Below are 72,089 nucleotides of genomic sequence, written 5' to 3' on the forward strand. Positions count from 1 at the left end.
GAGAAACACCCCCCTCCAGGGACCATGGCTGGAAACCGTATCTGCATTCATCTTCCAACAGAATCTTCATCTAACAGAACGGTAGATGTCTTCTCCTCTGGCTGCATCTTTGCCCTTGTTTCTATCAGTCAATTAGCACAGGTGTGGCCAGGAGTTCTTGAACCTGTGCGGTCAGCCTTTGTCCAACCATGTGCACAGTCTGATTAGTCATAAAACAAAAAAGACAAACACAAACAACCAAAACACCCCCCCTCCCCAGAGGCCCGTTCCATCAAACCCCGGGAAGGGGAGAAAAGAAAAACAACCCAAACTTAAGCTTGCAAATAAAAATGCTAACACCCCCCCCCCCTAACGACATGTAGGGACCAACACCCCCCAGAGGACATCCCGCCAGCTCCAGGAGTAATAACCACAGCCGAGGTCCCTCTGGGATCCAATGTCACCCACGGGGACTCCCAGCGCCTCCCAGAGGACCATTCCATCAACCCCAGGAGACGCCCCCCCTCATGACCAACGGACCCAGCCCCGGCCGTCTATGGCTAGATGGACCCACAGCCCTTTCCCCCCCAGAGGACACCACAGTCAAACCCTGAGGGCGGAAACTGGGGGGAAAACAAAAGGAGAAAAAAAAAACATACAAACAAAACAACCCCAACCCCACCCCCTTGGCGCAGTGGAAACTGGAAGCACGTCCAGTGTCACCAACCGTGACTATACCCCAGAAGCCAACCGGGAGGAGTGGAACAGCGGTTATGGCAGACGGCACAAAACGGCGCCACTCCTCCGACTTCCAAACCAGCCACCTGCTGCGGGTATATCCCACTGCCCCAAACCACAGCCACGCCGATGGCAGACAGCTCAAAGGCGCGCTGAAGCCGGAGGTGGAACAGGGAATCAACAAACAAACCCCCCCCCCATGTGCAGAGGTTACCTGGGAAACGCCCAGCATAACCAAACTGCACCACTCCAGCAACGTCGACACTACGGCTCACACGGCTGGAGCCAGAGGAGAAGAGAGGGCATAACAAAAAACAAAACAAAAAAAAAAGAAAAAAGAAAAAACAACCCAATTACCCCCCCATGACCCCCCAGGGGAACGTCCCATCAAACCCTGGGAGGTGAAACTGAAAGAAATAAAAAGAAAGACTAACAGACTAACATAAAGTTGCCTGGGTCCTTTTTTTTTTTGCTCCAGACAGAACTGCAGGGTCACGACCCCAGACACTAGTGTACAAAAAAAAACCCCACACAAAAACCAACTCAAAAAACACCCACACAAAACTAATAAGTGATTTATACCGTCAAGCTCAAACAAATGGAACACACCTGTTCCAACTTAAGAGCTTGACGGTAATGTGACTCAGTCACCACAAGAGGGAGCCAGAGTGCTAAAAATGAAAAAACCCCTTTGGTGACAGAGAAAACAAACGAGCTGCTTTTCTGTGCGCAGCTGTGTGCAACACACAACCAAATATGTGATTCAACTAAATAACGCCGGAGCTGACACAACAGACGCAGTAGCTATATTCATCCGGGGAAACGGGGCTACAACTGTAACACTGGAAGCTCAGCAACCCGTGCCACAGAGCTCCGCCGTGTGCATTCACCCATTACAGACACACTCTTGCAGCTCCCGTTTAAACCTCTTATCCGGTCGGAGCGTGACGCGAAGCCGTCGCCGGTCACACTCCACCACGACCCACGGATAAGGCACAAACACAGGAAACACGGCTGCAAGAGAGCACGAATCAGTATTCAGTAATGGGTTCTCCAACGCGCACCATCCGGGCGGAGAGCACCCGCAACTGATCCGGATAACTTCTGAACATCTGCTGCCGCCTTCCCGGCGCGTTACCGTCTCTGCTACCGCTGGGTCCGTGATGTTTGGCCAGAGACTACTGTTATGTGTCGGACGCAGCCCGGAGAACCGACCAGCGTTTGAAGGACCCAGTCTAAAATAAGCAGAGCACGGTACAAAGGATAACAGAGTTTAATAAACATAACAGTGATGTGATAAATATACAAACAAATAAGTGCGCGGTCTGGCGAGGTGGTAAACGGTGCGCTCCCAGCAGCACAAAACGGTCCGGAGCCAGAACCAGTTCAGACCCAAGGACCCCGCCGACACCCCCCAGGTGGCCGCGACAAACCGAGTCTGTAAATGAAGAAATCATCTTGTGAGTCCACACTCAACACACAGAGAGAACGCTCAAAGGTGTACAAACAGCAAACACTTCCTGGCTTAATTACTAATCAGCTTCCCACCCTGCAGGCATGGAACATCCTGTTCACAAACTCACTGCAGTGGAAGCTGATTAAAAAGGACTAACATAACAGCTCAATATAACAAGGTGTGAGGGACACCACATATACTGACTGTATAAATGTTAGTCACAAAATCTAACGTACCTCAGGAAGTGTGCTGACGAGCGTGAGACCTCACCCCCTCCTCTTTCACAGACCATGCATCAAACCTGGACGTTCTCTGCATCCACTGATGATGAGATGGCTCTTGAGACGACGATCTCACCCGTCTGGTCACAAGGTCGAGTCTCTGGCAAATACACACTGTGTACTCCAGTCTTAAATGCCACCATGTTCCAATCCATGTAGATGCACCACAGCTGTGAGTCCTGACGAGCCGCAGGTGATCAGCCTCAGGTGATCAGGGTGAGGTCCTGATAAACTCAGCCACTCAGTCCCAAATGCAAGCCACCTGGAAGGAAAAACAAAAGACAGAAACAAAAAGGCAGCCAGGCCCCCCAGCCATACAACAACGGCAGCGAGACGAGGGGCGTGGTCAGGAACAAGCCGTCCCTCTTCCTCCCGGGTCTGAAAGGGAGCCGACTTCCCCACGCTCCACTGCCAGGGCTCTCCACGTGACAACAGCTCCCCCTGCTGACGTTGCTATGGAAACGAGCAGGGCCAAAAAACGATCAGATCAGAGACAAAGGAGGCTGATCCGTGGAGAGTGTTTTCTCTGCAGCTCTACTGAGCACACACAGAGAGAATGCCCCAAACGGTCAAAACAGCAGCACTCGTCCTTAGAGACTCGGCTAAGGGTGGGTCACAACACCCACGTGGGGAAACCCCGACGATCTGCACGAATCCGAGTCACGATCCTGAGTGGGGATCTAACCCTTCACGCCCCAGCACTGGTGGACACGGGGTCGGAGGGGAATCTGCTGGATAGCAGATGGGCAAAGGAGGTTGGGCTCCCTCTAGTGGCCTTACCGTCACCATTGTCGGTGCGGGCACTAGATGGCACCCTTCTTCCACTAATCACACACCAGACTCAGCTAGTGACATTGGTGGTGTCTGGGAATCACAGGGACAAGATTGTGTTTTATGTAACACCTTCTGCCTCCCGAGTGATTTTGGGTTTTCCATGGGTGTTAAAACACAATCCCCGGATTGATTGGCCGTCTGGGGTTGTGGTTCAGTGGAGCGAAACCTGCCACCGGGAGTGTTTAGGATCCTCGGTTCCACCCGGTGTGACAGCTAAGGAGGAGGTTTTAGTCCCCCCCAATCTGGCGGCGGTGCCGGCTGAGTACCACGACCTTGCTGACATCTTCAGCAAGGATCTGGAACTCACGCTGCCCCCGCACCATCCGTACGATTGTGCCATTGATTTGATACCGGGCACTGAGTACCCGTCCAGCAGGCTGTACAACCTCTCACGTCCAGAACGCGAATCAATGGAGACCTACATCTGGGACTCGTTAGCTGCCGGGTTGATCTGGAACTCCACCTCCCTGATGGGTGCTGGTTTCTTTTTTGTGGGCAAGAAGGATGGCGGACTCCGTCCATGCATTGATTACAGAGGGCTGAACGAGATCACGGTTCGCAACTATACCTCTGTTGGATTCAGTGTTCACTCCCCTGCATGGAGCCCAAATTTTCACGAAATTGGATCTTAGGAATGCTTATCACCTGGTTCGGATCCGGGAGGGAGACGAGTGGAAGACGGCATTTAACACCCCGTTAGGTCACTTTGAGTACCTGGTCATGCCGTTTGGCCTCACCAATGCGCCCGCGACGTTCCAAGCATTGGTTAATGACGTCTTCCGGGACTTCCTGCATCGGTTTGTCTTCGTATATCTAGATGATATACTCATCTTTTCTCCGGATCCTGAGACCCATGTCAAGCATGTACGTCAGGTCCTACAGCGGTTGTTGGAGAACCGGCTGTTTGTGAAGGGCGAGAAGTGTGAGTTCCACCACACTTCTTTGTCCTTCTTGGGGTTCATCATCTCCTCCAACTCCGTCGCCCCTGATCCGGCCAAGGTTGCGGCGGTGAGAGATTGGCCCCAACCAACGAACCGTAGGAAACTACAACAGTTCCTCGGTTTTGCAAATTTCTACCGGAGGTTCATCAAGGGCTACAGTCAGGTAGTTAGCCCCCTGACAGCCCTGACCTCCACAAAAGTCCCCTTCACCTGGTTGGATCGGTGCGAAGCCGCGTTTAGGGAGTTGAAACGCCGGTTCTCGACTGCACCGGTTCTGGTGCAGCCCGATCCCAAGCGCCAGTTTGTTGTTGAAGTGGATGCCTCTGACTCAGGGATAGGAGCCGTGCTATCCCAGAGCGGGGAGTCCGACAAGGTTCTCCATCCATGTGCCTACTTTTCCCGCAGGTTGACCCCAGCTGAACGGAACTATGACGTTGGCAATCGGGAACTTCTTGCAGTGAAGGAGGCTCTTGAGGAGTGGAGACACCTGTTGGAGGGAGCATCGGTACCATTTACGGTTTTCACGGATCATCGGAACCTGGAGTACATCCGGACCGCGAAGCGTCTGAACCCCAGGCAAGCCCGCTGGTCACTGTTCTTCGGGCGTTTTGACTTCCGGATCACCTACCGCCCCGGGACAAAGAACCAACGATCTGACGCCCTGTCCCGGGTGCACGAAGAGGAGGTCAAGACCGAGCTGTCAGACCCCCCTGAAACCATCATCCCTGAGTCCACTGTCATGGCCGCCCTTACCTGGGACGTGGAAAAGACCATCCGGGAGGCCCTGACACGGAGCCTGGACCCGGGGACCGATCCAAAGAACAAACTGTATGTCCCACCAGAGGCCAGGGCTGTGGTCCTTGACTTCTGTCATGGTTCCAAGCTCTCCTGTCACCCAGGGGTGCGAAGGATCGTGGCAGTGGTCCGGCAGCGCTTCTGGTGGGCATCTATGGAAGCCGACGTCCGGGAGTATGTCCAGGCCTGCACCACCTGTGCCAGGGGCAAAGCCGACCACCACAAGGCCCAAGGCCTCCTCCAGCCTCTGCCTGTGCCTTGTCGCCCCTGGTCTCATATCGGCCTGGACTTTGTCACGGGCCTCCCGCCGTCCCAGGGAAACACCACCATCATAACGATAGTGGACCGGTTCTCCAAGGCAGCCCACTTCGTGGCCCTCCTGAAGCTCCCGACGGCCCAGGAGACTGCAGACCTCCTGGTCCACCACGTCGTGCATCTGCATGGGATTGCATCAGACATTGTCTCGGATCGTGGTCCTCAGTTCTCCTCCCAGGTCTGCCGGAGTTTCTGTAGGGAACTGGGGGCCACCGTCAGTCTCTCGTCTGGGTACCACCCCCAGACGAACGGGCAGGCAGAGCGGACTAACCAGGAACTGGAGCAGGCCCTCCATTGCGTGACCTCCGCGCACCCGATGGCCTGGAGTGACCATCTGGCCTGGATCGAGTACGCTCATAACAGCCAAGTCTCGTCTGCCACCGGCCTCTCCCTATTTGAAGTGTGTTTGGGGTACCAGCCCCCATTGTTCCCGCTAGTGGAGGGAGAGGTCGGGGTGCCCTCTGTCCAGGCCCATCTGAGAAGGTGCCGTCGGGTGTGGCATACCACCCGCTCTGCCCTGCTCAAAGCCCGGACGAGGGCCAAGAACCATGCAGACCGCCGGCGTGCCCCGGCCCCTGCATATCAGCCTGGGCAGGAGGTTTGGCTTTCCACAAAGGACATTCCCCTGCAAGTGGAATCCCAAAAGTTGAAGGACAGATACATTGGACCTTTCCCCATCCTCAAAGTCCTCAGTCCAGCCGCAGTGAAGCTGAAGCTGCCAGCTTCACTGCGGATCCACCCAGTTTTCCATGTGTCACACATCAAACCTCACCACGTTTCGCCCCTCTGTACCCCCGGACCGGCGCCGCCTCCTGCCCGGATCATCGACGGGGAGCCGGCTTGGACCGTGCGCCGGCTCCTGGATGTCCGTCGGAAGGGCCGGGGGTTCCAGTATTTGGTGGACTGGGAGGGGGATGGACCCGAAGAACGCTCCTGGGTGAAGAGGAGCTTCATCCTGGACCCGGCCCTCCTGGCCGACTTCTACCGGCGGCACCAGGACAAGCCTGGTCGGGCGCCAGGAGGCGCCCGTTGAGGGGGGGGGTCCTGTTGTGTGGGCCGCTGAAGAGGAGGTACTGCTGGCCCACCACCACAAGATGGCGCCCTGCTTGAAGTGCGGGCTTCAAGCACGAGAGGGCGTCGGAGCAACCAGGAGTGACAGCTGTCACTCATCATCCGTACCAGCTGTCACTCATCCACTACTCATCACCACCACCATAAAGGCCGGACTGCAACTCCACCTCCCCGCTGAGAAATCAGCTACCATTCAGGTACTTTTCTCTGCTGACTCAAAACGTTGAGTAATAATCTGAACTTCTTTTGCAGCCGTTATCCTGTGGTGTTTGCCTTATCTGTGGGATTGGCGTTTGGTGTGATCAGCGACGACTTCGCTTCACAGGCGTCTTCTATCGTCGAGCCTGCCCACACGTCACCTGGTGTATGATTGACAGTCCACCATATTGTTATTGTCTGTACGTCGTTGTGCGATTCACAACATTAAATTGTTACTTTTGGCTTATCCATTGTCCGTTCATTACCGCCCCCTGTTGTGGGTCCGTGTCAGGACACTTTCACAACAGTTTATTTCATGTCATTTGCTCTAAATTACTCACAAATGTGATAATATAGAATGCCAGACAGCATTTCCAAATTGTTCATCATATATTAACTTACATTTGTGACACAAAGGCTATCGTAAACCCCTTTCTAACACCAAAATAGTACTTCCGCATGAATAAAGGTGAATTTTTACTAAAGATTTGAAGAATTTCTAAAAGTGCTTTTCATAATTTCAGGATTAGAGTCAAATTATATCTTTGTATAGTGTTCTAGACAAATATATGTCTCACTTTCAGAAAACCGAGATTGTTCTGAACATTTTGATACACACATGGGTGTTATTCTGTATGCAAGTACGTTAAAAAGGAGAATTTCTGAAGGTATGGTATAATTGAAAAAATGCAATTAGACCTCTAATATCAATGCAAAACTGTAATTAGAAAGATCTGAAAATATTTTGGTGTAATTGGTTAAATAGCTGTGTTATCATATTGTCCAATTAATGTGATGTTACAAATAATCATCACACTGAGCATCAGGTTTTGTGCTGAAGTCACAAAATGTTACAAAACTCTACTAGGGGCCATTTTGAGATGTCCATAGTACATATGGACATCTCAAAATTGCCCAAAAATTATGTTTTACTCAAAAAATCATTTATGTCAACAAATCTTTTTGTTTAGTATAAGAGGTCTATTAGAAAAGTATCCGACCTTATTATTTTTTCAAAACCATATGGATTTGAATCACGTGTGATTACATCAGACATGCTTGAACCCTCGTGGGCATGCGAGAGTTTTTTCACGCCTGTCGGTTACGTCATTCGCCTGTGGGCAGTCTTTGAGTGAGGAGTCGTCCACCCGCTCGTCGATTTTTTTCATTGTTTAGGAATGGCTCAGAGACTGTTGCTTTGTTTGATAAAAATTTTTTCAAAACTGTAAGGCACAACTGAGTGGACACCATTCAATAAATTCAGCTGGTTTTCGGTAAAAATTTTAACGGCTGATGAGAGATTTTGGTCTGGTAGTGTCGCTTTAAGGACGGTCCACGGCGCCTGACGGCGATCTGCGCTTCGAGGCAGCAGCGTCTCGCCGTTTCAAGTTGAAAACTTCCACATTTCAGGCTCTGTTGACGCAGTAAGTTGTCAGAGAACAGAGAACTTTCAGAAGAAGTCAGCATGAGGAGTTTATTCGGACATTCCATTGTTAATGGTCATTTTGTAATGAAAGAACGTGCGGGCAGAGTCGCATGTCGGGCTGGACCCGACCGCGGGGGGTCGCGGCAGGAAAAACACCTCCGTTGGAAATCTTAACGGACAAGTTGGAACATGCCCAAGCTGTTAAACAATTTCTCAGTTACTCACTTGTTGAAAGCCATTAAAAGCCGCCTGCATTCTACAAATGGTTTTCAACACGGAGGTGTTTTTCCTGTCGCGGCGCACACAGATTTGCCGAGTCGTCACAGAAACGACTCGGCGAATTTGCGCGTACGTCTTTCATTAAAAAAATGTCCTTAAACAGTGGAATGCCCGCATAAATTCCTCATGCCGGCCTCTTCTGAATCTTCTCTGTTCTCTCACGATGTCCTGGGTGAATTAAGCCTTAAATTAGGACGTTTTCAGCTCGAAACAGGCCGACGACGGCGCCTGGAAGCGCTGCAGGACGTCCCGCTCCGTGGGAAGTCCTTACACCGACAGAAACACCCCATAATCTCTCATCAGCCGTTAAACTTTTCACAGAAAACCAGCTTAATTTCTCGAATAGTGTCCACTCGGATATTCCTCACAGGTCCAGAAAAAATTTTGATAAAGCAACGCGCGCCGTCTCGAGCAGCGTGTGAAACAAAGGAATTCAGCCGAGAGGGCGGGACCACATCTCACTCAAGGCCCGCCCACAGGGAAATGACGTCACCGACATGCGTGAAAAAACTCACGCATGCGCACGAGGGTTCAAGCATGATTGGTGTAATCGCATGTCATTCAAATCCATATAGTTAAAAAAAAAAATAAAAGGGTCGGTTTATTATCTAAGAGACCTCGTACATCTGTATCCATGGTACGGAGGTATAACGTAGGTGTGACTCAAGATTCTCTGTCTGTATGACTCACTGCACAACAGCATATCCTTGGGCTTCTTCAGTGTGCATAGCATATAACTGAACTGGATCCCTGAGTGAGGAACTGATCTCCAGAGACCGATGAGCGATAATCAAGAGGTGTCTGGCTCAGATCCCCTGTGGAGCTGGGCTGAGTGGCCCAAAGTGTTTGTTCAATCATTTGACCTCTCCTCCGATACAACGCCTAAAGGGTGAAGCCATCACTGTGGCAAAATGCATCATCCTACAAGTAAAATAATGAGCTTTCTCTCAGCTGCTGTGACATTTTATGCACCGCCGTTCGTCTGAAAGAAGTGACAAACGAGGCAGTTGTGTAGTTTGATGCTTTTACATGTCGACACACTGTTGTGATGTTTAAGGACCTCCATAGGTCATTCAGCAGAAGACAGGTCTGTGTTTTATGTGATGACTTTTCCTTCAGCTTTCTATGTGATTGTCTCTGAAAATCCTCTGGTTTCCAGATCAGGTGAAGAGGGACTGTCGAGAAAACAAATCACTTTCAGAATATTTTCATTTCTTCAAAGCACTTGCACATGAACATCCATTGAGCTGAAATGTATCACCTGAAAGGCTCATAGGATAGCCAGGTTCACTTGGTGGGTACATTTTTCAACATAGGCCCCTTTGAGGTCCAAAAACATTTGCCACAGTGCTGCAGCTCTGAGAGCCCCGTGGCACTTAACCTGTCCAGTTGGTCATAAAAGGTCATGAACCATCAGGGCACCAGTTCTTCCTAGAGATGTGTTGTGTTCAGAAACAGACGCCACATGGTCCCAAATCAGCAGGCTATGGCAGGCGGTCAAACAGCTGGAAGCCACAGTCAAACACAGTAGCCATGGCAACCCTGATGAAAAAAGACCCACTTTGTTATTTTCCTGAGATTCTGCATTTGATAGCCTTGCATAGCCTGAACAAACTTGTCTATAATTTTCAGTTTTTAAATTTGAACCTTGCATTCCACAAAACTGACAAATGAATTGATCAACTTTGTCTTCTTGATTGAGTATATGCTTTGATTGCCTCTGTCTGTGGATTAAAGCGATAGAACCAGCACTCACCAAAAAGTAAAAACTGTCTGAAATTAAGCAAATAACCTTCAAAAACACTTAAAAGTTCTCCCTTGACATTATTAGCCTGGTATATTTTTGATCATAGCCCAGTAATATTGCTGTATTTTCCAGAATATGAGTGGTTTTTTGTTTGTTTGTTTGTTTGTTTGTTTTTTACTAGTGTGGTAGGTCCTGTGACTTATATATAGAAAAAAATGTGTTCATTTTTATTAATAATAATTATAACTATGTATTTATTTAGGGCTTTGCCAGGAATCAAACCACTAAAGAAAATACAATCCAGTAATAAAAGAAAAATGGTAATAATAAAAGCACACTAAAACACTGCACAAAAATCCCAAATTAAACAGATGATATTAGAGAAAAAAGGTGCGACTTATACGCCGGTGTGACTTATATTCCAGAAAATACAGTAGGGAATTTATTTTTTGCCTAGTTTGAAAACGTTCTTAAAAATCAGAAAATTGCCTTGATGCAATCCTTCACCATCCCAAACAGCATAGTAAAAGTCTCTATGATGTCACGATGCGATGACACCAAGGAAACGGCTGCTGCAACATTTCCGAAAAGTCAGTCATTTACAGTATAAACCAGCCAATGATGAAGCTCATGACTTTGGTGTCAAAGAGAGAGAAGATGAGTTCCGTTCTGATTCTTTGGTATTCAGATATGAAACATTTGATTTCCACATGGCTGATGATTCTGTTCAGAAGGGTCATGCTGATAAAAGTGACTCTGTGTTATTTTTGCAGATTTGAAAACTTTTTATTTTACAGAACAAACAAAGAAGACACTTTGTTGGTTGGAAATGGTGTCAAAGTGGGTGTTTGACAACAATAAGAGACTAGTGGCTGTTCTGCTGCCAGCTAGGTGGGGCCAACATAGCCACAAATTTACTTTATGAATATGAGTGATATGACACAATAACCACCAATTTGAGTGATGGCAGACTGATGTGTGTTGATTTTTAGTATAGTTCACTCACTCATCTTCAACCACTTATCTGGGATCAGTTCATGGGGGCAACAGCTCCAGCAGGAATCCCCGAAACTTCCATTCCCTTTCTTATAATTATTTATAATAATGTTCAGCTGTAGACTATTCAACATCAAGCCTTGATTATTTCATTGTCATAAGGGTTTGATAACCGTGTTAGGAAGCATTTTTTAATCTATATATCATCGGCTATATCAGTATCAGAATTTTTTTGCTTGCTAATATAACTAGCATCTGTTCCCCAGAAAATCCATGTAGGTTGGGCTCTAATCTCTATTATTACTGATTGTGGGTTAATTGAAAATGACGTCATCCTATCCTGATGTCATGAATGAGGTTATGACATCATGATCTTGTACTCTTCATTGTATTGACTTTCAAGGCAGTGTTGCAAAGTATAGTATGACCATTTCATAAAAAATAAACAAATAATACATCCCCAATTCCAATTCCAGAGGCGTCAAATCGGCTTCAGAAAGCAAAAACCCTCCCATGTCTTGCTTCTACCTGTGCACCTAAAACAGGTGATCTCAATAATTAGCTCATCCACCTGCCTGAAGAGCTGAACTAATTAAAATCAGCTGGTTTAGTGGGAAGATGGAACAAATATGTGGCTGGACTTTTACTTTCTGAAGCTGGATTTGACACCTCTGCAATTGAATACACCACAAAGACAAGATATTTAATGTTCAAACTGATAAACTTTATTGTTTTTGTGCAAATATTTGTTCATTTTCAAATGGATGCCTGCAACACGTTTCAAAAAAGCTGGGACAGTGGTATGTTTACCACTGTGTTACATCACCTTTCCTTCTAACAACACTCAATAAGCATTTGGGAACTGAGGACACTAACTGTTGAAGCTTTGTAGGTGGAATTCTTTCCCATTCTTGCTTGATGTACGACTTCAGTTGTTCAACAGTCCGGGGTCTACATTGTCATATTTTGTGCTTCATAATGTGCCACGCATTTTCGGTGGGCGACAGGTCTGGACTGCAGGCAGGCCAGTCTAGTACCCGCCCTTTTTTACTACGAAGCTACAGTGTTGTAACACATGCAGAATGTGGCTTGGCATTGTCATGCTGAAATAAGCAGGGACGTCCCTGAAAAAGACGTTGCTTGGATGGCAGCATGTGTTGCTCCAAAACCTGGATGTACCTTTCAGCATTGATGATGCCATCACAGATGTGTAAGTTACCCATGCCATGGGCACTAACACATCCCCATACCATCACAGATGCTGGCTTTTGAACTTTGCGCTGGTAACAATCTGGATGGTCTTTTTCCTCTTTTTGTTGGGGAAAGTGTAGTGACACGGACCCACAACAGGGGGCGCAAATGAACGGTCAATAGATGAGCCAAAAGGTAACAATTTAATGTTGTGAATGTGCACAACGACTATACAGACAATCTCAGAATATGATAGCAGTCAATACACAAAGGTGACGTGTAGGCAGGCTCGAGGATAGAAGACGTCTGTCCTGAGAAGAGCCGGAACCACCGATTTCCGCCGCCACCGAACCTGGTGAATCCTGGAGCCGCCAAGTCCCGAATTCCCAGGTGATCACCGTCCCCGACTGTCGGATCTGGTACTGCTGGTGAGGAGCACAAACAGTGAGATGTGGGTGTGTGCACACCCAGTAACAAAAACAGTCAGATGGTGGAAAGTCACCTCCACCTCTAATCACACACTCGTGCAGCTCCTGTTAACCACTTATCTGGTTTGAGTGTGAAGCGAAACACTTACAGGAAAACAGCTGCAAAGAAGTTCAGACTATTAGTCAGTGTTTTCAGTTTAGCAGAGAATTACCTTCACAGGTAGATGATATCTCGGCAATGAGGTGGAGATGACGTCCAGGTTTTATGGAGTAGTATGATGAAGTGTAGATGGGTGACAGCTATCATGAGATGATGAGTGACAGCTGTCACCCCCTCTCGTGCCTGAAGCCCGCACTTCAGGCAGGGCGCCCTCTGGTGGTGGGCCAGCAGTACCTCCTCTTCTGGCGGCCCACACAACACTTTTTTCTGGATGACACAACGTCCATGATTTCCAAAAACAATTTGAAACGTGGACTCATCAGACCACAGCACACTTTTCCATTTTGCGTCTGTCCATTTCAAATGAGCTCGGGCCCAGAGAAGGCGGCTGCGTTTTTGGATGTTGTTGATGTATGGCTTTCACTTTGCATGGTAGAGTTTTAACTTGCACTTGTAGATGTAGTGATGAACTATTTTAACTGACAATGGTTTTCTGAAGTGTTCCTGAGCCCACGCGGTAAGATCCTTCACACAATGATGTCGGTTTTTAATGCAGTGCTGCCTGAGGGATCGAAGGTCACGGGCATTCAATGTTGGTTTTCAGCCTTGTCGCTTACGTGTAGAAAGTTCTCCATATTCTCTGAATCTTCTGATTATATTATGGACTGTAGATGATGGAATCCCTAAATTCCTTGCAATTGAACATTGCGAAACATTGTTTTTAAACTGTATTACTATTTTTCATGCAGTTGTTCACAAAGTGATGATCCTCACCCCATCTTTGCTTGTGAACGGCTGAGCCTTTTAGGGATGCGCCTTTTATACCCAATCATGACACTCACCTGTTTCCAATTAGGAAACAGCATTCATCAACTTTCCCAGTCTTTTGTTGCCCCGTCCCAACTGTTTTGAAATGTGTTGCAGGCATCCATTTCAAAATGAGCAAATATTTGCACAAAAACAATAATGTTTAACAGTCTGAACATTAAATATCTTGTCTTCGTGGTGTATTCAATTGAATATTGTTTGAAGAGGATTTACAAATCATTGAATTCTGTTTTTATTTACATTTTACACAACGTACCATCTTCATTGGAATTGTGGTTGTATATTCATGCATACTTAGATACATCTTCAATAAGTCCATTTCTAACATACATCCATACAAGATATGATGTCATCAGTGAAAGAGAGAGTACAGCCGCTACACAACAATATAATTCATCATGACTAGAACTTGAATAAATGTATGCAACACTCAGCTAAGCTGGCATTATTCTCATTGTCATTCTATGAACTTTTCAATCAACCCTCCAAAACAATAAGCCCCAAAAAATATTAGAATTACCTTTTGCAATAAATCAAATGTAACACCAACATAATGTACAGCTTCATAATACAGAATCACGTTCGGTTGGCACATTCAGGTAATGACAGATCTGTAACTGCAGCAGGTCCTGTGTGGCAATCATCCAAGCAGACAACTAGCCCATCCCCACCTCCCAAAAGTAATCATCTGTCTGCTGCAACCAGGTGATACATGAACATTCCCTTGACCTTTTCCACTTGGTGTGGTCATTAACACTGAAACACATAGATCATGGGCAGAGAAATGTGCCACAGGGCAAAATTTTGAAGCTGATGTTACACTGGCGTAAGTGGTACGACTCGTCTGATTCACCGCTTGTTTGGCACAAAGTCACCCTCATTATATTATTGAAGGGAGTGTTGTGAACATAACACAAAATCAATCAATCAGGCAGGATGTAGTGAAACCCGGTGCATAGCTATTCAGAGTATGAATGTAAAAGTGAGAGGTTTTCTGGTGAGAAGACGAACTAGTGCAGGGGTGGCCAAGTTTGGTCCTCGAGAGCCACATTCCTGACACTCTTAGTTGTCTCCCTGCTCCAACACACCTGAATCCAATGAAAGACTCGTTAGCAGACTTTTAATGAGCCTTTCATTGGATTCAGGTGTGTTGGAGCAGGGAGACAACTAAGAGTGTCAGGAATGTGGCTCTCGAGGACCGAACTTGGCCACCCCTGAACTAGTGTATGGATGACTTCTGGGATTATGACTTATTGCATCTACTGCTACATATGAAGATTGTTCATTGACCATGGTGCAGCTGTTTCAGCTGCCCTTTTTGAGTGACCTCACATGCAAATTCCTGTATTAATGAACATACATTTTCCCCATGTGCACACTGAGAACTTTCCAATTCATCACCTTATAAGGTAAGCTAAAAACTGTTCACTCTGTCCATAGAAATTTGCCAATGAGCACTCTGTCACACATGTTGATGCAGGTGTATCGAGTGCACTTATGTTGGTTAAGGTTGGAATATGCATTTAGTTTGTCATGTTTTTGCCTCAAACACAGTATTGTTGTGTGGGCCGCTGAAGAGGAGGTACTGCTGGCCCACCACCAGAGGGCGCCCTGCCTGAAGTGCGGGCTTCAGGCACGAGAGGGCGCCGGAGCAACCGGGAGTGACAGCTGTCACTCATCAACAGCACCAGCTGTCACTCATCATCACCAGCACCATAAAAGCCAGGCAGCAACTCCACCTTGCTGCCGAGATATCATCTACCAATTACGTAATACTCTCTGCTGTGTCTGAATGTTGACTTACGTGTGATCTGTTTGCAGCCGTTGTCCTGTGGTGCCCTGTCAGCTGGGTTGGCGAGTAGTGAGAGAAGCGACGTCTTCACCTCTCACTCCAACCAGATAAGTGGTTAACAGGAGCTGCTATCGTGTTCCTATTTTGGAGGTGGAGGTGCTCCCTCCCGGAGGAACTGGTTCTGTGAGTGAGGATTTACTGGGTGTGTATCCACACACCCACCATTAACTGTCTCTGCTTCCTGCCAGCAGTACCAGGTCTGACAGCTGGAGACGGTGGCCACCTGGAGATTCAGGACTTGTCGGCTCCGGTGTTCTTCAGATCCGTTGGCGGTGGAAGCCGTGTGGGACCCGGCTCTTCTCTGGACGGACGTCTTCTATCCTCGAGCCTGCCCACACGTCGCTTTTCGTATAATTGACTATCATTCTCAAACTGCATTTGTCTGTATTCCGTTGTGCACAGTTTGCAACATTAAATTGTTATATTTTGGCTTATCCATTGTCCATTCATTTACGCCCCCTGTTGTGGGTCCGTGTCACTACACTTTCCCAACAAGTATGTTAAAAATCTTACAGATCTATTACCCCCGATGTTCATCCACTTTATCTTTTTATGAAATAGTACAACAGAAAATCTGTCTGAAATGGCAGCCATTCTCGAATGTTGCATGGCTAACATCCTGTTATGAATTACGATGCAATGGCAGATATGTGTGCCAATTTTGATGCACATATGACCACTATGATGCTCCTGATATTGGCAGTCCAGCCCCAATATACATTTGTCATCGTTTCACCTAAATATTTGAAACTGACTGTGTCCGACTGACAGTTTCCTCTAAGTCATTCTAATATTGCAGAAGAAATATTCAGTTTATAGTGTGAAAATATGATTTATTACACTGAGTGTCACAACAGGAGCAGTATGTCAATATTTGGCTGGAGCTAGTGGTATTTTCAATCTGCTTAGAATTCTCTTTGATACACGGAGAGGAGGCGAAAGTATTAACTGCAGAAACCTCAAGTTGTGACTCGCATGATGACATGAGCACATCTGAAGAATAGATTCAGAAGAATAGATGGTTCTTTATTGAGATTCATGCAGCATACATAGCTTGACAATTTAAACTTTTGTAAAGTCTGTGCAGAGGTTAGTGACGTGTATGTGAATAAATATAGTTCAGCTCGGCTTGCGATCCCCTGATGTCCTGACTATTAAAGTAAAATTATTGCTACATTTTGCCGGGTAGCTGAGGCAAAACAGTCTGTGCAATTTAATAACATATTTATGTGTATGGACAGCGCAGCAGCCAGTCCCAGAAAGAAAATGATAGACTCCAACATCTTCAATGTATTTTGTGTGTTGAGATATGGTTGAATAACAAATATTGATTGATGTAATCTGACAGCAATGCTGAGGAAGGCTTAAGTAAAAGTATGCATTTCAAATCAAGTCCGTCCTTTTCTATCTTCACTTTTATGTTCCAGTCTTCTGACTGTGGATTCCCATTGTGTTAAACATGAAATATGCATAAACATGTAGGTAGGTAGGTAGGTAGGTAGGTAGGTAGGTAGGTAGGTAGGTAGGTAGGTAGGTAGGTAGGTAGGTAGGTAGATAGATAGATAGATAGATAGATAGATAGATAGATAGATAGATAGATAGATAGATAGATAGATAGATAGATAGATAGATAGATAGATAGATAGATAGATAGATAGATAGATAGATAGATAGATAGATAGATAGATAGATAGATAGATAGATAGATAGATAGATAGCGTTGTGGTCAGAGGTTTACATACACTCATGCGCATGAATGTAATTTGTGACTTTTAATTTTTCAATTTATTTTCATCATATAGCTCTAAATCACAAAAACGTTGCCTCAAGGCACTTCACACAAGTCAGGTCTAACCTTACCAACCCCCAGAGAAAGCACACAGGCAACAATGGTAAGAAAAACTCCCTCTGAGGAAGAAACCTCAAGCAGACCAGACTCAAAGGGGTGACCCTCTGCTTGGGCCATGCTACTGACATAAAAATAGAGGAAATTTTGCCGGTGCATAGGACAGGAGGGTTTTGAAAGCAGACAGTACACCCATCCCGGGATAGAGCCTGAAACAGAGAGAGAGAAAAAAACAGAATCAGGCATCAGAAAGACAACAAATACAGTATAATTTGTCAGCATTAATAACAAGAAAAACAAAAGAAATACTAAGGTGATAGCCGGCCCCTAGCCCTAAGCTTCACTAAAAGACTGAGAATTTAGATAAAGTTGAGGCCGTGGCCTTCACCGCTTCCTAATGAAATGAATTAACATGTCAGTATGCTAGCCATATGAAAGGGAAAATAAGTGCATCTTAAGTCTGGACTTGAAAGTCTCCACAGAATCTGTTAATGACTTTAAAAATACAATTAAAATTGTATTTTGGATCTTTTCTAATCCATATAGGCTCAAATATATACATATGAAGAAGTCATAGGCACTGGGTGTTGGGGTTTGATCTGTGGCCGGGTTTTTGAGTTGTCCCTGTGTCTTTTTTGCTGATGGTCACTTGTCCTGTCCTGTCTCCCCATGGTCTGTGAGCATGTGCGTCCAATCACCTGTTTGTACGGCGTCTTGAGTCTGGGTCTGTGTAAGTGTTGTAAGTGTATGCGTGTGCTCCTGGTGTTGGTGTCTCCTGCATTTCTGTCTTTGCCTGTTATCATCTGAGTGTCTCCCAGTCTCCCATGCATGCATGTGTGTGTGGGTTATGGGTGCGATTCTAAGTGTGTCTCTTGGTCTCGACCTACTCTCGCTCTGCCGCATACAGCTCTCATGGTTTCACAGGTCAGCTGTGCACGGCGTCTGACACTTCATCTGTGACAGGGGCCCTACCCCTCATGACGGTGCTTGTTCGGAGTGTGCTCCGTTATTGTTTGTTTTACCATATGTTCTTTGTACATCTGTTCCGGGGTCGGGTCTTGTCTATCATTTATGTGTTGGTGTTAGTTATAGTTCTACTTCTCCTTGTTCAGTTCTCATGTTACTCTGGCATTTTCCTCACTGACATAGGTTTGTTTGCACTCTGATCATTTGTTTATTTTGTCACTTCCCCTGGAATTTGTGATCTTTGCTTTATTTATCCTCTGATGTCAGTGTTAGTTTGTGTTCATCCTTCCCCCAATTGCTTACACCTATTTATTCAGTTTATATTTAAGCCGCACCTTTGCTTTTGTTAGTTGCCAGTCGATTATCTTCCCTGAGTTTTCTGTCACGTGTTTGCTTCGCTTCTGGTCCAGTTCTCATGCCCTTTATGCCTGCACTTGTTCGTAAGTGTATGTCTCACCATTTTTACATCCGCCAAGGAGGTTATGCTTTCGGTCGCGTCCATTTGTTTGGTTGTTGGTTGGTTGGTTGGTTTGTTAGCAGGATTACTCAAAAAAATCCTCAACTGATTTCAATTAAATTTTAATTAGGGGTGAATCTTGGCCTAACTTAGAACTCATTAAATTCTGGTAATGATCCAGAACACGATCCGGATCCGGTCTTTTTTTAAGGATTCTTTATCATTGCAGGATAGGGCCAATTTCAACATTTTTGCATCTAACTTCATTAAGACGGGTCACAAAGGCTGAACAAAAATGAAGTTACGACACAACAATAATTTAGCATTTGTTTCTCCTCATTGAATAAACTTGTTATTAGAAAATAAAAAACTTGTGTAGTTCATGCAGTTTAATTCTCTTTATATACACATTTGCTGAAGAACTAAGGGTTTAACCCTTAGTTCTTCAGACGCCGACGCCGTCGTATACGACGATTGAGACCAAGCTTTACTAACTTATAAATAACTTTTTAATGACATGAGATAGAAATTTGCTTTTTTTGCTAAAAAGTTAACTCCGCGGACTTTCGAGCCACCGTCCACCATCTTTGTACTTCTCATAGAACCTGTGTGATGACGTGAGCAATGTGAGTGTCCAATCGGAGTTGGTTCACCGTCACATGGTTTTCCAAAATCCAATTGTCGGGCAGATTCACCTCACGTGACACACCAAAGATTGTTTTTAGGAGTGATGCGTTACTAGTTTATTATAGTTTGCTGTGTGTTTTGAATAAATGTGTGTGGAAAATTATTTCCGCTTTACTTTTTCCTTCCTTATTTCTGATTGTAAACCTTTATTACACTTATAAAACACAACTATAGCATATATATTTTGAAAGTGCAGGTTGTCCTGAAAAAAAAAGAGAAATAAAACTTGATTGTGGGAAGCAAGGAGAGCTGTTAACAGCAATAATAAAAATATTTATGCCAGGCGAATGACCTGTCCAAAAAATGCCCTCAGACCCCAGAGGGTTAACCACTGAATCTGAAACATGACGGCAGATGCATGAAACAACGTGGAATAAGTCTCTTTGCCAAAGGGTATTCAATGTGACATCAGTGACCCTAAGGCCTTGGCGGAGGTTGGCGCTCTCCGAGTGCTTCTAGTTTTTTGTTGTTGTTGTTTTTTTTTGTTGGTTTTTTTTTTAGAGTTGTTTTTGGTTATTCCATTTGATTGTCACCTAGTCTTTGTAATGTTTTTGGATTTTTGTCATGGGATTATTTGGCCACGGTTGTTTTCACTGCCACCTAAGATTATTAAAGCACTTGTTTTTTTGCACTTAACCTTTAGTGTCCTGGCTGCTTGCATCCCGGGGTCCAATCCCTATGTGGTTCTAACCATAACAGCTGAGGTCTGTTGGTGCTGTTGCTTACCTCTGGATTATGTAGCATCAAGCGGATGACAGTCAACTACCCCAGGACGGGATGCCAGTCCAATGCAGGTTATTTCCCCAGCTGATGCTGGAACCCATTTACATCTGAGTGGACTAAGACAGTGTACACGCTTGTTTTGAGAGTCTAAACCAGGTGTACATATTGGCAGGCCAGCTCTTTAACCACTCAGCTACCTGCTCTAAAAATACATACATTCACTTACATCTTTTAGTAAGTGGTGCTAAAGGTTTGGCCAAGACCAATTAACTCCTCATTAGTGATCACGATTGACTACAACTGGTAGTTTCGCTTTGCCAGCATAAAAAGGATGTGTTTGACAACACGTTGGGCTGACCAATATTCAGAACAATGGAAAAGTCCAAGAAACCTGCTGACGATCTAAGAAGGGGAATTGTAGATTAAAGAATGTCTCTTGGAGCCCTTTCAAAAACAACTGGAGATTCCAAGGTCATCAGTTCAAACACCTGTACATAAGAACAAGTAAGTTGGAGGTGTCATCACTTTGCCAAGCTGCTCTGCTAGAGTATATTCCACCCGGTGCAAAGCAGCACAAAGTACAACGTAAGCAATCTGATTCAGTTGTGGTTTTCACACCCAGTGCCCACGTCCTGTAAATTCCAAGTAGGATTGTGCTCATCTGTGTTCCCATGGGTGCACTGTTTAAAAAATGAGGTGTGGTGAGGTGCAGTGCTGGTGCATTGGTCTTTTCTGGCACCAGAACACGACTGCTCCATCGACCAGTAAACTGCAGTATAATTCTGACAGTCAGCGGTCAGCGTTGTCAATCATCATCCTGAAACAAGGTCTGTGATTAGTGTCCAAGTTGCCAAGGAGTAATTCTCCTTTGCAGGCTTCATTTGCTCCTTAACATCCACAGTCATTAAGTTTCCGTGCCCAGCAAAGTGATTATTCGACGACAAAGTTTTAATTGTGCCACTAGTTGTGCAGAAGATGGTGGGTGGATAATTAGAGGTCTTGGCCAATGCAAAAGTGTTGGACAGCCACTCTGACGTGTCTCAGATCAGTGTCACTAAAGAAGAGAAAGTTAAACTCAGCCTGGCAGCGGCTTATTTTATTTACAGGGCAAAATAATAGAAATTCTTTTAAGCAGTACAAAGCACTTTTCTCCTTCCACGTGCACACACACACACACACACACACACTTCAATTTCTATTTGTATTCTGTGGCTTGCTGTTTTCTTCCATAGGTTTGTACTTTTATTTCTACACTTTCCTTAAAAACTACTCTGAGACTCATTTCAAGAAACAAATACAGTACTTTAAAGCTGGCACGTACTGTGTGTACTTCAGCACCCGACACCTATGCTAAGTCCACACATTACATGTGTATTTCTGAAAATTGAGATTTTCCACCTTCAGTTTTAAAAATATTTCCATCCACATGAAAATGCAAAACACATTATCAAGATCATGCCAAAGCAGCAGGTGGCAACATAATCCCAATGCCTCTTTCACATATTGGCTGTAAGCAGGAGAACAAAGAGGACAGATTATTTAAGTGCAGAAAGTCACCCCCTTTTAATCAGGTAAATGTGAATAATTTGTATGATATTCAAGACAGAAATGAACCTATGACCTCACAGAAAGTGAGCTTTTTTAAGATAATGTTAGACTCGTACAATGACGACGATGTCCCACCTGGGGTGCCAGTGACTTTATTATACGGTTCACACTGTAAAACAGAAAATAGAAGCAGTCTTCAGTGAGTATCGGCTTTCTGTGCTGCTGTCTTGACCGTCTTCTGCTTAATGACTGAGCTTGCTTCCTGCTACAACTAACTAACTAGTTCTCGTAAAGGATAACCTTTTTTTTCTTTTTTGACTTACGAGGTCTCTTAGATAATAAACCGACCCTTTTATTTTTTTTTTAACTATATGGATTTGAATGACATGCGATTACACCAATCATGCTTGAACCCTCGTGCGCATGCGTGAGTTTTTTCACGCGTGTCGGTGACATCATTTCCCTGTGGGCAGGCCTTGAGTGAGATGTGGTCCAGCCCTCTCGGCTGAATTCCTTTGTTTCACACGCTGCTCGAGACGGCGCGCGTTGCTTTATCAAAATTTTTTCTGGACCTGTGAGGAATATCCGAGTGGACACTATTCGAGAAATTAAGATGGTTTTCTGTGAAAAGTTTAACGGCTGATGAGAGATTATGGGGTGTTTCTGTCGGTGTAAGGACTTCCCACGGAGCGGGACGTCCTGCAGCGCTTCCAGGCGCTGTCGTCGGCCTGTTTCGAGCTTAAAACATCCTAATTTAAGGCTTAATTCACCCAGGACATCGTGAGAGAACAGAGAAGATTCAGAAGAGGCCGGCATGAGGAATTTATGCGGACATTCCACTGTTTAAGGACATTTTTTTAATGAAAGACGTACGCGCAAATTCGCCGAGTCGTTTCCGTGACGACTCGGCAAATCTGTGTGCGCCGCGACAGGAAAAACACCTCCGTGTTGAAAACCATTTGTACAATTCAGGCGGCTTTTAATGGCTTTCAACAAGTGAGTAACTGAGAAATTGTTTAACAGCTTGGGCATGTTCCAACTTGCCCGTTAAGATTTCCAACGGAGGTGTTTTTCCTGCCGCGACCCCCCGCGGTCGGGTCCAGCCCGACATGCGACTCTGCCCGCACGTTCTTTCATTACAAAATGACCGTTAACAATGGAATGTCCGAATAAACTCCTCATGCCGACTTCTTCTGAAAGTTCTCTGTTCTCTGACGACTTACTGCGTCAACAGAGCCTGAAATGTGGAAGTTTTCAACTTGAAACGGCGAGACGCTGCCACCTCGAAGCGCAGATCGCCATCAGGCGCCGTGGACCGTCCTTAAAGCGACACTACCAGACCAAAATCTCTCATCAGCCGTTAAAATTTTTACCGAAAACCAGCTGAATTTATTGAATGGTGTCCACTCAGTTGTGCCTTACAGTTTTGAAAAAATTTTTATCAAACAAAGCAACAGTCTCTGAGCCATTCCTAAACAATGAAAAAAATCGACGAGCGGGTGGACGACTCCTCACTCAAAGCCTGCCCACAGGCGAATGACGTAACCGACAGGCGTGAAAAAACTCTCGCATGCCCACGAGGGTTCAAGCATGTCTGATGTAATCACACGTGATTCAAATCCATATGTTTTTTGAAAAAATAATAAGGTCGGATACTTTTCTAATAGACCTCGTATAGACATATTCATCCTACTGTAACTAGACTCACTAATCGGCCAACACTCCACATTAGTCTGTTACCACACTCCCAGTGTCTACAGTCTGAAGCACCATAACATGCTTATCATCAGCTAAATTAGTGTCTGTGGCACTACAGTATGTACTAAAGACTAATGTTTTTTGTTGTCCATTTTTGTCAATGTCAGTCCAACTATTTTCCATTCCTAATTTTAGTGTATTTGACCTGCTAGCAGTTTCTTACTTTAGTCTCTAGCAAATTGTCTGTGTTTCTTTGGGCACCCATGGTCTCCACAGAGTCTGGAAGCAGGGTGTTGCTGCGCCCACCTCAGTGCTGTCCATACCAGCTTGCCTGACAGTCGGTTGTCCCAGCGTGTTGTACATCAACATCCTTGGCCGCCGTCGCTCTCTCGGGGGGTGGATGTGCTGTGTCAGAAGTGATGGCCCTGGATCTGTGTCAGAGTCTCTGTCTCCTTGCTGGTGTTGCTCCTCTTCATCAGATGTTTGGTCTTTTTGTTGCCCCTGTAGATCCTGTGATGTTTGCAGCTCAGGTTCCTCCTCTTCTTCACCAGCCTGTATTTGTGGCTCACCATCTCTTGTCTGCTGTGCTTCCACATGTTGTTTAGAGGCCTCAGTTTCAGTTGGAGCATCATCTCTGCCTTTAAGGTTGTGTTGGTGGGAGAACCTCCACACAAGTTCACTTTTATCCTCACTTTCCATGTTTGTTTCATGAAGTTGTGTCTCTTGCTGAGCTCTCCCTTTGTTTTGTCTCAGCCCTCTCTTTCTTTTGTCCTGCTTGTTTGTCCCTGGCTTTTCCACAGGTAGGCTGTCACATGGGAGCAACAAGTTCCTGTGTACTGTGCGGCTTCTTCCTCCCCTCTCTGGTTTGATCTCAAAGACAGGAATATCAGGGCTCTTTTGACTCACCACCACATACACAGCATCCTCCCAGTGTGAACGAAGCTTGCCAGGCCCTCCTCTTTCAGTAAGGTTGCGGAGCAGGACTCTGCTTCCAGGATGGAGTTGGGCTCCGTAGGTCTTTTGGTCATAATGGTTTTTACCTCTTGATGCTTCTTTCTGAGCTGTTGCTGATGCAATTTCATAGGCCTCCTTCATTTGTGACTGCCATTTTGCCACATATTCTCCATAGCTGACTTGCTGCTCCTGTGATGGTAAGTTAAACAGGATGTCTACCGGGAGTCGTGGTGTGCGGCCAAACAGCAGATAGTATGGAGAAAACCCAGTAGCTTCGCTCCGTGTGCAGTTGTAGGCATGCACTACTTTTGCCAGCAAGCTTTTCCAGTCTGCCTTTTCAGTGTCAGTTAGTGTTCTCAGCATGGACACGAGCGTTCTATTGAAATGCTCCACTTGGCCGTTGCCTTGTGGATGGTATGGAGTCGTGTGGGATCCACGCATACCACAGACCTTTTGCAGCTGGGAAAACATCTGGTTCTCGAACTCTCTCCCCATGTCATGATGGATTCTTACAGGAAAACCAAAGGTGAGTGCAAAGTGATTGAAGACTTTTTCCACCACAGTTTTTGCTGACTTGTTTTTTGTTGCATATGCTTCTGCAAAACGTGTAAAGTGGTCCATTACCACTAAGATGTACTCATACCCGTGTTTGCAGGTCTCAAGATGTAAAAAGTCTATGGACACAAGCTCAAAGGGGTAAGTAGTGGTAATGGAGGTCAGTGGTGCTCTGGTGATCTTGCTTGGTCGTCTCCGCTTTAGACACTCACAGGTATGCATCACAAAATGCTCCACATCACTTTGCATTCTGGGCCAACAGAACCTGTCTCTTATCAGCCCCAGAGTTCTTTCTGCCCCAAGATGTCCCATTTCCTTATGTAGCTCCCTGAAGACAGTGTCATGGTGTTCTTTGGGGAGCACAAGCTGGTCTCGGCCATTGGCTCTCCTGTAGAGGACTCCCTCATCATTTACATGCAGTCTATTCCACTGTCCCAGCAGGATTTTGACATCATGTGGTTCTGCTTTCAGAGCATGACCTTTTGGCAGATAGTCATTGGCTTTGAAGTGCAGGAAACAACCAATCACACAATCTTTCTCTTGACGTGTTCTGATTTCCTTTTGGGAGAGCAACTTTCCAGCAGACAGTGGTGTGGAGTCTTGCACTAGGCTGTTGGCACTCTGGTTGACTATAGTGGTGTCCCAGAAGGCATCCTTTTTCTGTAACACTGTACTCTCCACAGCAGCCCTGATTACATCCTGCTTTACCTCTGCTGTACACTGGGCCATGTACTGGTTGATGTCAAGGGGTAACCTGGACAGGCCATCAGTGTCTGCATTCTTCTTACCAGGTTGGTACCTGATTGTGAAGTTGAAGTCAGCCAATTCACCCACCCAATGATGGCCTGTTGCATTCAGTTTTGCTGTTGTCAGTACATATGTTAGGGGGTTGTTGGTGGCTCTGAATCCAACTGATGGGTGTAGTGGGTGGTGGTCTGCCCCTGTGCTTCATACTAACCCCTTTTCCCTTTGTTTTTGACACCGGTGCTGGAGTTCTGTCTGGAGGCAGGGCCAGCAGCTGATAGAGCAGTTTTGCTCTTAGACAAGTCTGGAATGTAGGCCCTGTAGTAGGAGAGGAAGCCAAGGACTCTGCTCAGCTCCCCTACTATGGCTGGTGGTTTGTCTTTAAGCGCTTGGACTGGAGCAATCTCAGCCGGATCCATGGTATACTCCTCTGCTGATACCACATGGCCGAGAAAGTGTACTTTCTGCTGAAAGACATCACATTTCTGTGGACTGAGTTTGACACCATGTTTTTGGTATCTCTGCAGGACAGCACAGACGTGGTCCACATGGCTGTGGAATGAGGGTGAGTGGACTAGGTTGTCATCTAGGTATGGTTGGCAGATGACATCACGAAGACCCTTCAGGCAGTCCTCCATACTCCTTTGGAACTCTGCTGGGGCTGAGCTGAGGCCAAAGGGTATGCGGTTCCACTGATACAAGCCCCAAGGTGTTATGAAGGCTGTTAAGGGCCGGCTCTCTGGGTCCAGAAACCCTGGTGATATGCTTTGCCCTGGTCGAGAAATGAAAACCAGGAGCTGCCTTGCAGGGAGTTGAGCATGTCCTGGATCCTGGGAATCAGATGCCTGTCTGGCACAGACTTTCTGTTGAGTTCCCTGTAATCACAGCACAACCTTAATTCACCTGACTTCTTCTGGACGCAGATGATTGTTGAGGAGTAGGGTGACCTTGACTCTGAAATCCACCCACGGTTCAGGAGGTCTTGGAGGTACTCTTTTACCTCTTGGTGCAGGGGTTTTGGCACAGATATGTAGGTTTTTCGGACAGGTGTAGTGTCATGCAGTGTGATGTGCATGCTCAAGCTGGGAATGCATCCCACGTCATTGTTGTCATAAGCAAAAGCATGACACTCCTCTCTTAACAGCTGCCTCACAGCCTGCTGCTGGTCCTCACTGAGATGGTTTAATTTCACAGGAGGATCCTACTGAGATGGCTTATGGCTGTGCTGTGGGTCGCTAGTTACCTCATTTTGCTGGACAGCATGCTGCACGGTGTTTTGTTCAGTTGTCTCTGTCTCTGATGCCTTGTCAGGGGACTCTGCTGTGATGGGGTATGCTGCCTTTATTTCTTCGAGGTGTCCCAGAATAGTGCGAGGTTTTAAGGTGACATCAAGCTTGGTGGTGTTAGCGACTGGGACTGGGATGTACATGGATCTTCCCACTGTGACAGTGATCAGTCCCTCTTGGATGATCAGACCCTCCGGCAGCTGTGATGGAACATCGGGAACAAACAACAGGCTCTCTCCTGCAAACTGGGCTCCAACATGTGCACGGACAAACATGGTGGTTATCTGTTCAGCAGCCAGGTGTATTCCCCTCTTGCCTGTCTGCACTGTCCCCACACTGTGGTTTGGGTCTGGTGTCTGTAGTGTCTTTAACATTGATTTGGCTTTTTTCACCGACACTGAGAAGATTCTGCTCATTTTCTGAATATTGTGTGTTTTAGGCTGCCGCTTGCCCCATTTGCCCACTATTTCTTCAATCACGTTGAATCCAATAATGGGTTGTTCTGCAACATTGGGGTCACTGGATACTAACATTGGAACTAAGACTGTCTTTCCAGGGCGTGCATCACAGTCCAGATAAAACTCTATTTCAACCCATCCATCATATGGGATTTCACTCCCATTAGCAGCTAATGCTACCAGTGGTTCTGCCCCCAAAAGCTCAGAAAGGGGCCTGACAGTGCTGTGTGGGAGGTGTTGTTTGCGCCAATCATTGTTGATAAGGCTCGCCTGAGCTCCAGTATCCCATAGAGCCTCAGCTGGTATGTTGTCCAAGTGGCACTGGACCAGGCATCGTCTTCCAATGAGACTGATGAGCTTTGTTTGCCGTTGTGAGGGCACATAACCACTTGGTGGGTCACTGCAGGACTCACTGCTGCTTGGCTGTGAGATGTCCAGGAGAGTGTTTGTGTGGTCACTTTGGGGTCCTAGTGAAGGGGGGGTGTTTTGCAGGGACACATAAGTTGCTTGGGACCTGGAGAGTGGGTGGGCTACTGTGGGTCCCAGCTCAGCAGCCCCCTCTCGGTTCCCTGAGAGAACCTGTTCTGCCTGCAACCACAGGAAAGGTGGCCTGCCTGCCCACAGCGATAACAGTGTCTACATGTGTCACCAACTTCAGCCTCTCTGCATACTTGACATTCTTTAACCCATCTTGCAGCTGACAATGGCCAGGTGGTTGTACCAGGCCTGGAACTTGTTGCCTCCAATGTCTCATTGAACATTTTCTTCACCTCAAGAACATCAGCCTTGAGAACCTCAATCAACTTAACAGTCTCTGAGTCTATCCCTTTACTCTGTCCTTGTTTTTTCTTTGTGGTGGCTTCCACACCCCCTGTCAACTGTGTTTCACCATTTGCATCTCTTCCACTATTTTGAGGTGACTGAGTGTTGTTGGGTGGCTGCCTTGTGTGCATCTCATTTACCCTGGGTGGTTTGACTGTAATGTTTCTCCTAAGCTTGTTTTGCCGCTCTAGCTCAAGACTAGCAGCCTCATTTATCTTTTCTATCAGGACTTCATCTGTAACTTTGGGGTTGCTAAGGTGAGGTTTCAACTGAAACTTCACTGCCTCACTCAGCAAACCAGTCTCTAGTGAGCGCAAGAACTTGCGGTGGATTAAGTCTGAGCTGAACTGTTCCCTTTTGCATCATCACCAGACTTCCAGAGCAGTTTTTCTCTGAGCTCTATTGCCCTGAGCAGAAAGTCTCACGCTGATTCTTTGGGCTCTTGCTATATGTTCATGAGTCTGTGCAGCAAGTCGGATGATGAGTCCACTTTATAATGTCCTCTAAGTATGGTTCTTAGTATGGGAAGTGTGAGGTCTCGCTTGACTTCCAGCAGGTCTCGGAGGTGAAGACCAGGGCTTACTGCTTTAATCACAGCCTTGATGATGTCAGTCTCTGAGTAGCCTTTCTTAAGCCCAGACTCAATTTGGTTGGTCAGACTCGTGAAAGATAATTTGTCCTTTTGCCCAGCCTCCCCTATCTGACCCCAGATCCGGAAGTCTTTTCTCAAAGTCACTTCTGGTGCTGTGGGAGGGGGAGGATGACTGATTTCTCCCTCTGTTACAGATGTTATGCTGCTGAGCTGGGACCCCAAAGCTTCAATCTTCTCCTCTAAAACACGTCGTGCCTCTGTCTGAGCCTGCTGAAGCTGTACATACTCTTGTTGCAGTCTTTGTATTTCACTACGCACAATTTGAGTTTTTGGATTATCAGTAACATTCTCTTGTAATGACTGTATAAATGACTGGAGATCATGAATGAACTGCTAGAACACATGAGGTTCCTCACTCTTTTCGATTTCATCCAAAGTGCTATCGGCTAGCCGAATCAGGGCCCGACGGGACTGTCCTCTGAATCCCTCCCCTGCTGGCTCACTGCACTTGAGATGTTGGCACACCTTAATGAGCTGTGGTTTCTCAAGTGTCCACAACACCGCACTGATTTCATCCTGGGGCTGCTCCATCTTTGTGTTGTGTTGGTGCTGGTTCGTGTTAGGTTCGTCTCTTATAGAGGGGCCGTGTCTTCCTTGTCCTTACGGCTGCATCCTGGCTGGGTTCACCAAGTTATGTTACACTCGTACAATGACGACGATGTCCCACCTGGGGTGCCAGTGACTTTATTGTACGGTTCACACTGTAAAACAGAAAATAGAAGCAGTCTTCAGTGAGTATCGGCTTTCTGTGCTGCTATCTTCACCGTCTTCTGCTTAATGACTGAGCTTGCTTCCTGCTACAGCAGGATTACAGCGCCACAAATAATACAGTAACTAATAATGTAATTATTACCGTTACACCGTTAAGCAAATAATGCAACCATTACTGTTCTACCGTTAAACACAGATGTACCTACTAAACTGCTCACATTAGTTGTTCAACATCTCACTTACTGAACACAATATTTAGATGCAGCAGATTTTAAACCGTTTGTAGCAGCTGCTTCCTGTTTGCCATAACCTCTGAGCTTATGATTTATTCACATGACAACAAAAGTACAAGATAAGGCTACTAACATTGTAGCACGATGCCGTTAACACTCACACACGGCTCTCAGCCGACCGCTACGGCAGGCACCACACACACTGTGTTAGCAGCTGAGGCTAGCAGTAGTTAGCTGCCTTATTCCTGGACGTTAACTACATTCTAAACATATAAATATAGCACCATAACTTACAAATAAACTGCTTGTGCACTTTGCTCACCTGTAAAACAGAAAATAGAAGCAGTCTTCAGTGAGTATCGGCTTTCTGTGCTGCTATCTTGACCATCATCTGCTTAATGACTGAGCTTGCATCCTGCTACAACAGGATTACAGCGCCAGTCAGCTTCATTACAAAGCCAATACTGCCAAATGGGTATTGCCCTACGATTACTTCAGGTAAAACAGGTGAGTCTACAAGTGACACAAAGCATTTTAAACTATATTAATGAGAAAAATAATGGTGGGGGGACCAAGTTAATTGCAAGCACTAATAAAGAAATAATTCTGGACATAATTTGAACAGTGTGAACTAATAAAATGTCAAGGCTTCCGGTTTTAAAAGAAGTGACTGAACAACACTAAAACAGTTGGATTTCAATAAGTAATATTATTGTCCATGTCGTTAACAATGAAAAATAACAGCACCTCAAGAAGAAGACAGCAAATGATGACAGGCATGATGCTTTATCTGCAGTCAACATGGGAATGTATAGCCATGTTGGCCAATCAAAAGCTTGGGGGGAAAAAAATCCATTTTCCTTGTCTATACACAAACACTGAAACTGGTGTTTTCCAAAATCTTCTGTTTGGCCAGAGTTTTGTTTCATTTTCAGTTACATAAAAGAGAGTTTTCATGTGGATGAACGACCAAAATGCATAGAAAAAGCTATGTTTCCAAAATAATGGTGCACATTTGGACTAGGCCTTAAATTTGGACAAGTACCAAACATTATTCTGACTTGTACTTTATTCTAACTAGGTGATAACACCTGTGGGCATGAAAAAAGTAAAGACTACAGCAATCTGAAATTTGACCTAAGTAGCCTTGACCTTCACCCAAATGATTGATGTCTGGCTGATCTTACTGATACAAATCAGGAATCCACCAAAGTGTGTGCCACATTTGGTCCAAATTGTGTTGAAAATCAAATTCCTTGACCTTTGCTTAAATTAATTTTTTCAGGCCAATTTCTGGGTCACCCTTTATTGGAATATTAAGTTTGGTAAAAATCAGTAAAAGAACCTAGGAGAGTCAACCAACAAAGTGGCAGACATGACCTTGACCCCAATGATGAACATTTAGGCAGTTGGAGAACCCACCTCCACATGTATGCGAAAGTTGGTGCAAATCGGAGCAAAAATCTTACATTTTGACTTGGTCCAAATAACATTGATCTTCTTGGGGAATTCCATAACCCACTTCCATATATGTGTCAACTTCATTGCAAATCCAAGTGTAAAAACTTCTTACCTTTAACTGCAACGACCTTGACCCCAATGCTTTACCTTTAGTAAATTTGATCTTGCCCCAGCAGTTCCATTGGCCATGTACATATGTGCTCCAGGTTTGGTAGACATCAGCTTGAACATCAAAATTTCAATCTTTGACCTGATGGCTCTTGACCTTTGTGAAAACAAGCCCTTTGAGGTTCTTTGATGTACAACCCCAATTCCAGTGAAGTTGGGACATTGTGTAAAATGTAAATAAAAACAGAAAACAATGATTTGCAAATCCTCTTCAACCTATATTCAATTGAATACACCAAAAAGACAAGATATTTACTGTTCAAACTGATAAACTTTATTGTTTTTGTGCAAATATTTGCTCATTTTGAAATGGATACCTACAACACTCAATAAGCATTTGGGAACTGAGGACACTAATTGTTGAAGTTTTGTAGGTGGAATTCTTTCCCATTCTTGCTTGATGTATGACTTCAGTTGTTCAACAGTCCGGGGTCTCCGTTGTCGGATTTTTCGCTTCATAATACGCCACACATTTTCAATGGGCGACAGGTCTGGACTGCAGGCAGGCCAGTCTAGTACCCGCACTCTTTTATTACGAAGCCACGCTGTTGTAACACGTGCAGAATGTGGCTTGGCATTGTCTTGCTGAAATAAGCAGGGACGTCCCTGAAAAAGACAGTGCTTGGATGGCAGTATGTGTTGCTCCAAAACTGTACCTTTCAGTATTGATGGTGCATCACAGATGTGTAAGTTGCCCATGCCATGGACACTAACACACCCCCATACCATCACAGATGCTGGCTTTTGAACTTTGCGCTGGTAACAATCTGGATGGTCTTTTTACTCTTTTGTCCAGAGTACACGACGTCCATGATTTCCAAAAACAATTTGAAACGTGGACTCATCAGATGACAGCACACTTTTCCACATTGCCTCTGTCCATTTCAAATGAGCTTGGGCCCAGAGAAGGCGGCGGCATTTCTGGATGTTGTTGATGTATGGTTTTCGCTTTGCATGGTAGTTTTAACTTGCACTTGTAGATGTAGCGACGAACTGTGTTAACTGACAATGGTTTTCTGAAGTGTTCTGAAGTGTTCAGCCTTGCCGCTTACGTGTAGAAAGTTCTCCAGATTCTTTGAAGCTTCTGATTATATTATGGACTGTAGATGATGGAATACCTAAATTCCTTGCAATTGAACACTGAGAAACATTGTTCTTAAACTGTTGGACTATATTTTCGTGCAGTTGTTCACAAAGTGGTGATCCTCTCCCCATCTTTGCTTGTGAATGCCTGAGCCTTTTGGGGATGCTCCTTTTATACCCAATCATGACACTTGCCTATTTCCAATTAGGTGTTCTTTGAGCATTCATCAACTTTCCCAGTCTTTTGTTGCCCTGTCCCAACTTTTTTAAATGTGTTGCAGGCATCCATTTAAAAATGAGCAAATATTTGCACAAAAACAATAAAGTCTATCAGTCTGAACATTAAATATCTTGTCTTTGTGGTGTATTTAACTGAATATAGGTTGAAGAGGATTTGCAAATCATTGTATTCTGTTTTATTTACATTTTACACAATGTCCCAACTTCATTGGAATTGGAGTTGTAAATCAACAAAGTACTTAGGAGAGGTGGGTGAACAGACAAACTATAGTATGTTTGCAGATCAGTCTTTGTGCATCGACCAGTCACTAATACAATGTAAATGTAGTGGGGATGCATAGGTGAGAAATGGTTAAGAGACTATGATCATAGCCAGGTTAATTCAAGCATTATAATTACAATTAGCTTGAAACTCAAAGTAAAATTCAACGCTGCTGTGCAAGTTATGAGTCTGTCTTAGCTGCAAAGGCACAGTGTTATTCACTGGCAAGCATGGTAACGCTGACCATCCTGATGTCTGGTCTGTGAATGTTAAGAGCAGCAATATGCTCATTAAAAGAGCACAGCACCTTCACAAATGTCACACAGGCTGAAATCCATTTGCACCATTCAAAAGGGTCATCTTACAGACCATTTCAAATATCCCAGAGACCCTCAGGTGATGCATCCTAAAACCAGCAGTGTGACAGTGTGATTTATTCACTGAAGCACAGCAGCGTTATGGTTTCTCTGAGCTTCACTGATCGCAGCATTTGGTGGTCGGCATCATGAGCGGTTACTGAGAATGTCTTTGTAAAGGGTCAGTAGATCCAAATTACACACAAAGAAAATGTCACTGCTGGAATTTCAGCAACGTTTTTGAATATACAGTTGGAAACAAACCCCTTCTCGAGTGGAACAGAGAAGCTTCCAACAGTTGTCAATTTGGCCTCAGCTTTAGTAAATTAAAAGACATTTTGGAACTTTCACCACCACTCAATAATATTTTTTGAATCTTTATGCATTTCTGTGTGTGCATTTTTAGTCCAGTACATATAATCTGTACTGTGGCAGCATGGTGGCCAAGTTGTTAGTGTACGTGTTTCCAGAGCAGTATTGACTCAGGAGTCAAGTTAAGGGCACCTTCACACATAACATGAAAGACACTCGTGCATGTGCACAAACACAGTGCGAGCAGCTGGAACGTGGTGCACCACATTGCGCCTCTGCTGTGGAGAAAAAAATAATAAAACCACACATCATAAAAAACACTGCATTTTACTGAGCAGACAATACAAGTATGAACTGTCTGTTCCTCTGTAGATGACCCATGGTCACAGACATACAGTCATGACATGACATTAATGAAGCAGTGCTCTCTTATTATGTCCACATCTGCTGGCCCAACATGTCCAGTCGGCCCTGCATGCGTGTCCAGTCCAACATGTGTGTCCTGTGGGTGGCGCACGTTAAATTAAAAAATAAATGACACTCGCGGGATAGGAACCTGCAATTTACAAAAGCTCTAATTAACAGACGGGAACTTTACCACTGCGCTACCATCGCTGCCTCATAACATGAGGATAAAATGCCTAAAATCAACAATGAGATTTTTTTTTTTTTTTTTTTAAAGACAAATTAGACAATGTAGATGGAGAGGAAGTTTTGTCGTCTTTAGTTGCAGTGAAAAAAGCGCTGTAATAACTGTCAAAATGGCATTTGTTGTGGCGTGTTTTTGGAGATACATGACTGAAAGTGGCATATTTGTGGCACTGTTGGCTTGTAGTCCTGCGGCACGCCGTTCACAGGACATGCATGTCCTGTCAAGCAGAAGTGACATTCAGATCGCCCGGTGCATATTCACATGATCTGATGGTCCTTTTCACCTGGGACAGCCTGTCAATGTGCGCACCGTCCGCTCGCTCACTGCAGCCCATCACAACAGCAATATATGTTTTTATGTATTTCCATGTGAGGACAGCAAGCAGATACATGCACATCACAGTGGACAGTTGTAAGGCCATATCCGTCATAACACTGTACGTGTTCCCCAGCTGTGAGACATCCAGAAACAGAAATCTCAACAGCTGCTGCTGTTGGCAGCCATGCCCCCTTTCAGTTCAGCGCACACAGCACTCTGTTTCTGTGTTATGTGATCTTTTTTTTTTCTGTTATCTGTTATGGAATTGTGTATGCCATTTATTGTAGTACTTATTAATATACCTGTCCTGGCTGTGGTCTCTGTGTTTTTAATGCAACACGTTCTGTGCACTGTCATGTCACTGTCATTTCCAGCTGTCAGTGAGTCTCTGGTCACTGATCAGCTGGGAGGCAGCTTGCTGTGCTGTGAGCGCTCAGACGTGGCTGGCCGCTCCCCATCTGTACATATAAAGCATATCCTTCTCCTAAGGCAGGGGTGCCCAAGTTTGGTCCTCGAGATCTACCTTTCTGACACTCTTAGTCGTCTCCACTGTTCCAACACACCTGAATCTAATGAAAGCAGGCTTTTAATGAGCATTTCATTGCATTCAGGTGTGTTGGAGCCTGGAGACAACTAAGAGTGTCAGGAAGGTAGATCTCGAAGACCGAACTTGAGCACCCCTGTCCTAACGTTTCTAAACTTTGGAAAAGCCAAGTACCCTCTAAAATGCAATGAATCCAATACCCAGTTATTCCAGTCAAGGATCATGGTGTGGCTGGAACCTGTCCCAGCAGTCATAGGGTGTGAGGCAATGCAGTAAATTGATAGATAAATTGGTCCATCCACTTTCTTGACCCCATAACTCCAAAAGCATAAATGCTGTTATCTTGGAATTCACCAAGCAATAAGGGTATATGAGGACATGAGGACAATGAGGACAAACACTTTCATACCTGGTGAACTTTGATGCACCAGATCAATCAATAAACCAACTTGATTTTGCCTGTGTAGCATCCCATCAATGTTTCTGCCATCTGCTAGTGGGTTAGTGGATACTGGTTGGTTGGTTGATGATGGATTCGGAGCAGGTGTGGTTGTCAGTGAGACAAACAGAAATTAATAGGCTGTTATGTTTTGAATTTCAGATAACACTGTCATACCGCCAAACAAATGGAAAATAGAGACACTGTGTATACAAATGGTTTTAATTCCTCAATGGCTACTGCAGTATTTTTGTTTTTCAAGTCTTTGAATTAACTATGATAGTCCAGACTACAATCACATCTTGATTATTTTATTTAAACTACACTGTGATGTACAGACAAAAAATGACAAGAGTGTTCAGTGTCCAAATACTTATGGACCTGACTGGAATTACATTCGGATTGAGTCGAGGTTAGATTTAGGTTAAGGTTTGTGTCGCCTCTATAGAATCGATTAAAGACAATGTTACTGTGACAAAACCTAAAGTGTGTTAGTGTGTAAGGCAGAATGACACCGCTGCTCAGCTTGTTGTAGGTCTCTCTCACTGCTCTCAGTCATGCTTTGAATTCCCAGAATGCTTCTGTGTTATCTTATGACAGCAGACTGTTACACGTGCTGCAGAAACACTGCAGAAACAAGGTGGGATAATCAATATTCACAGCAACCAGCACGGATCCCAGTGCTGTGGAAATGGCCTAATTAACAAACATTGGCTTATTCCAAAACTAACAACACTGATTATGCACTTTGCTCATCTTTTGCTGTGCAGGAACTGATACCAGATACAAAGGAAGAGAAGGACACAGATATGACAACTTCTGTGTGTGGGTCTCTCCCTCATAAAATGATTCCATGCATATCTATGTACAATATTCTCACAGTTTTAGAGTATCCCAGAATCCTGTGCACGCTGGGGAGGGAGGCTTGATAATGGCTCAGCTTAATGCTAACTTTAACATTGAAAATACCATAGACATGCTAACGAGTTAGCATCAGTCCCATTTTTAAGTTATATTTTTAAGTTATATATCAACTGTTTCAGAAGACCATAACAGGTCAGTTTAACATAAAAAAGGTAAATATTACTCACAGACATATGCTCTATTTAATTTAGCGGGGAAAAATTAAGTTAAAGCTAAATAAAACAAGGAACCAATGAAGCAGCAGATCGAAGATCCAAGCACTGCTCCATTGGTTCAAGGTTTAAAGCCAAGCCACACTGCAGAAACGGTTGAGAAATGATAATTTTCCTGACAAACACCCCAAAAAACAACGGCCACTCGGATGGACCAATAAGGGAATCGTTAAGCAAAAAGGCTACTGATGTCGATGGATTGAATCATTTCTTAAGAACCCTAACAGCAATACGCTTTTTCATTTAATTTTTTTTTTTTTTTTTTATAAAACTCACATTAAAGACTCACGATTATCTTAATTAATCACCTAAATACATATTTTGGTTGAACTCACGCGACCCTTAATTGGACTAAGCGGTTGAGATGATTATGAGTCACCTCCATAACGTTGCAAACAAGTTGCTTGTTCACTCCACCACCCGCAAATGCTTGTTTACACTGACAATGAAATCTCGGCTTCCCCAGTGAGAACGTGATTGCGTGCAAGATTTAACACTGGAAAAGTGTCTATACAATTCTCCCTACGGTATATACCGTAGGTACTTAAGTACTCCCATGGCGGTGGGGGGGTGCACTGTTTGTTTTTGCATAAGTTTACCAAAGTTCACCAACCAATATATTTCCAGCTCCTTTGCAATCCACTGTGTATCACCCTCCATTGCGTTCTCTCCCGACTCTTCGTAGTCACACATCTTTAAAATCAAATAAACCTGTGTGGTTTTCTTGGTGAGACTCTCTGACCCTAGCATAGTTTTCCACTGTTGGGAACACCCCTAGTGAGGACTTTTATCCGCGGTTGGAGAGTCATATTCCTGAAATTTTCACACTCCTCCATGATGACAGACTTGGAGATAACGCAAGTGAAACAGTCTAAAATCACAAAAATTGTCACTTCTATGGAAAGTGCATTGATCTGTTAATAATAATGTTGACGACACAATGCATTCCTGGTTGATTTTTCCAGTGTAGATAATACTTTTGCTATGGAACTATTTAATTCAGTGATATGATGCAATCCACTACAATTATTATTTAATGTATATATTAATGTATATATTTAATTTCTATGATAAATTAGAAGAAAAAAAGTGGCATTGTTTCCTTCACATACAGATTTCATGGAAAACCAGTGTTCCCCTTTAGGTTTTTACTTGTGCTGCCTCTGCTCACCTTGTGTTCACCAGTGGGGGGAGCACCACATACAATAAGCAGAAAGTGCAGCACATCAGAAGCTCAAAAGAAGAACCCAGCTGTTTTTAGCATATTAGCATAGCATGCATTTCCTGTTCTGAACCACTATTAACCAGCTGTGAACTGAATGTAAATGTAGATATGTTTATCAATTATACCGCCGACCACTATCACACATATTGATTTAGATTTTACCACACAATGTTAGGGTGATTCTTTAACTATGGGCACTATTGGCCTTGTAAATGTAATTTCCACCACACCATTGCCTTACAATATAAAGCGCCTTGGGGCAACTGTTTGTTGTGATTTGGTGCTATATACATGTGCTCTGATGTCACTGTTTATCTCCATAGAAACTACCCAAACAATCTTTCATACAAACTGTTTAAAGGGACATTACAGTGTTGTGGTAGAAATTACGGCAATAGTGTGGGACAACTACATTTTGTTTAAAAAAAAATCACAACAGTTGTATGACATTGAATACCCCAATTATGTTTTGATTATTTTACTGATATTTTATTCAGAGATATTTTAAAACATTAGAAAAAAACGTTTTTTTACCATTCATTTTTATCATTGAAGATCAAAAGTCTGGGTGTGGGACAAGCACAAAACAGCAATATTTGCATATAATGATGCTGAAAAAAGGTGAAAACGTCATCACAGAATACTAGAACAAATTTCTTAAAACACTTTCATTGTAAAGATAACTATAAAAGTGTGAAATTTTCCCTTTTTTTCTGTTTTTCATACAATATGATCAAAGGACATAATAAGTGCCCGTAGTCTAAGAATCACCCGTTAACACTCCTGCGGTCAGTCTCTCTTGAGTCATGCACTGACTTTTGAACTTGTATGAATTTTTTAAGATGTGAAAATAGCAGCAAAAAAAGATTAACTCAACTGATTTTGTTTTTCCAAAGAGTGTGTGCCAATTACAGGGGCATCACACTACTCAACCTCCCTTGTAAAGTCTACTCCAGGGTGCTAGAACAGAAGGTTCGGCCGATAGTCGAACCTCTGATTAAAGAGGAACAATGCGGGTTCCATCCTGGGCTTGGTTTCATAAAGCAGCCTAATCTTGTTTAGTTGAATAAACTCAATTAGATGACTATTTTTTTGACATTAGTTGTTGCACAAAGCACTTAGTCGGCTGAAGTTTCATGTTACCCGACTAAACTTTTTAGCCTGGTACAGAGGAGGCTAATCTTATTTTAATTGATAAAACTTCAGTGTCTTACTTCAAAAAATGGCACCTACAGTACCATGTACCACCACTTGATGGAACACTCAAAAGCACCCCTACATCGCTCATATTCCTTCAAAAAGAGAACTTCCTCTGCTTTTGGCCACGGTTGCAGCAGACGACTGTCATGATGTGTTTGTGACAGTTCTCACACAAGCCACCAGGCGTCGCTGTTACACTGAGCAGCGATGTGTGCACAAAAAGGTTGATGAAAGTGTAGAAAAAGAATCTGAAGAGTGAAACTGCTAGGCTAAGTGCTAAGCACGTAGTTCTGCAGTTCGTATGGGTCCGTAAATGTTAATAAAGCCAGTTAACAAAACAAAGGCTAGACAGTGTATGACAACAGCCAACCTGGAAGTAAACAAAACTGTCACGCATGGAGGTATAATGCGCGAGGCTGTTATGCCTGTGAAAACAGTCGACTAAGGTAAGACAGCTAATCTACAAGTTTAGCCATTGATGTGAAACTGTGATTTGGTCTTGGAACAACCGACCAGCTTTTCAATCTCACAAGGATCCTGGAGGGTGCCTGGGAGTATGCCCATCCAGTCTAAATGCATTTTGTGGACTTGAAGGTGTATGATCAGATATCCCAGGAGATACTGTAGGAGGTGCTGTGAGAGTATGGAGTGAGGGGGTCCCTTCTCAGGGCCATCCAATCTCTGTACTCACAAAGTGAGAGCTGTGTTCGGATGTTCGGCAGTCCGTCGGACTCGTTTCTGGTGGGGGCTTGTGATATTCATGGCCAGCATATCGACGCATAGTCGGGGGGAGGAGGGTTCCCAGTTTGGTGGGCTCAGCGTCTCATCACTGCTTTTTGCAGATGATGTGGTCCTGTTGGCTTCATCAGCCGGTGACCAACGCTCACTGGATCAGTTCTCAGCCGAGTGTGAAGCTGCTGGGATGAGGATCAGCACCTCAGAATCTGAGGCCATGTTTCTCAGCAGGAAACTGATGGATTGCCTACTCCAGGGTAAGGAATGTGGTCTTGCCCCAAGTGAAAGAGTTCTAGTACCTCGGGGTCTTGTTCAAGTGAGGGGACAATGGAGTGTGACATTGGCCTGAGAACTGGCGCAGCAGGGGAAGTATTGCATTCGTTCTACCATACTGTTGTGACGAAAAAGGAGCTGAGCCAAAAGGCGACGCTCTCAACCTACTGGTAAATCTTCGTTCCTACTCTCACCTATAGTCACGAGGGTTGGGTCATGACCGAAAGAACTGACGTGCCTTGAGGCAACTTTGATTTGATTTGGCACTATATAAATGAAATAAATTGGAAAATTGGAAACTAGATTACGTGTAAAAGTGGCCCAAATGGGCTTCCTTAGAAGGGTGGCTGGTGTCTCCCTTAGAGATAAGGTGAGAAGCTTGGTCACCCATGGGGAGCTCAGAGTAGAGCCGCTGCTCCTTCGTGTTGAAAGTAAAATTTGAGCTGTGTGTGCAGCTTCAAATCAAGATTCTAATGACGTACATGTATTATCCTCCATTTTAATGAAATAAGGGAATAAATACTGATGAATTATAGCCGTCATTTAGTGGTTGTTGAGTTTTTGACAAACACCAACTGCTTACTTTGCATTCATGAACGTGGGCTTGGTCTGCTTTCCAGCTTTCTGACAAGTTGTTTTTATTGTTCTGTGCTAACGATGTGATAAATTGCTGAGAAAATCGATAGTCTCTGTTGTCTGTTCTTTCTTTGGACTAATTTCAGCTACTCCATTTGGATAGTTCGTTAATCATCTGATATGCAGCAATTTCCGCTTTTTGTTGACACGAAGCTATCAGCCAGGCACATTTTCTTTTCCATTTTCCTGGTGCACAGCAGTACTCACTTTTACTTTTCATCATCCTGTGATTCATTTTTCAATGTGTCACAAACTGAAGGAGATGCAAATGCAGCAGAGGGATGAAACGTTGGTCACATTAGCTATTAGCGCAAACCAGCATTAGTAATGTACTTGTTCACAAATGAAATACAAATTGAAACAACAATCCTTTTAACTTTAACTGTCTATACAGGAGAGATTTAATATATATATATATATATATATATATATATATATATATATATATATATATATATATTACATGTCAATGTGAATGTAAATGGAAGAAGTTCAGATCCACCAGAACTCTTCCTGGAACTGGCCATCCATCTAAGCTGAGCGACTGGGGGAGAAGGGCCTTAGTCAGGGAGGTGACCAAGAACCTGATGGTCACTCTGTCAGAGCTCCAGCATTCCTGTGTGGAGAAAGGAGAACCTTACAGCAATAGCAATCCACCAATCAGTCCTGAATGGTAATGTAGTCAGACGGAAGTCACTCCTCAGTAAAAGGCATATGGCAGCCCACCTGGAGTTTGACAAAGGACACCTGAAGGACTCTCAGACCATGAGAAACAAAATTCTCTTGTCTAATGAGACAAAGATTGAACTCTTTGGCGTGAATGCCAGGTGTCATGTTTTGGAAACCAGACACCATCTCTACAGTGAAGCATGGTGGTGGCAGCATCATGCTGTGTGGATGTTTTTCAGCAGTAGGAACTGGGAGACTAGTCAGGATTGAGGGAAAGATGAATGCAGCAATGTACAAAGACATCCTGGATGAAAACCTGCTCCAGAGCACTCTTGACCTCAGACTGGGGAGACAGTTCATCTTTCAGCAGGACAATGAACCTAAGCACACAGCCAAGATATCAAAGGGGGGCTTCAGGACAACTCTGTGAATGTCCTTGAGTGGTCCAGCCAGAGTGGTCCAACCTGATTGAACATCTCGAGAGATCTGAAAATGGCTATGCACCAACGCTCCCCATGATGGAGCTTGAGAGGTGCTGCAAAAAGGAATGGGCAAAACTGTCCAAAGATAGGTGCACCAAGCTTGTGGCACCATATTCAAGAAGACTTGAGGCTGTAATTGCTGGCAAATGTGCATCAACAAAGTATTGAGCAAAGAGTGTGATTATGTTCATGTGATTTCTTAGTTTTTTATTTTTAATTAAAAAAAAAACTTTTTCATGTCATTATGGGGTGAAGTGCTGTGCACGTTGGTCAGCCATGCTAAAAGTCACAAAACGTACACAAACCCATCTTGCTGAACCCCAGCTCGAGCTTGTAGAAGGTTTTAACAATCCAATTACATTTGTTCTGTAAATCTGATTGGTTAATCGTATGAGATTTCAGACCGTAAAATATCGCATTGACAGTGGCAAACTATTTGATGTATTACTCCGCGCCCTGACCATGTGCGCCTTTAGTGGTGAAGTGGTCTTTCGCTCAAAACACAGATCCACGTCGAATTACAATTTCACATTTGATGTATTACTCCGCACTCTGAGAGCGAGACCAATGCTGCCAACTTGGCGATTTTCTCGCTAAATCTGGTGACTTTCCAAACCCTCTTGACTTATCTTCTCAAAAGTGACTAGCGACAAATCTTGCTACTTTTCCTGGTGTCACTGGAGACTTTTCTGGTGTTTAGCAACAGCGCACCTCCCCCAGTGTTCGTCAATTTCAGATATTCTTCCGCAGTGATTACAGGGCAGCGATTGTCGCATAGTGGTAAAGTTTCCATCTGGTAATCAGAGTGTATGGGTTTGAATCACGCGAGTGATATTTTTCTTTTTTTTTAACCAGGGTTATTTAACCGCGGGGTTCTGTTTTGTGTCCCCTTTTATGTATTATTTATTTCAACCCAATGACATTCATTAATTACACAGCTGGTTTTTATTTTATTGTTCTCCACATCAGCTGAATGATGTGGTGTGGCTGTTTGCATTGTGTTCCTACTCAAAAGACACCGTCGCATGCACGAACTGTTGCACTGGTATCGTGCACGACTGCTCGTATGCGCGATGTTCCATGGTTCTCTCATACGAGCTGTGTCGTCGTGAGTCACCCTCAGTTGCACAAATTCGCACTATGTGTGAAGGGACACTAATGCTGGAATATGCTCGCAAATATCCGTTTTATCAGCACTGCTAACATGACGCCGGTAAAACTCAATTTGTGACTGTATTAACGTCCGCAAATCAGACACAACAGGGTTATTCCTGAAGTAGCAGATTTCATCATGACCCATGAAGTTCTTATGGGGGTCATTGCATGCACTACTTTTCAGGGGTCAACTCCCTGGTGGCTGCAGTCAGAATCTAAATGCATCTAAAGTCAAACTTGTCCCTGGTCTTAGTGAGTTGACCTTGTGTACCACATTTCACCTTGCTAAACCAAGTCGTTGTCAAGCTAACACACACAGAGAGAGAGAGAGAGAGAGAGAGAGAGAGAGAGATGAGAGAGAGAGAGAGAGAGAGAGAGAGAGAGAGAGAGAGAGAGAGAGAGGAGAGAGAGAGAGAGAGAGAGAGAGAGAGAGAGAGAGAGAGAGAGAGAGAGAGAGAGAGAGATTACGTACAAATCAAATCATCATTTGCTCATGTTAGAGTCAAAGAATATTTGTAGATCACCATCTGTGCATTTGCAGTTATAAATGAGACAAATTTAACTCCATAGGACATTAGCTTTGAGTTAGAGAAAATTAGTGTGCAAGCTAACATCCACAAAATGTTTTGTAAATGACTCTATAGAGGTGTTATCAGGTTACAAAAACAGCAATTTATTTTTCAATTTATTTTCATTTATATAGCACCAAATCACAACAGAGTTGCCTCAAAGCACTTCACACAGGTAAGGTCTAACCTTACCAACCCCCAGAGCAACAAATTACAGAACTATTCACAGACAAATATACAAGAAATGCTATTGGCGCACAGGACAGGTGGATCGCCAACACGAATACAACTCCCATCTCTGGATGGAGCTGCACCTTAAACAGAGAAAAAGCAGAATCAGGCATCAGAAAGACAAAAAATACTGTATAATTTGCCAGCATCAAACAACAAGAAAAACAGAGAAATACTAAGGTGATCGCCGGCCACTAGCCCTAAATTTCACTAAAAGACCCAGAATTTAGGTAAAGTTGAGGCCTGCTCCAATTACTAATAAATGAATTTAAAGAGTAAAAAGCGTAAAACAAAACTGTACCAGTATGCTAGCCATATGAAAGGGAAAATAAGTGCGTCTTAAGTCTGGACTTGAAAATCTCCACAGAATCTGACTGTTTTATTGATGCAGGGAGATCATTCCACAGAACAGGGGCACGATAAGAGAAAGCTCTGTGACCTGCAGACTTCTTATTCGCCTTAGGGACACAAAATAGTCCTGCACCCTGAGAACGTAAAGCCCGGGCCGATATGTAAGGTTTAATTAGGTCAGTTAGGTAAGGAGGTGCCAGTCCATGAATAATTTTATAGGTTAGTAGCAGAACCTTAAAATCTGATCTCACTGGGACAGGAAGCCAGTGAAGGGATGCCAAAATGGGTGTAATGTGGTTGTACTTTCTGCTTTGTGTCAAAAGAAAATGGAACACTGCAGTAGTCCAATCGAGAAGCGATAAATGCATGGATCAGGGTCTCAGCATCAGCCATAGACAGGATGGGACAGCATTTACTGTATAGTTTTAAAAGTGTTTATTTCTTGTTAGCTTTTACATAATATACCAGAAACTAAGCTGTTAGTAAGTAGCTAGCTACACCAGGAAGTGAAGTCACCATGCTAACCTTTGCAAAATGTCTTGTGAATGTCAGGCCGGGCGGCTGCCAGCCCCCTGAAGCAGCTGGAACCGCAATGCAGACTCCCACATCAGGTTTACGTGTAAAAGCAGTCGTCGTCTTTATTTAAGGCTGAGGTACGGTACACAGGTGATCAGTCAGCGGAGCGGAGGTACAAGCAGGGTCAGGCAAAAATGCAGTCATATTCAAGCAGGGTTCAGAAGCACGAGCAAACATGGACATCAGGGATGACGCGAAAAGCATAGTCAAAAAACAGAGCAGATTTCAAAACACACAGCTAGACAAAACAGGACTGGATACCAGAGCTAGGATGTGTACTGACGACAAACTGACAGTGAGCTGTGAGACTGTGGTGGTTTAAATAAGGAGCCAACAAATTAGGGTGATGTGAAGCAGGTGCGTGGAAGTCTCTGGAAGGGGGCGTGACTGGGGGAGCCAAAGGTTGTGCAGAGTACAAGATAGTGAAGGAAGGAAAGCACAGAGTGGAGTGAAGTAACAGACAAAGATACATGAACTGGAGCAAGAGTGGGAGGGAATGAAAACACAAAGCAGACATAAACAAGGTGGGAAACAAACCCTTACCAAAAAATAGTACTGATAAGTATATAAAAAGTAAACTGGAAGTATACTTGAAACATACTTGCATGTACTACTTTTTGGTAAGGGAAGACATGGTTCAGGTGCTGTGATGTGAACATAATAAGCTGGGTGTGAGGAATAAACTAACACCAAATGTGGAACTTCAAAAACAAGAGCTGAAATCAAACATGAGTATGAGAACAAAAGCAACTAGAACTGATCAAGGAATCAATACAAAAGCAAACTTAAACAGGAACAGACTAATGAACAGAAATCAAAACCCGATATGAAGTACAACAGAAAACAACAGCCAACATATACAGAAGAAAGCTAAATGATAAACAATGAAAACACAAACCAGCTGAACAGAACTAGAACAGAACTGGACAATGGCTAAAGTATGAAAAGTAACAAAGAGATAAGAAAAACATAACAGAATAACTCATGATGAAAAAAAATAACTAATACATCAAAGCCTGGGCCGGAGGTGAGCCAAAAGGGGATGCAAAATAAGGACTAAGACCTAGACCCAGGCCGGGCATGACAGTCAATAAGTTCAGAGGTGTTATTAGGTTCCAAAAACAGTGTTTTCAGTTTTAGAAGTGTTTATTTTTCACTAGCTTTTACATAACTTTTGAGAAACATGTATATAAATACACAAAACTACGCGGTTTTGAAGAGACCAGCGACTGACATCACGGTGCAGTTCTACTCTGATTGGCTGTCACCTGCGTCACTCAAACACAAAATGGATCAGACTGAAACAGAATGTGACTTTTTCACCTCATAAAATACCTCTTAAAATACATCAAGGTTAGCCATCTTTGAACTTGTCCAAGGTCTGTGTCCCAAGAATGTTCCCTGTGAATTTCAAGAGTCCGGCAGTAATAGAACTGGACTTATGCTGACCACAGACAGATGGACGGACGGACGAAAAGTCTTTGCAATACCTGATGGCCATATTTGATGGCTTTGGGTAACAACATTAATGATTTCAGCCTCACCTACATTGTGATTATTGAATTTTTAGTGTGATATATTGACTCCATGTCATGTACTTTTAAGCCGAATAGGTGAATACAGAGTATTTGTTGCCAGAGTTGAACTTTTTGTGTGATGCTTTCACGACACGATCTCTCCACAACATTGTTAGTTTATAACAAACACCAATGACCAGCACAAGGACAAACCACACATGGTCTTTGCTTGGAATACAAATTAATTTTTGTTCTTTCATGTAGTGAAAGACTGAACTTGTTTCTTAAACCCAGCTATGAATCAGATATAAATAAAGTCTAGCAGCTGCTGTGATCGGATTCTCTTTGAAGTCGAGCTCTTTGGAGAAAGAGATTCTTTATGTATTTATATCCAGGTTTAAGGTCTCACAAGCGTATGTTTTTCACATTTGATTTGTCATGATTGACAGAGATGCAGGTATGCCCTTCATCCATTGAACAAGAACCAAGACCTTGAAAAAATTACTGAATCAATTTGTTGTAAACTTGGACTAGATCCTGATGGCAGATAGAAGAAACAACACTTCAAAATTAAGACACCAGCAAAAGCAGAAAAAAATGTCAAATGGACAAAATGAATAAATAAATCTCCAACAACAGGCATTTCCATCACAAAAGTCTTGCAAACTAAAGAAAAAATCTCCACCTGCTAAGCTTGTTTGCTTTTCTTCATGATTTTATTCTTATGCTAGTTATGCTACAACTATATTTCATTGTTTTAATTTGCAATGCATTGAAGTATAGAGGGCAGCACGGTGGCTTAGTGGTTAGCACTGTTGCCTCACAGCGAGAATGTCACGGGTTCAATTCCCGTGGCCTTTCTGTGTGGAGTTTGCATGTTCTCCCCGCGTGTGCCTGGGTTTCCTCCGGGTGCTCCGGTTTCCTCCCACATCCAAAGACATGCGGGTTAGGTGGACTGGAGTCTTTAAAATTGTCTGTAGGTGTGGGTGTGTCTGTGTCTGTGTTTGTTTGTCTGTTTGTGGCCCTGCGACAGACTGGCGTCCTGTCCTGGGTGTACCCCGCCTCGCGCTCTATGTCTGCTGGGATAGGCCATTTATGGCTTCTATAACTTCTGTTATGTTGTGGAGCTTTGCAAAGTGTTTTCATGCATTGTCTGATTCTGCAGCAGTGTCAATTAAAATTGTTGTGTTCGTATTCTTGACGTTCGCAAGTAAGTACCACCATAATGCCAAAAAGGTTTGGTTCTGTGATACTGATGAAGAGAGTTTAAATTTTACCCAAGGCCAAAATATGGCCATCGCGTATTGTGAAGACCTTCCGTCCGTCCATTTGTCTGCCTGTCTGTCTGTGCTCAGGATAACTCCAGTTCTATTACTGCCAGGGTCTTCAAATTCACAGGGAGCATTCTTGGGACACAGACCTTGGACAAGTTCAAATATGGCTATCCTTGACCTATTTTAAGAGGTCAAAAGGTCACATTGTTTTTCCTATTTTTATGGTCATACAGCCGAGGGTATTTTAGTATTGCTTTATATTTAATGCTGCCATCACACTTTTATAAGCAGCATGCAGTGGCAACCATGTTTCCTTCAAGAGAAAAGAGACATTCAATTGGCTTAAATTAGTCTTGGCTTTATCAGTTTTGTGTTTGTGCAATCCCTGTTTGACACTTTTCTCAATTTTTCATGCTGAGATCTCACCTCTTGTGAGCCATTTTGGCACCCTCATTATCTCACACTGTGTGATCACACTCCACCCCCCACCCCCCCACCACCACCACCACTGCCCGTACCCAGTCAGATTTTGCGCCCTCACTTCCTCCATTCATCTTCTTTTTTAATGATATGGGATGACTTCCTGCTGTGGCAAATTCACAGACACACGCATTCTCTCCATTTCTCTGAAAGGTTTGGCTTACGTACGGTGCATCCGGAAAGTATTCACAGCGCTTCACTTTTCCCACATTTTGTTATGTTACAGCCTTATACCAAAATGAGGTAAATTTATTTTCACTCAAAATTCTCCTCACAACACCCCCTAATGACAACATGAAAAAAGCTTCTTTTTTGAAAGTTTTCCAAATCTGTTAAAAATAAAAACTAAGAAATCACATGTATATAAGTATTCACAGCTTTGGCTCATTACTATGTTGATGCACAATTACAGCCTCAAGTCTTCTTGAATATGATGCCACAAGCTTGGTACACCTATCTTTGTGCAGTTTGGCCCATTCCTCTTTGCAACACCTCTCAAGCTCCATCAGGTTGGATGGGGAGCGTCGGTGCTCAGCCATTTTCAGATCTCTCCAGAGATGTATAATTGGATTTAGGTCTGGGCTCTGACTGGGCCACTCAAGGACATTCACAGAGTTGTCCTGAAGCCACTCCTTTGATATCTTGGCTGTGTGTTTAGGGTCATTGTCCTGCTGAAAGATGAACCGTCATCCCAGTCTGAGGTCAAGAGCGCTCTGGAGCAGGTTTTCATCCAGGATGTCTCTATACATTGCTGCATTCATCTTTCCCTCATTGCCTCATTTCCTCCAAACATGATGCCTGGCATTCATGCCAAAGAGTTCAGTCTTTGTCTCATCAGACCAGAGAATTTTGTTTCTCTTTGTCTGAGAGTCCTTCAGGTGTCTTTTGGCAAATGCCATGTGCCTTTAAGGAGTGGCTTCACTCTGGCCACTCCACCATACAAGCCTGATTGGTGGATTGCTGCAGAGATGGTTGTCCTTCTGGAAGGTTCTCCTCTCTCCACAGAGGAATGCTGGAGCTCTGACAGAGTGGCCATTGGGTTCTTTTTCACCTCCCTGTCTCAGGCCCTACTCCCAGATCGCTCAGTTTAGACGGGCGGCCAGCTCTAGGAAGAGACCGGGTGGATCTAAACATCTTCCATTTATGGATTAATGGAGGCCACAATGCTCATTGGGACCTTACATCCGCCTGTTTTTGTTTTGTCCATAATGGTCTTGCATACCCAAGTGCCATTGCTCACTAAAACAATATTTTACCTCCCACATGCTTATGATATGGCTCATTTTAAAGATCTGGATCTCTAGTTTCTGAGGATGTGCATAAGAATCATGTGAGTGCTACACAACTTTACCTATATCATTTCAAACATGCCTAAAAATGTTAGTTTTTATTCTAAAAAAAAAATATGTCAAACGCCATTAGCTTGGACATACTTTACAGGAGACATTCCCTACTCACTACCATTGTTGTTCATGTTGTTGGCAACAACTGTGTGAAATAACAGCTTTCTAATCAAGCATTTTAAGCATTTTACTTCTGTGAGACTTTTTGTTAGAAACAGTCCATTCGGCACAATTGGTCCAATTTTGTGCCAAATTGCTTTATTTGCATTATATGTCTTCTTAGACCATAAAAAACACATTTTCATGATTTGGTAGCTACAAATTTCCAGCACTTTTTCAAATATTCATATTTTTGCATTGTGACTATGCACTTTCTAATACCCCACATGTGTTCTGACCTCCGCCTGGCCTGTTACGCACAGTTATACCAGCGGCTTCTGGATGCGTGACTACAAGTCCCATAATGCACTGGAAAGCTTATTTTCTGTTCTACAACCCTACATAGCCCAAATGCTCCACATGTGACTTATTTGTTTCGTGCGCTGATTGGATAACAGGCGTTACGCAGTTACGCAGCACTTGTTTTGGTCAAACTACAATCATGGTGCCATTTTGAAGCCAAGAGCAGTAGGAAGTCAAGCGTACCTGTCGTAACTCAGTCATGGCGTCAACTGGTGTACAATAATGAGAAACACGCTTGTTTTTTCTCATCTTTTTTTTACAAAAACATGACAAAAATGTACTTTGATGGATTCTTTCTTCAAACAGTCTTACTTTATGGAAAATACAACTACATATTCTTTTTCCATGGATTGTTACGGACAAAATGAGCCCAGTCATGCCCGGATTTGGACTGATATGGACCTTCAGAACACCAGACAAGGTAGGAAGTTCTAAATTCATTCATTCATCTTCTACCGCTTAGTCCAATTAAGGGTTGCGGGGGGCTGGAGCCTATCCCAGCAGTCATAGGGCACAAGGCGGGGTACACCCAGGACAGGACGCCAGTCTGTTGCAGAAGTTCTAAATTATAAATCGTAAATTCATCACAAATTATTGGTTATTGGCTTTTGTGGTGGATAGTTGACTTTGTTTGGATTATGTGGTCACTTTCTTTAAGGTGTCCTGATTCGAAAGAGGTATAACAAGTTGGAAATGTTTTCATATATACTGTGCAGTTTCGGACTTAAAAATAATTTGTGTAAAACCACCCGCTGGCGGGTGGTGGAGATTATCATGATTATTAAAGCACCAGAAATGTTTCTTCACCCTTCCCAGATTTGTGCCTTGAAACAGTCCTGTCTCAGAGTTCTACAGACAATTCCTTTGACTTCATGCTTGGTTTGTGCTGTGACATGCACTGTCAACTCTGGACCTTATATGTATGTATATGTGTGCCTTTTCAAATCAACTGAATATACCCCAGGTGGAATCCTTTTAACCTGTAAAAACATCTCAGGGAAGATCAGTCGAATCAGAAGGCTCCTGAGCACAATTTTTAGCTTTGTGACAAATGTTGTGAACACTTGTGATTTCTTAGTTTTTTTATTTTTAATAAATTTGCAAACATCTAAAAAAAAACAAAAAAAAAACCCATTTTTTTCTGCTTTGTCATTATGGGGTCTTGTGTGTAGAATTTTGAGGAAAACAATTTATTTCATCCATTTTGGAATAAGGCTGTAACATAAGAAAATGTGGAAAAGTGAAGCGCTGTCAATACTTTCTGGATGCACTGTAAAATCCCAGTAAAAATAATTATTGAGCTTTTACTTAGAAAATATACAGATATACACAATGTACAATAATTTTGCAGTACACTAAACAGCATGGAAAGACTGCTGTAGATTTGTTTAGCTTCTCACTAAAGGTTAGTGCTTTCATACTTTATGCACTGGCTTGGGGACAAGCTTTGTGTTGTACACCAAAAGGTGGGAGAAAATGTATTGCTGCAACCTTTTCAGGCATGCATGAGCAGCAGCGCTGGATACCTACTGAATTGAGTTTAAAGCTGCTTGCAAAATAACTTTCACACAACTAACAGGCTTTCAGGACAAAGGATGTATTTGTTGTATTGAGGGTTTCTCCAACACTTACTGTTAAACATCTATTAAACTAATGCTGTGCACGTCACCTGGTTTTTATGTGCACATACAAAATATACAAAAGTAGCTGTGTAATGGGGAAGGTATTTTATCCTCTCCTGTGTGTCTTCACCAATTTGGCAGAATAAGATGTTGACCAACTGGTGGCAGTGGGGTGGAGGAGGGGACATCTTGCCCGTGATCTGCAAACAGTGAGAGGTGAGTGAGAACACTGATGTTTTAAGGACTGTGCATGATTCCTATTGGTGGAGAGCTGATGACTAATAGGGAACACCTGTTCCATTTAGAGATTGAAGCTGTTGCCAGTTAACTGATTCTGAGTGAATACTTAAAGATATGACATACACTGCCCTTTATTACTTGCAGGGACTGAGGGGTTTGGATGGGTTGTGGATCCCAACACCTTCAGTGCCTTTGATGGTGAAGGAATGTTTACTCACCTTCAACCGCTTCAACCGCTATTGTTGGGCCTTGCTCTTGGGAATCACCTTTGAACTGAATAACATATTTGCAGAATCACTGGATATACTGAGTGCTGCACTTGAGAATCTGAGTGGACTCTCAGCTCCATTGTGCTGATTCCCGCTTTGGGAGCTTCCCTGATCTGATTCCAGTTGCTGCCTCAACACACTCTACGGGTCATTTAATATTGATGCAACAGCAGATTCATTTGATCATTTTACATAAACACTTTGTGCACAAAGCTGCTTCACTTTCACTGTCAATCACTGAATAAAGCCTGCCACATTTCAGCTGAACAGCTGATTACTGACCAAGTGGAAATCATACCATAATTTGATTAATCTGTTTTTTTGTCCTCCTACTTCAAGGTGCATTGACTGGTTTCCCCCAAACATGATATGTGGATGGCTGTCAACTCCAGATGTGCAGATGAAGTGTTTCTTTTTGCAAAGGCCAAGGGTAATTGGGTCAAAGGTCAAATTGCTCAATAGATAGATAGATAGATAGATAGATAGTAGAATTACCCTGCCGGTGTCAGCCAGAGGTCAATCATTGGAGGCAGGCTGAAGGTCATTGTGGTCAAATGTACCATAGCTTTATTGTCTCGATGCATATGGGGACTACTGCGGAGCCTCTTTTTAGAGCAAATAAATTTGGAGCTGTCAGATTTGTCAGGTTCCTGAGGAAGTGAAAATTCACTTTCCGGTTTGAGTCATTTTGTACATAAAGTCGTGGGCTCATGATGGTGCACGGTAATCTAAATGCAATTCATTAAGACAAGAAGGAATGGAAATAATCAATAAATGACATGATTAGACATTATGTTGCAAAACCACAGGACAATTCACCTAAAAGGCTTCAGTTATAAAAAAAATTCAAGGAATCACATTATTTCATTTGTTTCATGTTTACTGTGAGATGTTTCCTATTTAGAAGCTTTACTGATGCATCGTTTGCTAAATGTCTTTTTTTTTTTTGTACAGCACTCTAATTGTAGATTGAAGCAGCTGCTCTGCTTAACCTCTAATCACGTCTATCAGTATACATGCGGTGTGATACTACCGAGAGAAATGAAAATTGATTGAACTCATATCTAATTTTACCTTTCCTTTTTTTTTTTTTTTTTGGTTTTTAATTTTCTGTGTGCATTTACCTCCCAGTTTTCCCTCGAGGTGAAAGGAAACAACCAATTGCTGTTTCATTTGGGAAATTAATTTTCAGGCCGACATGGCTGCTTTGCCTGTTGATGTAATGGTGGTGGAGCGGGGGGTGGCGTGTGTGATAACTTGTAATTGACCTTGTTGTTGCAGCATAATTCTGGGTACGGGGTAAATTCAAGAGGGCTGGAGTGTCACCGCACAGCACGCTGCAGAGACATTTTAATAATAGTGCCTGCTGGCCTTTGCAAAGGATTACATTTTTTCTCGATGCAAGAAAATAAAACCCCTTTTCAGAAAAATCTAGATACATGCACACACATTGCTGTTAGACATGCATTTATCTGGAAAAACAGCATCATTTACAAATCCACTTCTGACCTTTCCTTGCTATTTTATCTGCATCTCATAATCTCGTGGCCAAAGTGGAGTTTTGAGATAATACCTATTTTGCATATGACTGATACAAAGTAGGCTAATCCTATCTTGAATTACTGGCAGTTGAATATTCTCATAAATAATGCATTATGCAAATGAGTGTGATATAAATATCTTAATCATGTATGTCCTAAATAAGGTGTCACTGCAGGCTTCAAAGCAGCAATCTGCTGATTGCATGTAAGGTATTCCTGCCACTGCACCACTTTTGATATTTTATGATATTTATACTTGTAGTGAGAGCTTCACCTGAACTTATTTCTTCATAATTCATAGTATACATGAGTAGTTTGGATCTAAATGGGCAGACAATGGGTGCAAGTTTGGGATGAATCTAAGTAATGAATGCTTTCAGCAGGAATGACCTTGTTAACTTTTGTTATTGATCACTGCATCGACTCATCAGCTCAGATAACTCTGAAACCCATTTATCATAGTCAAGGTTTGAACCTTCTGCAGTTACATTTACGGGCAGAAAATCAATCTATTCTAATCAGCTAATACACCATCAGGTCCCTGCAGGAGTATGTGGACTTGTACAGTATAAACCAAAGCTTTGATTAGAAGACATGGAAGTGTTCTGAAAAGTGCAGGGATTTCAGGACTGTCTCTCTCCGGTAATTAAACTTGTATGTTGGAAAAACCTAGAATTCAGCAGACATTTACTTGTGTACCCCATGAAAATCCTGCTACATTCTACTCTGTGGAAAACCGAACAAAATTTTTAAAAAAATATCTATTTCACCTCTGCAAATATTCATGGGAGAAGAGTGGAAGTGCAGCACTGGTGCATAACAGCACAAAAGCAGGACTGAATCTGGGTTTCCCATTGCTGATTTCTGCCCCTGATTACAATCCCAATTTCAAAAATAAGGAAATCAGGCTCAATTTACTACACTTCAAATTCATGGGTCATGCTATTGTACAGTAGTGTTCAGAATAATAGTAGTGCTATGTGACTAAAAAGATTAATCCAGGTTTTGAGTATATTTCTTATTGTTACATGGGAAACAAGGTACCAGTAGATTCAGTAGATTCTCACAAATCCAACAAGACCAAGCATTCATGATATGCACACTCTTAAGGCTATGAAATTAGGCTGTTAGTAAAAAAAAAAGTAGAAAAGGGGGTGTTCACAATAATAGTAGCATCTGCTGTTGACGCTACAAACTCAAAACTGTTATCGTTATGGATAAGACGCGGATTGAGGAGCGGTCCAGTATCTGACTGAAACCAGCATGAAATAATCAGAAGCAGTTCCAAAAAGAAAACATTTATTTTTCTTCCTTTGTGCTATACATGAAATACTAAATAATTTAAGTTCTGGTGAAGTGAAAAGGCGGCGCGCTCTCTCAGTGTCTCAACAGTCGGAGTCCGAACGTTCAGGACTCAGGAGTTCCGCCAACACCCCCCCCCAAGGTGACTTTCCCAGACTGTACTCTGCGAAGGAGGAACAGAGATGAGATTATTCAACACTTATTACTACAAAATATTGTTTAGAGGCAAACTTATCAGCTACACGTTTAGGTCTGGTTTCAAACTTAGTTCAAAGAGGCTGCTGCTCACAGCTAGTGGAGGATCATTAATCCGCACGCCACTGCCGTGACGAGCACGCCAAACAATTTCCACCAATAATTACTTATAGCTGCATATAAACGCCAGTTTACATTCACAGATAAACTTTTCAGAATATTCACCTCTGTCGTGTGCTGACAATGTTTGCCTCTCACCCTCGTCCTCCTTCACAGGCGCGATGTCAGACTCTGAAACGGCCCTCAGCGTCCCCAAACAGTCGTCACAAGGTCGTATTCCCCGGCAATCTTATCCAACTCACTGCTGGTTTAAATGTAGTTCTTCATCACTACATTGGTACCAGCTGGAAGTCCTCAGATCTGCACGTGAACATCACAGGTGTCGTGGATTGTCCTGATAGAGAGCCGCACGAGAATGCAACAGGTGTAGCCAATCATCGTAACAGAGGAGAGAGACTCTTCTGCAGCACATTTTCCTCAGAGAACAGCCCCAAATCACCTGGGAAGGAAAATAAACATAAAACAACCCAACCTTGTCCAGCCAACCCCCCCCCCCCCCCCCCAACACACAACAGTTATGTTCAAACTGCTTTTTTAGCAATCCTGTGAATCAGTAAACTAGTATTTAGTTGTATAACCACAATTTTTCATGATTTCTTCACATCTGCGAGGCATTAATTTTGTTGGATTGGAACCAAGATTTTGCTCATTTACTAGTGTGCTTGGGGTCATTGTCTTGTTGAAACACCCATTTCAAGGGCATGTCCTCTTCAGCATAAGGCAACGTGTGTGGTGTGGTGAAGTCAGGTCGAGAGTTGCTGGCGTTGTGTGTTCGCCGCCCGTCTGATTTTCTCCAGTTTTCTCCTGTATAATTCGGTTTTTAGTGGCTTGAGTGTAATTTTTATTTTGGATATGTACTTAACGTGGTTTTTGGTCCTTCAGTGTGCATTTTTAGTTATCTTTGATTGTTTATTGCCTGCTTTGTGCTGTACGATGCCGCATTTCACTCCCTCGGCTGGCGTGATGCTAAGCTACTCTGCAGCTGAGCTACGAAGCTTGAACAACAACAATGTCCCTCGGGACATTCTCACTATCAGAGAGCTTGGCTTGTTCCACCGACGTCGCTGTGTCCACAGAGGCTCCCGGAGAAAGTTTGTGTTCCATCGAACTGGGTCGTCTGTGCCGGTCATCTGGTCAGCTGAGCGCATCGGTGCTCAGCACCCACATCATCAGAGCGCTGCAGCTTCTGGGAATTGTAGTCCTGATGTGACGACAGCAGTTCCTGACACTCTCCGGGTGCTGGATGGAAAACGTGGAGTGGATTTTAAGATACTCAGGCCTATTCAAAGATGTCAGTCTGTCAAACCGACAGAAGTCTTCAGTTTGGGTCTTATTAACATCAGATCTTTGTCCTCAAAATCCCTGTTGATTAACGATCTAATTATGGATCATCATTTGGACATGATTGGGTTATGTGAAACCTGGCTCAAACCCACAGCTGTTCTTCCTCTGAATGAGGCCTGCCCACCAGGGTACACATTCAGTCACATGTCTCGTTGAGCGAAGCAAGGTGGGGGTGTTGCTTTTATCTATAAATCCAAGTTTACCTTCTTGACTGTCGGGGGGCATAAATATAATTCGTTTGAGCATCTGACTCTCCGCTCTGCCCATGATGCTACATATTGTCAGGGTCAGAAGTACGGAAATCAGTCATGCCATGTTGTCACTGTTTATAGGTCTCCTGGCCCATATTCTGAATTTTTAGATGAATTTGGTGCATTCATCTCTGGCCTGTCAGCTAGTGTGGACAACATTTTGATTATTGGTGATTTTAATATTCACATAAATAAGCCCTCTGATCCCCTTTGTAAGTCATTTATGGAACTTGTGGATGCGCTGTATTCAGGATTCCACACATATTAGTGGAAATACCCTTGATCTGGTACTCACACGTGGCCTTGCTGTCACAAACATTGACATTTTGCCTCTTGCCTCGGTGATCTCTGACCACTCATTTGTTAGGTGTGCATTTATGTTGCCGCACCTAGTGGATCGAAAGCCTTGTCTTTCTTTGCGGCGACACATTACTCCTTTAATTATGATAGAACTCGAGGCCAGACTGCCTGAAATTTTGGCCTCAGGGTTAGAGAATATTCAATCAGTAGATAGTCTTGCGGATGGCTTGAACTCAGCGCTCAAGGCCACACTGGACAAGGTTGCGCCTCCTCTCTTGAGGACACGCCTTCCCAAGGCATGCTCACCTTGGTTTAATGGTTACCTGCGTGACCTTAGGCAGAAGGCTCGAGGTTTTGAACGGAAATGGCGTAGTTCTAAGTTAGAGGTGTTCCATCTTGCATGGCGAGATGCTGTCTTGGATTATAAGCAGGCACTACTGGCTACAAAGCGTGCCTATTATTCTGAATTGATTAATAAAAATAAGCATAATTCCAAGTTTTTGTTTGAAACTGTAGCATTTCTTATTCATGGACAGCCACCTGTTATTCACTCTCCTTTCTCAGCACAGGACTTCTTGGATTATTTTGAGAAGAAAATTGAGGATATTAGGTTGAGTATATCTCAGCAGGCTTTGGCCCAACCACTGCATACTGCTGTGGAGGTGGATGCGCCCACTGAGGTGGTATCCAGATTTACAGATTTTGACGGTATCTCGTTAGGCGCACTGACGAAGCTCGTGACGTCTACTAAAAGCACAACCTGTTTAATTGATCCTATACCAACGAAATTGTTTAAGGACTTGTGGCCCATTCTTGGACCAACTGTGCTGGAAATTGTAAATCTCTCATTGACTTCTGGATCTGTTCCTAGGTGTTTTAAGTCTGCAGTGATCAAACCATTACTTAAAAAAATCTAATCTCGACCCTAGTGTATTGAAGAATTATAGACCGATATCAAATCTGTCATTTTGTTCTAAAATCCTGGAAAAAGTGGTCTCGCGACAGCTCGTGGACTATCTCACTGAGAATAATCTTTTTGAGCCACTGCAGTCTGCTTTTAGAAGATTTCACTCCACAGAGACAGCACTTACTAAAGTAGTGAATGACCTTTCGCGAGCAATGGACTCGGATATCACTACGGTCCTGGTGCTGCTGGATCTTAGTGCTGCATTTGACACTGTGGATTACCATATTCTACTCAATAGGCTGGAGAATCACTTTGGGATTACTGGAACTGCTCTTGCATGGTTGACGTCGTACCTGTCTAGTCGTTCCTACTGTGTATTGTGTAATGGAACCTCCTCCGATCATAGAGACATGAAGTTTGGGGTTCCTCAGGGATCCGTTTTGGGCCCCTTGCTTTTTTCTCTTTATGTAGCACCCCTCGGGAATATATTGCGGCGTTTTGGGATTCCCTTTCATTGCTATGCTGATGACACTCAATTGTATATGCCAATAACTGCTGGTAATCTTACTCACATAAAGTCCTTGGAGGATTGTCTTGCATCAGTGAGAAGTTGGATGTCTAGTAACTTCCTACTTTTAAATTCTGATAAGACTGAGGTTATGGTTTTTGGTCCAGCGAGATATCGGCATCAATTTGATCAGCTAGCATTTAGCTTAGGTCCATGTGTTATACATCATACGGATAAAGTGAGGAACCTTGGAGTAATTTTTGATCCTGCATTGTCCTTTGATCTCCACATTAGAGAAATTACAAGGACTGCCTTTTTTCATTTGCGAAATATAGCGAGGATTCGTCCTATTCTGTCTATGGCTGATGCTGAGACTTTGATTCATGCGTTTGTCTCTTCTAGATTGGACTATTGTAATGCTCTATTCTCTGGCTTACCGCAGTCCAGGATCAGGGGTCTTCAATTGGTTCAGAATGCTGCTGCCAGACGTTTGACACGGAACAGAAAGTTTGACCACATTACGCCAATCTTGGCGTCCCTGCACTGGCTTCCTGTTTTTGCAAGATCGGATTTTAAAGTATTGATTTTAATTTATAAAATTGTTCATGGACTTGCACTTCCCTATCTGGCTGACTTGATAAGCCCCTATGTACCAGCTCGGGCCCTGCGTTCTCAGGGTGCAGGACTTCTGTGTGTTCCCAGGGTGAATAAGAAGTCTGCCGGTCACAGAGCTTTCTCCTATCGTGCCCCAGCTCTGTGGAATGATCTGCCGGCACACATTCGGCAGTCGGACACTGTGGAGACCTTTAAATCACGTTTAAAGACTCATTTATTTTCCCTGTTTTATCATTAGTGTTATGATGTGTTTTTAATCTTGTACTTTTTTACTGCTGTTTTTTTTCTTATGGTTGTTTTTATTGTGTTTTAAATTTTTAACTGTTTTTATGTTGTGAAGCGCCTTGAGATGATTTTGTCGTGAATTGGCGCTATATAAATTAATAAATTTGAATTTGAATTTGAACATGACCTCTTCAAGTATTTTGACATATCCAAACTGATCCATGATACCTGGTATGCAGTATATAGGCCCAACACCGTAGTAGGAGAAACATGCCCATATCATGATGCTTGCACCACCATGCTTCACTGTCTTCACTGTGAACTGTGGCTTGAATTCACAGCACTTACAGGCAACTCCAGACTGTCTTTGATCATCCTGGAGCTGATCAATGGGTGAGCCTTTGCCATTCTGGTTATTCTTCTATCCATTTTGATCATTGTTTTCCATTTTCTTCCACGCGTCTCTGTTTTATTTTATTTATTTATTTTTTGTCCATTTTAAAGCATTGGAGATCATTGTAGATGAACAGCCTATAATTTTTTGCACCTGCATATAAGTTTTCCCCTCTCCAATCAACTTTTTAATCAAACCACACTGTTCTTCTGAACAATGTCTTGAATGTCCCATTTTCCTCAGGCTTTCAAAGGGAAAAGCATGTTCAACAGGTGCTGGCTTCATCCTTAAATAGGGGACACCTGATTAACACCTGTTTGTTCCACAAAATTGACAAACTCACTGATGGAATGCCACACTACTATTATTGTGAACACCCCCTTTTCTACTTTTTTTTAACTAATAGCCCAATTTCATAGCCTTAAGAGTGTGCATATCATGAATGCTTGGTCTTGTTGGATTTGTGAGAATCTACTGAATCTACTGGTACCTTGTTTCCCATGTAACAATAAGAAATATACTCAAAACCTGGATTAATCTTTTTAGTCACATAGCACTACTATTATTCTGAACACTACTGTATACTGGTGATAGCCAGTTAGTGCAAACTACATCTGAATATGGGTGTGCCCCATGACACAAATGTTTGTGTACAGAGGCAGAAGATGAAGCCAAATGCGCATAAATACTCTGTAAACATCCCAAAATTGTCTTCTCATGAATAGCACAACATGAATTTCATGGGATTTATGTTGTGCATGAGAATCAAAAGGAGGCTTTGCCCCAAGAACATGGTAGGTCCCTATCACTGTCTATTCTACCACATGTTCAGTGTCACATGTTCAGTGTCAGTGAGTAGAGCTGTACTAATCTCCCCCCACTCCCTACTGCACAGCCACTACACACTACTGCGCATGATTGCTGCTCGCTCTGGTCAAAGACATCGCTGTCCGCTCATCACTGCAATCTGCACTGTATTTTAATTGTAGCCTGGCATCAAAATAACTGAGCAGTCAAATCCACTTCAAAGCAGCAATGATTTATTTCAAGACCAAGAACCAAAGCTAATTATAAAGTTATAGTAAAAGATACAAATCATGCCCTATCTGCACAAATTCAATCCACTTATTCATGTTTTGTTTTGTTTTGTTTTTTTGTTTTGTAAAGTGTCACTTTGTCCTGAATTTATCCAATGCACCAAAAACTGAAGCTGATATAAAACATTTTGTATTTAGTTCCATTTTTGGTGAACTTTAGCATGGAAATTTCCAGATTGCCTGGAAATACATTAAATTTTATTGCATGCCCAAAATGTTTGACATGTCCCGTCAGCATATATTTTGGACACAGGAGCCTTTATGTTAATTGGCCAATTTGACAACCAACATTTCAAAACTTTTCTACTTAATCATAGGCCAAGAACAAGAGATTGGAGCCAATATGATGAAAGTGCTCTAAGATTTATATTTCTTGGGAAATGTCAAATTTGGGTTTGGAGCTGCATCTAGCTGATCTTGGTAGAGGGCCATCATACTTACTGGAAAACATGTTTAAAAATGTACTTAAAAGAGGAAATGAAAAAAAACCTTTTCATTTCTTTCTAACCAGTGTTTTTTTTTTTTTTTTGGTTTTTTTTTTTGTCACTCAGTTCAATTCAATGCCCTTTGCAAAGTTCTAACCTTAGCCACCCCCTGAGCAAACACATTGGCAACCGTGGTAAGGAAAACCTCACTCAGGTTTTTTTCATTGTTGGATGAAACCTCAAGCAGACGAGACTCAGAAGGGTGACCATGTGCTGTGGCCATACTACCAACAAGAAATTACCAAGTAAGTAAGACCCTTCTGCTGCTCCCTTGTTTACACTTGGGGTCGCCACAGCAAATCCGAGGTCCATCTGCATGTTGAATTAGCACATGTTTTATGCCAGATCCACTTCCTGACACAACATTACATTACATTACTAGTGTAAGCTCATTTGTCATTAAATACATTTTTTTGTTTTGTTTTGCTTTTTGTTTTTGTTTGTTTGTTTTTTGTAAAAGCAAAAACTCACCTGGTGCTGTTAGAATATGACTTCAACATTTAAAAAAAACTAGGGCGGCATTTTTCTTTTGTGTTTTAATGCCCTGAAATCCAAGATGGTTTCTGTGATACAAAATCGTCATAAATGTGACATTACGAATGATATACGTAAATCTGGCTCCAATATTTATTTTCAGCATCTATTCCTTGATAAACTGTATCTAGAGATTCCCACATGGATAACAATTTCCCTGTGACTACTTATGGTATTTATTTTGTGAAGTTTCAGATAGACTGCCATCCTGAATTAAACATGGTAGGCCCAAAATTAATGTTTGAATGAAGTCGCTGGATGCAGTTTTTCCGCATTAGGTTAAGGTTTAAACATTTGGTGTATATATGTATATAACAATATATTTTCTTTGTATTTGCAGGATACAAGTACCCACAGCAACAGTAACATTGCTTAGAGTCTATATACACTGAAAAAAAATGCTACTTTGGATCAACTTAAAAAAACATGTAATTTGTTACAGCAATTTTTTTTTAGTTTCTCACAATGTATATTTATGATTTTGTAAAGTGATTCCAGCAGATTTAAACTCGAAACCACAATTTTTCCATTAGACCAATGTAAATAAGTACTTTGAATGAAGTGCGCTGTGTTTCACTTTTTTCAGTGTATTAACCAACATGGCAGAGTCTTCATGTAACAAGAAGTCAAAAACTGTGGATTTTAGACTTTGCTTTATTTGTCAGCAGAGCAGCAAAGAAACAGATTATACAAACTACTCGCGTGCATCGGGTAGTGTTTATAAAGTAGGTAGCTGTCATTTTTCAAAGGTGATTGATTGATTGATTGATTGATTGATTGATTGATTGATTGATTGATTGATTAGTGGTAATAAATTATGCAGTTTCTATAATGAGTTGGAATAGTGTATGAGTCCAGAATGTTTTAGAACCTTAGACCTCAACAATTTTTAGAAGAAAAACTCAACCCTTATCCTGTTAATTACATAATGTAATTACATAATTTGATGATTCCATTGTTTTCTTTGTGTCAGAAAACCTTTATTTAGATATTTTATTATATCTTGTGTATTAACAATGATATTGCATCATTGCTAAATGGAGGCCATTTTGGGTGCCATCTTGGATTTCGGACCCTTAGAATCCGAAGAAAAAATGGCACCCATTTTTTCTTTTAAAGCTTATATCTTCTTTCAAAATCAAGTGAATTTTTACTTTTGCCAAAACAAATACACAAAATTACTACACTATACATGGAGAAATGTGTCAGGGTGGGGTTTGAACCAGGAGTCTTCCACACTGAAACCAAGTGCACTAACCACTTGGCCACTGCCATGGAAAACAAAGAATTGTCAAGCATGCAAGACAGAGAAGATGCAGCTAAATATTTATAAAGTACAGTGGGGATAATAAGCAGTTGTCCAAATTATCAAGCAGTGGAGATCATGGACTCATGAAGTAGAACATGAACTGGTGTCATGAGTGAGTTCACAGTAGTGATTCTTGGAATCACATAGAAGGTCCCAATCCTGATAGCTCTCCTCATCCCGCTAGCAGGTGCCGGACCTCCACAGTCTGCAATGCCCTGCCAGTCTCCAGTGAAGGCATGCCCAGTCCGCAAGATCAATCCATATTAGTATGAGCTAAATTGTGTCCAAATTTTCACTAGAAAAAGCTAATCTTACTGCAGGTGGCTACTAATGAAGTCATCCTTTAACGGATGAATTGGGTTTTTGTAGGTGGGTTGGTGATGGTGTGGTGTGATTTTATTGTCTTGTGGATTTATTAGGTTTGGATTAGATTAAGTGCTGTTAATTACATGGTCTGTTTGATGGGTTTGTTTATCATATCCCCATTAGCTCCTTTTGTCCAAGGGAAAATAAATTGCAACCAGAAGAATTGTGCTTGGCATCTTAGAACAAAGCCGGTGTAACCACATGTCATTTGTAATCACACTTTACAGCACTCAGACAGACAAAGTCAATACCACCTAATGGACACAGGAAATTTGGAACCTGTTGTTGAGGAAACATTCTCAGTTAGGCCAACTGCGACAGCAAGATTTATTCACTGGAGCAGAGCAGCGTTATGGTTTCACCCAGCTTCACTGATCACAGGTTTTGGTGAGAAAGTATTGAGAACACCTTCTTCAGGGTCAGTTGACTCAAATAACACACAAGGAAAATGTCACCGCTGGCATCGAAGCGTGCAGGCGGCCGAGTGTATTTTTAACTCAAGTGTTTGAAATCTATACGCTGCTCAAGGATTTCAAAATTTAGGCTCCGGCATAGACAGTAGTGCACTTTTCTAGCTGTGTTTCAAGCACTATATTTGTTAGAGTACGGTGATTGAATTAAGACCACACACACACACACACACACACACACACAATGTATTTGTTCCACTCGATCTAAGCTTTCATCCAAAGCTGCACTACAATTCACAGATGTATGTATGTGTGTGTGTGTGTGTGTGTGTGTGTGTGTGTGTGTGTGTGTGTGTGTGTGTGTGTGTGTGTGTGTGTGTGTGTGTGTGTGTGTGTGTGTGTGTGTGTGTGTGTGTGTGTGTGTGTGTGTGTGTGTGGCAGGATTTCATATCAACACTTGTTCAACAATTGTCCAATCAGGTAATTGGACAAGTGTTATAATTGTTTGCAGATCAAAGAACTCAACATTCTTACTTTATGACATCATCATTTTTTTTATCTCTATAAATTACTATAAGCCATTATACTCTCGAGACACAGCAGGCCAGTGTGATAGCCGCCACAATGTAAACACATTTAATGTCACTGCAAAGTGTCAGAACAGCTTGTGACTGGACTTTGACCTGAAATTATCCAATGTACCAAAAACTGAAGCTGATATAAAACATTTTGTATTAAGTCCAATTTTGGTTAACTATAGCATGGAAATTTACAGATTGCCTGGAATTACATTAAATTTTATTGCATGTCCAAAATGTTTGACATGTCCCTTCAGCATATATATTGGACACAGGAGCCATTATGTAAAATGGCCAATTTCACGTATGTCAAAACTTTTCTACGTAATCATAGGCCAAGAACAAGAGATTGGAGCCAATATGATGAAAGTGGATTGATTGCTGGCTGTGGCCTCAACTTTACCTAAATTCTGGGTCTTTTAGTGAAGTTTAGGGCTAATGGCCGGCGATCACCTTAGTATTTCTCTGTTTTTCTTGTTGTTTAATGCTGGCAAATTATACAGTATTTTTTTGTGTTTCTGATGCCTGATTCTGTTTTTTCTCTCTGTTTAAGGTGCAGCTCCATCCAGAAATGGGAGTTGTGTTTGTGTTGGCGATCCTCCTGTCCTGTGCGCCAATAGCATTTCTTGTATATTCGTCCGTGAATTGTTCTGTGAATTGTTCTGTAATTTATGTTTGTAGCATGGCCCAAGCAGAGGGTCACCCCTTTGAGCCTGGTCTGCTTGAGGTTTCTTCCTCAGAGGGAGTTTTTCCTTACCACTGTTGCTCTGGGGGTTGGTAAGGTTAGACCTTACCCGTGTGAAGCGCTTTGAGGCAACTCTGTTGTGATTTGGCGCTATATAAATTAAAATAAATTGAAATTGAAAAATTGCATGTATATACAGGATATTAATAATAAGAAGAAGAAGAAGGAGAAATTTTATTTGTGTTGCACTTTACATTTCAGTAATCTCAAAGTGCTACACAGCAGGAGAAATGATTAAAAATCAATGCAGTTTAAAGTTATCAATGTCAGTAATGGAAAGACGGCAGAGATGTTGGCTTTCAGCGGGGCTGGAGGGAAAGGAGTCCAGCACACAGGTGGATTAAAGTGAACAGTGAGAGAGAGTCATATTCATAATTAAAGGTATCATGATAAACAAATACATTTTCACCAAAATCAAGTGGGTCACCCAGCATTGTACAAACAGATATTGCTGTGTGTCTCAAATCAGATGTGGAATTTGGAATTCTGCTGAAAGAGGTTACAGTCTACATGCAGGAACATTTTCTGGATGTTTAATATGAATACCTGACCATATTTTTCTGTAAGAAGGTCGAGTTAAAAGCAGATTTTTTTTTCTTCACACAGTTGTTTAGAAGACACAAAAATAAAAGCGGTCCTTTCACACCAATCCACAAACCTGAGCGCCTCGTTTCCTCACAGAGAATCTTGGAAGGCAAACAGTGATGAAAAACCGTGCAAATCTCTGCATGTGTGATTTATTTCTTCTCCCTTATCAAACCAGTGAGACTGTGTGGGCAGCTTGTCCTGTCACAGATAAGAAAACACACACACACACACACACACACACTTGATTTTGGTTACCTTTTAAAAAAATGTAATCATGATGAAGATGTCCCATTTAATTGGCAATGTCAAAATCCATGATGAGGAACCTGTGGCTTTCCAGTGGCGACGGGTCAAGTTCTAGTTTCAGATCTTAGTTTCTGTTACATGTTCAATACGTAGTATTAATCAGACGAGTTGCTGCTGCAAATCATTACCAACACCAATTTTGGTTACACTGTAGGAAGTGCTGGTCACCACCGTCTACTTTATTGTTGTAAAGCAATCAATTTTTCACCTTAAAATGACAGAAACTATAACTCTGTGCTCACAGCAAGAAGGTCATGGGATCGCTTCCCACTTTGACCTGTCTGCGTGGAGTTTAAATGTTCTCCACGTGTTCGCATGGGTCCACTTTGGGTGTTCTGACTTTCTCCCACTTCCAAAGAGATGCAGGTTCAGTGAGGTTCGGTGAGACTTTTAAAATTGAACATAGGTGCATGTATGAATGAGTTTGTCTGTCTAAATGTGGCCCTGCAATGGACTGGTGTCCTATCCAGGGTGTACTTCCACCTCTCACTCATTAACCAAAGGGATAGGTACCAGCCACCCTCCTCACCCGCCACAAAAAACCTTCTTGGAGTAAGCATGTATAGAAAATCATTGAATAATAATCTGAAGATATTCATTAATTTTCTATAATTACTTATTCCAATGGGTCATGAAGGAGCTGGATCCTATCCCAGCTCTCACTGGACAAAAGGTGGGGTTCACCCTGGACAGGATGCCAGATTATCGCAGGGCCACATGTTGACAGAAAAAACACTCACACTTATGGTCAGTTTAGCAATTTTCAATCCATCTAACCTGCATCTCTTTGGAAGTGGGGACCCACATAAACACAGGGAGAACATGTAAACGCCACACAGAAAGGACCAGGTGGGAAGCAATCCCATGACCTTCTTGCTGTGAGGCAACAGTGGGAACCACTAAGCCTAATCAGACGATATATGATGTTATTTTCTTTATTCAGGGCTCCACAGAAACTTGAGAACATGGCACCAAAAGATGATATGAACAGTTTTACTCTGCTAAGGCCATTAATCAGAGTGTGACTGAGGCTGTAATGTTCTTCTAAAACATAACCACATCACAATCACGGCAAACATTCGATGCGATTCAGCGTTCATGCAAAGCAAATGTCAGCTTCACCATTTATTTGGGTAAGGAAGCACAGAGGTATAAATTGACTGTAGGCAGTCGCGGTGGATATCATCCACCCTGAAACCACCACGCTGCTCTGCACTAGCACAATAATGGACAGAGAGCTGCCATTACGACCTTCCCTCTGTACAGACGAACACTGTGAGCCACATGGAATCAAATTACCAAGCAAGTAGGTGGTTCACTCTCCTCACCCGCCATGTGCCCTGACTTACTCGCTCCTCATTTACTGGCTCTTGAGCTACCTCTCCTTCCATTTTATATGTTCCTTCTTCTGTGCACTCTGTGAAAGTGGAGCAGGTAAAAAAAAAGTGTGCAACGATCCTTTGAAATCTCATAAATTCAATATATTCATATTGCCCCTCCTAAAAAAAAAAAAAGTGCTTGGAAGTGCAGTCAGCGAGTCCATAAGTCACAACACTGTCAGAGAGGCGATGGTGATGCATGAGGACGCCGGAGCGTGGTTCATTCCGGAGCAGGTACTCTCCATCAGATAAGCACAACCTTAATTCCTTCCGCTGACCTAATGTGTTTTTAATGCAGCCCCGTGACTTATGTTGCTGTCAGTTGGGCGGCCTCATCGGGTCGCCAAGATGCTAGTGGGAGGCAGACATAGACCAGGAAAGCTGGCAAAGATTAATCGGAACAACAGAGGCTTGAAACATTTGATCAAATCCATAATGACTGAGATCGGGGAGAGGGCTGCGTTCTGCAGAGGGAAAAACCATAGGTTGTTCTGTTTGACCCATCTAGGAGATAAATGAGCTCAGTTTGTTCAAATGTGAGTTTGATGAAACAATGCAGCTTGAACTTGCATGTAGTATCGCTGATCGGAGGTAGAGGCAGACTATCAGTCGGATTAATTGTCAGGCGTTAGAGTCATCACACTGCAATATATTCATGAGGTATGTGTCAAAACATGAGCAGACACTTTATTTAACAGCTACTGCAGTGCCCCCTGGGAAATGTATGAGGCAACTATGATACTATCACAGTTGGCTTACATCTTGTACTTTTAAATTTCTATGTCTTCAAAGAAAAACTTGTGATATTGCTGCAGGAACACAATCCTGCACATGTGCATTAACCTATTTTGCTTGACTACGGTCACTGTATGTTTTCTTCTGCATCTACATCCAAATGGTACCTTTTATCTCTTGGGCAGTCTTCAAGAACCTGGCTTCATGACAATAAAGAATCCTTGAATCCTTATATTGTGATAAGGCAGTTATGACAACACAAAGATCTACACACACACACATACACACACACACACTGCTTGGGGACTGTTAGCATAGAGATCCAAAGAGCTATACGTAGTTGAACTTGCCACATGTCTGAATCCACAATGGCCCAGGATTCACACAAAGGTATGTCCATAAATGACATGATGGGATTTGGTGTTTGGGAAAAATCTACATTGTATTCCCAAAATAATGTGTGGACATTTGACCTCTATGATGTCAAAAAGGGACAAGGTTTTTCTTTGATGTCTTCTGTGATTCACAATGAAAATGTAACATTTTGGTGACACCATAAAGAAATGTCAAAGATTCAAATACCTATCATAATATGAGGAAACATTTTGATTGTCATATAGCAATGTTGGAGAAGAGATGGAAGCAACACAATAAAAAGGAGAAAAGGGAACATTTTCATGCAATTACAGCAAGAATGTTGAAGACTTTAAGGGAGAATGAAAGACACAAACAGCATATGTCATAGGAATGTTAGAGCTTCCTGCACTATGATGCCATCAAAATGTGTACTCTTTTTCTTAGTGAGATAAAACCATAAAAGGCAAACTTCATAGTTAAAGAGGAAATGGAGTACATGAATGATGTCAGATCAAAACACTGGCTTGCCTCTACTGGTGGTTGGCTCTCACTGTGGTATTGTATCACTTCCTGTTCCGGAGCACAGCGGTGTTTTTCTGTATCTGTTAGCTGTTAATCTGCACAGTTAGATTGATCTAGATAACTAGATAACGATTTGTTTCACAGTGTAATCTTCACGTGCCTTAACTAAAGCACTCCCTCTGCTGAATCACCTCTAAATTATTTACACATTATTCACTTTGTGTGTTTTTAGGAATCCGCTAGCTTAGCGCAGCTACTAGCTCTTAGCCAATTTAGCATGGCAGGTTCTCCTGTCTATCCCGCACTTTTCTGCTCTGGGTGTGAAATGTTTAGTTATTCCTCGGCCTCCTTTAGCAGTAGTGGTACTTGTAATAAGTGTAGTTTATTCGTAGCTTTGGAGGCCAGGCTGGGCGACTTGGAGACTCGGCTCCGCACCGTGGAAAATTCTACAGCTAGCCAGGCCCCTGTAGTCGGTGCGGACCAAGGTAGCTTAGCCGCCGTTAGTTCCCTTCCAGCAGATCCCGAGCAGCCGGGAAAGCAGGCCGACTGGGTGACTGTGAGGAGGAAGCGTAGCCCTAAACAGAAGCCCCATGTACACCTCCAACCCTTTCACATTTCTAACCGTTTTTCCCCATTCGGCGACACACCCACCGAGGATCAAACTCTGGTTATTGGCGACTCTGTTTTGAGAAATGTGAAGTTAGCGACACCAGCAACCATAGTCAACTGTCTTCCAGGGGCCAGAGCAGGCGACATTGAAGGAAATTTGAAACTGCTGGCTAAGGCTAAGCGTAAATTTGGTAAGATTGTAATTCACGTCGGCAGTAATGACACCCGGTTACGCCAATCGGAGGTCACTAAAATTAACATTGAATCGGTGTGTAACTTTGCAAAAACAATGTCGGACTCTGTAGTTTTCCCTGGGCCCCTCCCCAATCGGACCGGGAGTGACATGTTTAGTCGCATGTTCTTGAATTGCTGGCTGTCTGAGTGGTGTCCAAAAAATGAGGTGGGCTTCATAGATAATTGGCAAAGCTTCTGGGGAAAACCTGGTCTTGTTAGGACAGACGGCATCCATCCCACTTTGGATGGAGCAGCTCTCATTTCTAGAAATCTGGCCAATTTTCTTAAATCCTCCAAACCGTGACTATCCAGGGTTGGGACCAGGAAGCAGAGTTGTAGTCTTACACACCTCTCTGCAGCTTCTCTCCCCCTGCCATCCCCTCATTACCCCATCCCCGTAGAGACGGTGCCTGCTCCCAGACCACCAATACCCAGTAAAAATCTATTTAAGCATAAAAATTCAAAAAGAAAAAATAATATAGCACCTTCAACTGCACCACAGACTAAAACAGTTAAATGTGGTCTATTAAACATTAGGTCTCTCTCTTCTAAGTCCCTGTTAGTAAATGATATAATAATTGATCAACATATTGATTTATTCTGCCTTACAGAAACCTGGTTACAGCAGGATGAATATGTTAGTTTAAATGAGTCAACACCCCCGAGTCACACTAACTGCCAGAATGCTTGTAGCACGGGCCGAGGCGGAGGATTAGCAGCAATTTTCCATTCCAGCTTATTAATTAATCAAAAATCCAGACAGAGCTTTAATTCATTTGAAAGCTTGACTCTTAGTCTTGTCCATCCAAATTGGAAGTCCCAAAAAACAGTTTTATTTGTTATTATCTATCATCCACCTGGTCGTTACTGTGAGTTTCTCTGTGAATTTTCAGACCTTTTGTCTGACTTAGTGCTTAGCTCAGATAAGATAATTATAGTGGGCGATTTTAACATCCACACAGATGCTGACAGCCTCGACACTGCATTTAATCTATTATTAGACTCAATTGGCTTTGTTCAAAATGTAAATGAGTCCACCCACCACTTTAATCATATCTTAGATCTTGTTCTGACTTATGGTATGGAAATTGAAGACAACAGTATTCCCTGAAAACTTCCTTCTGTCTGATCATTTCTTAATAACATTTACATTTACTCTGATAGACTACCCAGCAGTGGGGAATAAGTTTCATTACACTAGAAGTCTTTCAGAAAGCGCTGTAACTAGGTTTAAGGATATGATTCCTTCTTTATGTTCTCTAATGCCATATACCAACACAGTGCAGAGTAGCTACCTAAACTCTGTAAGTGAGATAGAGTATCTCGTCAATAGTTTTACATCCTCATTGAAGACAACTTTGGATGCTGTAGCTCCTCTGAAAAAGAGATCTTTAAATCAGAAGTGCCTGACTCCGTGGTATATCTCACAAACTCGCAGCTTAAAGCAGATAACCCGTAAGTTGGAGAGGAAATGGTGTCTCACTAATTTAGAAGATCTTCACTTAGCCTGGAAAAAGAGTCTGTTGCTCTATAAAAAAAAAGCCCTCCGTAAAGCTAGGACATCTTACTACTCGTCACTAATTGAAGAAAATAAGAACAACCCCAGGTTTCTTTTCAGCACTGTAGCCAGGCTGACAAAGAGTCAGAGCTCTATTGACCCGAGTATTCCTTTAACTTTAACTAGTAATGACTTCATGACTTTCTTTGCTAATAAAATGTTAACTATTAGAGAAAAAATTACTCATAACCATCCCAAAGACGTATCATTATCTTTGGCTGCTTTCAGTGATGCTGGTATTTGGTTAGACTCTTTCTCTCCGATTGTTCTGTCTTGAGATATTTTCATTAGTTACTTCATCCAAACCATCAACATGTCTATTAGACCCCATTCCTACCAGGCTGCTCAAGGAAGCCCTACCATTAATTAATGCTTCGATCTTAAATATCATCAATCTATCTTTATTAGTTGGCTATGTACCACAGGCTTTTAAGGTGGCA

The 72,089-nt window shown here is 42.9% G+C and overlaps 1 long non-coding RNA gene across 1 annotated transcript; it reads right to left on the reverse strand.

The window, feature by feature from the left end:
- Window positions 1–20,091: 20,091 nt before the first annotated feature.
- On the reverse strand, window positions 20,092–42,737 carry LOC117519470. Its single transcript, XR_004563292.1, has 3 exons — window positions 42,612–42,737; window positions 25,192–25,199; window positions 20,092–20,102 (listed from the first exon to the last, which is right to left on the reverse strand). It is a non-coding gene; the product is annotated as an uncharacterized LOC117519470 (long non-coding RNA).
- Between the last annotated feature and the right edge of the window lie 29,352 nt (window positions 42,738–72,089).

The sequence above is a fragment of the Thalassophryne amazonica genome, chromosome 10 (assembly GCF_902500255.1).
Source record: "Thalassophryne amazonica chromosome 10, fThaAma1.1, whole genome shotgun sequence".
In the NCBI taxonomy this organism is placed as follows: Eukaryota; Metazoa; Chordata; class Actinopteri; order Batrachoidiformes; family Batrachoididae; genus Thalassophryne; species Thalassophryne amazonica.